Source organism: Columba livia, chromosome 3 (genome assembly GCF_036013475.1).
Source record: "Columba livia isolate bColLiv1 breed racing homer chromosome 3, bColLiv1.pat.W.v2, whole genome shotgun sequence".
Lineage (NCBI taxonomy): Eukaryota > Metazoa > Chordata > Aves > Columbiformes > Columbidae > Columba > Columba livia.
This window is the reverse complement of record NC_088604.1, coordinates 51,538,814-51,609,247: the sequence shown is the minus strand read 5'-3', so window position 1 is coordinate 51,609,247 and position 70,434 is coordinate 51,538,814. Positions and strand designations below refer to the sequence as shown.

The 70,434-nt window shown below is 40.4% G+C and overlaps 5 protein-coding genes across 7 annotated transcripts; 2 read left to right on the top strand and 3 right to left on the bottom strand.

Moving 5' to 3' along the window:
- Window positions 1-8,152: 8,152 nt before the first annotated feature.
- Window positions 8,153-20,341, top strand: LOC102090179 (amine sulfotransferase). The gene is made up of 7 exons (XM_005507454.3): window positions 8,153-8,303; window positions 11,655-11,824; window positions 14,267-14,475; window positions 16,478-16,604; window positions 17,178-17,272; window positions 18,175-18,355; window positions 19,714-20,341. Exons 2-7 carry the CDS (start codon window positions 11,686-11,688, stop codon window positions 19,836-19,838), a joined length of 876 nt encoding a protein of 291 aa, XP_005507511.1. The 5' UTR covers window positions 8,153-8,303; window positions 11,655-11,685; the 3' UTR covers window positions 19,839-20,341.
- A 2,373-nt stretch (window positions 20,342-22,714) lies between these two features.
- Window positions 22,715-34,669, bottom strand: RWDD1 (RWD domain containing 1). 2 transcript variants are annotated; one of them, XM_005507453.3, is made up of 7 exons: window positions 34,457-34,669; window positions 32,664-32,729; window positions 31,308-31,438; window positions 30,237-30,380; window positions 29,091-29,223; window positions 27,111-27,173; window positions 22,715-25,316 (listed from the first exon to the last, which is right to left on the bottom strand). In XM_005507453.3, exons 1-7 carry the CDS (start codon window positions 34,608-34,610, stop codon window positions 25,204-25,206), a joined length of 804 nt encoding a protein of 267 aa, XP_005507510.1. In that variant the 5' UTR covers window positions 34,611-34,669; the 3' UTR covers window positions 22,715-25,203. The 2 variants fall into 2 exon arrangements, with proteins under 2 accessions (XP_005507510.1, XP_064912795.1); XM_065056723.1 differs by lacking the exon at window positions 34,457-34,669 and adding an exon at window positions 33,970-33,988.
- A 2,341-nt stretch (window positions 34,670-37,010) lies between these two features.
- On the bottom strand, window positions 37,011-39,843 carry CALHM4 (calcium homeostasis modulator family member 4). Its single transcript, XM_005507485.3, has 2 exons — window positions 39,115-39,843; window positions 37,011-38,348 (listed from the first exon to the last, which is right to left on the bottom strand). Exons 1-2 carry the CDS (start codon window positions 39,670-39,672, stop codon window positions 37,950-37,952), a joined length of 957 nt encoding a protein of 318 aa, XP_005507542.1. The 5' UTR covers window positions 39,673-39,843; the 3' UTR covers window positions 37,011-37,949.
- Window positions 39,844-41,178: 1,335 nt separating this feature from the next.
- Window positions 41,179-65,860, top strand: TRAPPC3L (trafficking protein particle complex subunit 3L). Of its 2 annotated transcripts, XM_021294502.2 has the most exons (6): window positions 41,179-43,341; window positions 45,535-45,799; window positions 48,392-48,489; window positions 50,806-50,905; window positions 63,666-63,851; window positions 64,907-65,860. In XM_021294502.2, exons 2-6 carry the CDS (start codon window positions 45,758-45,760, stop codon window positions 65,024-65,026), a joined length of 546 nt encoding a protein of 181 aa, XP_021150177.1. In that variant the 5' UTR covers window positions 41,179-43,341; window positions 45,535-45,757; the 3' UTR covers window positions 65,027-65,860. The 2 variants fall into 2 exon arrangements, with proteins under 2 accessions (XP_021150177.1, XP_064912797.1); XM_065056725.1 differs by lacking the exon at window positions 41,179-43,341 and having other exon boundaries at window positions 43,421-45,799.
- CALHM5 (calcium homeostasis modulator family member 5) lies at window positions 56,059-63,563 on the bottom strand. The gene is made up of 2 exons (XM_005507456.4): window positions 62,387-63,563; window positions 56,059-59,405 (listed from the first exon to the last, which is right to left on the bottom strand). Exons 1-2 carry the CDS (start codon window positions 62,924-62,926, stop codon window positions 59,016-59,018), a joined length of 930 nt encoding a protein of 309 aa, XP_005507513.1. The 5' UTR covers window positions 62,927-63,563; the 3' UTR covers window positions 56,059-59,015.
- Window positions 65,861-70,434: the final 4,574 nt, after the last annotated feature.

The following is a 70,434-nucleotide window of genomic DNA, read 5'->3' as shown; positions in this document are numbered from 1 at the left end:
GTCAAAGCTGTCTGTAAATTCAAAATTTTGGAGGCAAAGTGTTTCATTCTTGTTTGTTTATTTATATTCAATTTATATTCTCTTATATATGATTCATCCAAATGCTTTTTTATATATGATACTGAGAACATATAGACGCTTTAATATAAACATTATTTTGAAGCAAAAAATGAAGTCATCTAATATGCTAATAATGTTCTAGTAATTCTAGTATTTACTTCTAATTCACATTGCTTTATGGATAGGCATTCTCTTCATTTCTCAGGACAAGAACAAGGTAAGAAGAGTTTCAATGCTTATATCAAAGCAGTAATAAGCACTCAAAGAATGATGAATATTTTTTTAAAAAGAACTTTCCTGAGATGCTTTCTGGTAAAGCCGAACCCTAAATGTAAAGGAACCTACTTCCTCAAGTTATTGGACCCTGTGATTAAAATGTGGATCTCTGTAGCTGCCTTCCCCCATGCCACGCCCGGAGCAGTGTATCCCCCTGGCAGAGGGTAATCCTTCTGGACCCCCTGAGGCACTGGAAAAATATTATTAGTCCCAGCCAGGTTCATATGACAGCTAAAAGCAGAAACAGCCATAACACTGCCAGCGGCCTTCCCATTGACTCAATAGGGCCAACACAATCCTATGGAATAGTATAGCCAGATGCACAGGCTTCTTCATCGCTTACCTGTGTTCAGTTCACACCTCTAAACTTTTTGTTTTGCTCGTAATTGCAGCTGTGGCAAAACTTTTGCTGATATGTAGGACCTCTAAGTATATTATTAGCTTGTTGAAATGAGACTGCTGCTGATAGGACCACTTTGATATGGAACTGGGATGAAGTGACCTGAAGCTAGGATGATTTAATTGTCTTGCCAAGTATAACTATTCTGATAAGACATAATATGTGTCTGTAGGTGGTAAAAGGAGTAACTGTGTACATCAAATGGCATGCTGCAGCCACCCTTTCATGGAAGAAGGAAGGACCATTCGTTGAGGTCCCATCTCTCCCACCACAGAGGAGAATCAAGCTGTTGTGGTTGTTGTGATTCGCTCTACTTGTAAATGCTACATCTTGCTAGTAAAGGCTTCCAGTGTTCCTGCCTCTGCCCCCCAGAGTGATCTTGGTGTTATAAAGCAACTCTTGTTGCAAGAGCCCAGTTTCTGGAATGTGATGGCAGCTTTCCAGGAGATGGGAAAGAGGGAGATGAGGATGTAACAGCAGTTGCCATCCCAAAGCACAGGAATTACTCTTGCAAGGCCACAACAAGGGGGAACCAAGTTTTCCATAAAAAGCCAAGAGTATTTTATTTTCCCTCTTCATGAGGATTTTATAAATAGTGTTGTTCTGGTTTTACATTTTCTCTTACCAGAACATCAGTTTCTGCTAGGAAGAAGTCAGAGGAGTTATGGGAAAATGAATTTTGTCTTCTGTTGAGTTTTGAACTCAACTTATTCCTAAAGAACTAGTGTATTTTTCAGTCTTTTACAAGAGCTCAACCTTTGGGCCAGCACTGGGAGGAACATAATGTAATACTGGTATCCTCTAGATACAATCCTTCATCTGCCTTGGCTGTCTCAAGGGCTGCACTGAGCTCTGACCATATAATCACACCAACTGGTCCATGGCAGTCCATATTTTTCAGGCTACTCTAAATAAAATAGTATTTCCAAATGCTTTAAAACAGAAGATGTCGTATATATCAGTGACCCAAATAGAAGAAAAAACTCAGTTCTTTGTCACTTTTGCCCTGTTGTGGAAACTGGCAATATAATGCTTGTCAGGTGATAGGCGAGGCTGTGGCTGATCTGCTGCGCTATCAGAATTTAACAAAATATAATGCTTTCCAGCTGCACAGATAAATTTCGAAGGTTTATAATGTTTTTGCCTTTGAACATGTACTTTGACTTAAATAATCTGAAACCAAAGGTTAGGAGATGTGTTTATGAGGTACTATTACACCCAAATAAATAGTATTATAATAAAATAGCCTTCAGGGGTCTTTACTTTCTTTCAAGAGACTATGTGGGCTTAGAATATTTTGAGTTCAATATTTTCTGAAGAGGAGAAGGCATGGAAATAAGGGCAAAGAATCTATGACAGGGGTTTATTTTAAGTAACATGGACCATCACCTTGTTTCTTTGCTACACATTTGCTCTACCATTTAGCCCCAGGAAAGGAAAGAGCAGAGAGCCAGGAGAAAATGTTATTTCTGCAACTTGTTTAGAGATAATGCGTTATCAGCCCTTGTCCTTAACATGTGTTCCCAGGATAAACTTCTCCTCCACGTGAATGGTGGATTTAGGAGACTTTGGAGTCTTGCATCTTGCCCTTCCTTTCTCCACCTCCAACACCTGCCAACAGAAAAGAAAAAAGAAGGCAAAACAAAACGGACAAATAAAATCTTCAGCTCAAAGCACAGTTCTTTTGGATGTGGTCTGATAAAGAAACTGGTTTTGCCAGAGGGTTTACTTTTGTATCTGTGTACTAGAAATCACAGTGGGTTCAATTTCACAGCTCATATGGCTATGTAAATGTACAAAGCTACCTACATATTGCATGCCTCGTGCCTACAGTTTTGCACTGACAATAAGGGAGAGTTGTGGGGTGACAAACATGGTGAGGAATGATCTCACATCCTTTTTCTTGTGAAAGTGTTAGAGTGCAAGGAGGAGTCCATGTCTAAATCCCACACGATCTTTTTTTCTGCAGATGTCACTACCTGGTTCTTTATTTTGTACTGTTAATAATTTCTTGCTTTGTTTTGTTTTCCAAGACTTTTAAAAATACAGACTGCGTGCATGACAGATCAACAGCACTTACTTGAGAGTTTCATATATTTCAATCTCTTGTACACTATGTTGTGTGAGCAAACTAAAAGTAGATATGATATGTTAAGTGCAGGGATATTGTCTTCCCCTTCTTAATTTCCTTGTGGGTAAGGAAGAGGATATTTGAAGCCATATATATGGCTGTATCAGCCTCAGATCCATGATATGATCCATCCATGAACTAGGCAGCATTGGTATTTGTTAAAAGATGTGAATCATCTGTAACAGAGGAATAATTAAATAAAATCTAAATTATAAAATTAATTGCATGATAGTGATACATTAACCAAACAAGCAAGGATTTTCATCACCTTTCCAATCTCTTCCCTTGCTATCCTCAGAAGCCAGGCCATGCAGTGAATTCTGTCTGCAGTTTGTTATTTTCTTCTCTGTGCTCTTTTCAGGCAATAATTTTCCTTGCAGGGATATAATTTCATATAATGTTTTCACTGCAGCTTTTTTCTCATTTACCTTTCACCTCAAACTTACAGTGCAATGTAGGCAACGAGCTGCAACTTTTAACTGGACTGTTTGCTACATGTTAACGTAGGACAAAGCATATCCTAAGTGTGCAAGACTTACCAGTGAAAAGCATGCAGTCCTGTCTTCATTCTCGGTTGTTCAACAGTTTACAATGAGTAGTATTTTTCATTTTTCTATGGGCAGCTAGTGCCCATGCTATTACAGCTCTGTTTTTTGTGTGTTATGTCACCTATAATACAGTTTGTGATATCCTTGCTTAAATTCTACATAAAAAAAACCCCTGTGTCCTTTCCACAGGAAAAAAAAAAAAAGAAAAAGGAAAAAAAAAAAGCCCCCCCCAAAACCATGCGTCCTTTGCAGTGGTTTAACAAAGTGGAGAGTCTGTAGAATTTTGATTAAAAAAATATTTTAAGGACCAAAACCAGCATTACCCCATTACCTCATTTGAAAAGAATAGTCTCAAAGTAGACAGACTAAGCAAATAAAGGTTTTTCCATTAATTGGTTCTAATTCAGAGGCATCACGAGTTCCTTTTTCCAAAACACAGCTTTGACAACATTGTTCAAAGTGACACTGAGAGGTAAAATGTCAAAGAGCCTTGATAAACCTGGTCTTGAATGAAGTATAATGTGACATTTAATGGTATACTTCACCAGCCCCTATCTACTCCTTCCTTTGCAGGGTCTGAGAGCTGCTGTGTTGACAATCTACAGCTCTGAAGAAAAAAATCTGAATAAAAGATGAATTGGAGACTGGTGGGAACAGGTTACATTCGAAGATACAAAAAATCATCCCAATGCAAAATGTGAGGTTTTTCCAAACAGGTTTAAGGAGAAAGCTTTTTATTCAAACAGCAAACAAGAGTACCAACCCGATATATCAGAAGTTGAATCAGGCTAAATGGAGGGCAGTAGAGCTGTAAAAGACAAGTGCTTGTAAATACCTTGAATACAAGAAAGTGTAACAGGGTTAAGCAAATGATATTACAACCATCTAAGCCAGCAACAATTTAAATAGCTTTTGAGAAGGTGGACACTTGTGGAGAAGATACAGAAATTTTAGAGAGGAACAGCCAAGGCAGAAGTAATAAGACATCTGGTTGATAATTTTTGCCATGCATACAGGAAAACTATATAGATGGTGTAATGCTCTTCAGCTGCTGGTCATGGAAAGCAATTGGAAGGGTTTGAGGTCTTTACTCTGACTGAGAGAAAAGAAAACAATGTTCTTCAATTGCTGTCCTTTTCAAGGTTTTTTTAAATTTCTTTCAAAATGTTCCCACACAGACAACTGTGAATTAAATACATGGATAATGTTGACCACAGGCATATTTTACTCTAAGGCAGGAAATGCAAGAAGGCTCCACAGTGTTGTGTGAAATGGAGAGTTCAATGCTGAGCTCTGGCCTAAGTAAGTGGCTAGACTTCGTTAAAAGAGAGTTTTAGGCCTAATTCAGTGGTGATCTTATTTTTGTATCATTGGTTTTAATACATTTCTTAAGCCAGATGTATTTTACAACATTTAATGCTTATAATTTTTAACATTCTTTTCAGTTTCCTCTTACCCTAGTGGATTTTAAAATTGTAATTTATTGGAAAAAAATCATTATAGTTTTTAAAAAGTTTTTATCCAATTGATGGTTGCTTTCACGGGCATGATGTTCTCAGATTCTCCATACAAAATCTAACACACTCTTGAAAATCATTCATCTTTAAGTTTGGTTATGACTTTGATCTCCTAGTAAAAGCAGAACATATGAAAACACGTATTATAATGCAGCAATAGTCAAATCTTCACACTCTAAAGGAAGACGCTGTCTTTGAAACCAAAACAGACAAATCCTGTGATCAGACTGTTAGCCTGCTTTGCTTAAGTAGCTGATATTATTCTTCATTTTATATATTTTGAGAACACTGACCTTCATTGACTGGTAATGTACTGAAGCAGGGGGTCAGGGTCTAGTAAAAGATTAAGCAAAAAATATATTAAAAATTATCTTTTCTAGACTCTCTCCTGTCCTGGTTCTCACACTTCTCTTGTCACTGTTTTACTCATGATTTGTCCCATTTCCTGTGAGCTTAACTTTGTAAAAATGACTTTGTATCTAAAGACTGAAAAATATTAGGGTGATCAAGCAATTTTTTATTTTTTTTTTTTTTTTTGGCTGGACTAGCTTGTTTTCTAGGGTTTCTTTTATCCATTTGAAAACAGCATAGAAATTAATATTTACTGACATACTCTTCTGGAGCCTATGAGTCAAGGAACAAGCATTTACAGCTAGGCCACAGCTAAGTCACTGAAATTTATGTTAATTACTTTGTTTTCCCAGAAGAAAAGTAACAAACAAATGCAAGCTAAACCATGCAAATAATACACATAATAGTAGAAAATTCAGAATTTATTTCACCAATGGTAAACCTCTGGTTAACCATTTCATACTGTTTGTCAAGGAGAATTTATGCCAGTTCTCCTTGTGACTGCCTATACACTTTGCCCTGGCAACATCTCCTTTTCACACACCACTCATGTTATGTGAAAGCATGTGATTCCCATCATGCAGCACATACATTTGGGGTTATTTGGCTTTGACATCATCCCTACAACTCTTTCCAAAACTTAGCAGTTTCACCCTGTTCATTTTTCTGCAGCGGAAAAAAAGCACCAAACCCTTCCCTCTTTCTAGCTAGAAAACTTTGGGGACAAAACACAAACTAATAGCTATCTGAGAGAAAATTGTCTCTCAAAGAAAGAAAAAATGTACCCTCCAATTAACAGCTGAACTTGGGAACCTGAGTACAGGACACAGAGGTAAAACACATTCAGTTGTGAATTACAGGTGTGAAAGAAAGAAGGAGACAGAGTATGCCAGTGACAGACATCCTAGAGGAGAGAGCAGACATAGGTTTCATGAGGAATGGCTGCATTTAGACTTCCAAGTGAACTGTGGCCCTTATGTAATGCTCACTTCTGCGAAGCTTCTCTAGTAACCTGATGATGTATCTTCGGCATGGATTTTGTGAAATAAGCGTCAATACTAGATGTTATTGGTATGTAATAGTAACTGAGGCATGTCTAAAATAAAGGAATGCCTTACAAAGCTTTTCTTTTTATTTTTTTTTAACTCAATGGGCAACAATCAGTTCCTATGTAGATTCCTAAAGTGAGTATTTAAGTGGTCTAATTTAGTTTGTGCTTTTTTTTTGCTATGACATGTTGAATGTCTTTTGCAGTGACTTACATGAAAGTTATTGTGAGATTCCATGCACCTAATTTAGGCTTTTACTTAACATTTTAATTTTAGAGTGTAGGTAGGAGGGAGACCTGTCTGTTGTCTGGATGGGGAACTTCACAGCTACATCAGTTTGTTGTCACCATAGAGGTTTTGAAATAGCTATAATTAGTATGTACAGAAATGTATTGATGTGAAGTACCAGATCAAACAAGCAGAGAAGGACATAAGATGTTAATAGCACTGAGAACATTGGCTTTGTTTAAATTATGCAATAAGCCCTACGTTCCCTTTCCCAACCTCCCTACTGAACTTTGTGCAACCACACCTACAATATATGTTAAGTATATGGAATCCAAGGTCAATAATTATTATTGCAATGGACCATTTATCCTGTAAAGGATTATATACATGCAACCTATGTTCAATAAACTGCAGATAGACTACAATTCAGTGTTACCGACGAGGAATGACAAACCCTATCTTTAGGATACTGACATTTTATAATATCCTTAGGATTCATATGCCTTCCCCACCCACTACCTGTCCAAAGGCCAAACAGCTTTACATGCTATTTCTTTTCACTGGAAAATATTGATTCTTGCCCTAACTCACACATTGTTGGCTCTCCAGCTAGTTTGTGAAGCTGATGTGGAACCATAGCTATTGCTCTTTGGATTCTTCAGAGCGATGTGCCAGGGACTGGAACATCTGGTGGAGCACCTTCCCATCTAGTTTTAGGATCAATAGATGTTGTCTTTCATTATTATTAAACACTTGGAACAGACATTGCAGTTATAAAATACTAGAGACATGCCTGGTTTGAGCAGAAAGCAAAGCAGAACAAGCTTAATCTTTCCCTGTAAGGGTGAAAAAAACCTCAGGCCTGCTCTCTTTCCGGCTCATTCACGTGTTGACAAACCTGACTGATCAGTTGTGCAAGCCTGGGGACTATCTGGGGAACTGATCCAGGTTAAAAAGTACTCCTATACAAAATACAACACAGAACAGGGGAACAAAATGTTCTTTGTGATGTTGTTGGAGTGCAGGTTTCAGTGAGAAATGTACCTGGCATTGATTTATTTCAGTTATAAAATATCTGACAGAAAAACTTAACATGAAGACATAGACATAATTAATCCAAGTAGCTCATTCCAGGCTAGTGGCTGAGCCCAGGTTGGACCAGTCTGATCGACCACTTTGGTGGAGTAGTGGATCCAGGCTGTTCTTTGGGATTACTGTCACACATAGCTTGGAGGAAAACAATCAAACACACAAACACCAAACCAATAAACAAAAAACCCACAAAACACAAAAACAAACAAACAACCCAAAACAACCAAACAAAAAACCCACACAATTTGGGCAAAAGTTCAGTGAAAGCTGAGAAAAAAAATCTAGCAAAAAGAAAAAGATTGTATTCAGTTCTGCTCCTCATCAAGCTTCCTCGATAATGCTGTTGATTTAAAAAAAAAAAAAAAAAAAAAAAAGAAAAAAATAGGAATAAAAAAAGAGCATTTAAATAATTTAATTTCAAAAATCTTTCTGGACTGCTTTCACTTTTTGTGAGTTTTATTAATTCTCTAATCTCTGCCTACATTCGACATAAGAAAATATTGAAAGCAAGCCAACTAGCACGGTGTCAATGGGTTCACATGTCAGTTAAAAAGGAAATATGACACCTTGTGTCTCCAGAATTACCTGCATCCACCAAGCTGGGCAGTAGCACTGCACATCTCCGTGGGCACTGAAGAGAGAGCAGAGGAGGTAAGTGTGCCTGAAATTATTAGAATGATAAATCAGAGAGTTAAATAATTCTCTATCAACCGCTCAGTAAGATAATAATTATTGTACACAGGCCTCTTTTGTAGACCATTTTGGCACATACTGCCAGAAAGAGCTGCAGAGAACTAGGGACTAGAGCTGGTAATGCTTGAGAGGACAACTGACCAAAGCAGGGTTGTCTCAATGCTGGTGTGTAAACCAGAGTCTCACTGGGCTTTTTTGTATCACTCAACAAAGACATTTGAGGTGTAGCTGTGAGGTAATTAGCTAAGCGAAGTGTGTGGCCACTGTGGATTTAGGAGATTAACTGGCACACAGCTTTGTGTCTGCATTTGGAGATAGATTTTTGAAATGTGTTTTTGAGATGTGTCACTGGCTGGTACAAGCACACCTGAATGTTTGTTTTTTTCTCCCATCATATACATTAGATCATTAATAGGCTGTCCAGGAAATGGGTCAAGGCTTTTTTCTATGATATTTTTTTCACAGTATTTTCACAGATCTGTAAGAAACAAGCAATGCAATAACCTTTGTCCAAAAATTATATAAAACCTCATGTTTTTGACAGAACAAGATCAAGAAGGTTTCTGTATTCTGTGCATTGAGTGTGGCCCCTTTTTATTTCCCACAAATTCCTTGTTCTTTCTCCTGCATCAGTAACACTTTTCACTCATTCTCCATATTTTTGCATCCTTAGGACTTCCCTGGCTTTGTTATCACAACTTGAATTTAAAAGTGTACCAAGTGATTTCTAGATGTGGGGTTTTCTCCATTTAGAGCTCCACCTTTCTGGTTGTTGTTTCAGTCAGTGAAACACAGGCTTTGCCATGAGGCAGGCAGCCCCTCACCACACGCAGCAGCAGCTCCACTTGCTCCTCTCTCTGCCCTGTCCACGGCCCACAGCACCGGCATGGCTGGAGGGAGGGCAGGGCAAGCACAGGGGTTGGTACTCCCGTGAAGGAGACATCCAGCTGCATTTCTTTGCCCATGAGTCTTTGGCAGTAGAACTGAGCTTGTGCATCCCGCAAAACAGAAGATCTTTTTGTTGTTGTCTAGTGACATCACATGAGGGTGTTGATAGGAGAAATTAAATTTGATTAATCTCAGATAACAAAGGCATGTGTTTATCTTAAAACTCAGTAGCACTTCATGTGCAAAGAGTTGTTTAGATCAGGGCCTGACACAGTCTTTGCTGCTTCTGAGGGACGTCTGTGTGTCCTTCTGCAGCCGCTGGAGCTTACCAGACCCCATCTGCCCAGGGCAGGGTGAGCAGCAGGTGTGTCCCCCTGCTGCACCCCTTCCACTGCCCAGCCAACCAACCCATGCAGCCCCAGGGCTCCAGAGGCAGCACAAGCCCCGCAGGCACTGTCTGTGCACACAGATGCTTTACTATGGCCAGGACAGTGGCAGTCTCCAGGGCTTTTTGAGGCACCTGATCAGGAGGGCAGGTCCTGGCTGTGAGGGCCCGAGGGCAGTGCTCCTGCCCAGGGCAGTGCTCTGGTGCAGCACAGACAGCACCCAGACAGGGGAGTTCATGTGCCAGGAGGGCAAAGGGGAAGCCAAGGACTAACTGGAGAGAAGCTAATGATAACAGGTGGGATCAGGAACGTCATTTCCAAGGTCTGCCTGTTGTGGTGAATTCAGATAATTCAGATAATTCAGCTGGTTCATTTTGTGCAATCAGCTGACTTGACAAATCTGATATTCCAAAGGTGAAGCAATGGCAAACACAGCAGTCCAAGAGGGCATGGGAATGATTGAATTGCAAGGGGAAGGCAGGGGGTAGAAACCCAGACAAAATTCTGGGTAGGAAAGTCTGTCTTTCCAAACATTTTAGCCCACGTAAGACAATAGTTGTGATGTCCAAGCCTGGAAGAGAATTTTCTTATGTCATTTTTGCTAAGGCTTCTACATTTTCTAATGATATTAACAAATTGCTCATCTGCTGAGCAGGACTGAGTGACCGGGATGTTAAGTTCACTGAAATCCATGGATGTATCATTCAGCTCAAAGACTGCAAAAGAGATACAGACCAAAACCTTCAAACATAGACACTCCATTTGGCTCCGACTCAGTTACAAAAGTTAGTCTCTCTCTTCAGTCTCTCTTACTCTTCCTGTATCTCTCCAAGAGTTTGCCCTTCCCTAGTCACCATGACAACAATGATTAATATATTTTTCTGGCAAATATACAAGGCTGTAAACAACAATCTCATAAAACCAGAAAGCCTGTTTAAGAAAAGAATACAAGTTCATGCTTATCTATCCCAGATTGCAGAAATTTTGCTTGCTACGGGAGAAACATTAGTAATGAGACAGAACAAGTAGAAGGAGGCAGAAATTGCCATAAGACATTCCAAATGCAGTTTCAGCCATAAAATTCAGAATGAGAGCTAGCAGTAGAGCTAGCTCTGTTCAAGAACTACCAACATCACAAAGAAAACTCTACAGTCACTCAGATCCTAGAGGAATCATGATAAATTATTTTTATGTAGGCTGCCTTCAGTTACATTGATTTTTACATGCATGTAGCATACATTTGTACATGAGTAAAGGGTATTGCTGTACACCTCAATTTTTTTTTTTTTTTTAATTTTCGTTAGAAACATATCCTAAGTGATATTCTTATGAAAATCTGAAAGCTAAATTTCTAAATTTCAGTGTATTGTTTCCAGAATTTTCATAGAATCATAGAAAGGTTTGGGTTGGAAAGGACCTTCAAAGGTCATCTAGTTCAACCCCCCAGCAACAAGTAGGGACATTTTCAACTAGATCAGGTGGCTCAGAGCCCCATCCAGCCTGACCTTGAATGTCTACAGGGATGGGGCATCTACCACCTCTCTGGGAAACGTGTTCGAGTGTTTCACCACCCTCATTGTAAAAAATTTCTTCCTTTTGTCTAGCCTGAATCTCCCCTCTTTTAGTTTAAAACCATTACCCCTTGTCATATTGCAACAGGCCCTGCTAAGAAGTCTGTCCCCACCTTTCTCATAGGCCCCTTATAAGTACTGAAAGGCACACAATAAGGTCTCCCTGGATCCTTCTCTGCTGCAGGCTGAACAACCCCAACTCTCTCAGCCTTTCTTCATAGCAGAGGTGTTCTATCCCTTCAATCAGTTTTGTGGTCTCCTCTGGCCCCTTTCCAACAGGTACATGTCTTTCCTGTACTGAGGGCTCCAGAGCTGGACACAGTACTCCAGATGAGGCAGAAATGCATTTTGCTAAAATTTGGCAGCACTGGTTTCTGAGTCTGAGTTACTCGTTTGTTTGTGTGTTTGTTTCTGTGAGGTGACAACCAAAGAAAGAGGTATAACTTTACATTTTCTCATTACAGGTTATTTGCCTATTAAGACAACAGATTAATAATGGAACCATCAAAAGAATATGTGTTCAAATACAAAGGATTTTATTTTGGTGTAATTACTACACTTGAACACGTAGCTTCATTAGAGAATTTTGAAATCAACGATAGTGACATATTTATAGCTACTTACCCAAAATCAGGTAAGAATGGAACTGTTTCTAAAGGGGGGTGAAATCTGCCTTTATTAGGCCATCTAACTGCAGCAGTACCTAGGGTTGTTTGCTTTTAGACCTGAATTATCTCTGAGTATACGCAGTGTAGCATTAAGTACAAACCCTGCATAGCTATGGTTTGAACAGCTAGACACAAGGTTCCTTCTCATGTCCAGCTGAATTGGTATTACTTGTTCTTGGACTCAGTCTTGCAGGTGTACTCAGAGCAAGCTACACACAAACCAAAATGACCTCCTGTGCCTCACAAACACCTACATAGTTTTGATAGGGCTGGGTGCATGAGTGTTGGAGCTGATTCTGAGATATCTGGAATGATTTGTGGACTCACATGGAAGGTGAATTGGTGGTTGTTGCATCCACATTACAACCAAGCAGGAGACCAGAGCAAATGTGAGTCACTGATCTATACCTCTTTTCAAGGATAACAAAGTACTATTTGCCTACATAGCAACACAGGACACTAGTGTGATGAATTCTGTATTCCTATTTCTGAAGCAAATACAACTGAGCAAGCACCTGGCTTCACTGTCATCTTACATGAAATCTAAAGTCTTGACATGCCTACATCTGTATATTTCCGTACAAGTTCACTTTATGCTCTGAAACTGGTCTACCCATTTTTCAAGACTGCATTTCTTCAGTGATTAGTAGTTAATGACTTGATCATGCATTAAGCGGTGATTTAAGACTAAAGCCTTGACACCTCTGTGACCTTGACAATCTGTGCTTGTACTTCCAAGGCCTCTGCTGTCCTCTTCTCTTTGTGCTCTTAGGAGCCCATACCGTTATCCTTTGGTTTTCTTCAGCAGCCTTCAAGATGCAGCTTTCACATGACATGACTAGTGTTTCATTAGCATATGTCCCTTTCCTAGCACCACTGAACATCTTGCTGAAGTTCACTGTTCCCTCAGGTATCCATTTGAAACACGTGAGGCAGAAAGACATTCTTGAGTGAAGCCCAGAGGGAGTGGCAGGGAGCATCAGGTGTAGTTGTGGTAAAGGTAGATGCGATACGAGAAGCCTGTGGAGGGGTCATGGAAGAAAGAGCGAGGGGACAGGGAGCTCAGGTGATGCCAGCTTGCTGTCAGGCAGCACCAAGGTGAGCTGACCAAGTAAGGCAGAGAGGGAGGATAAGAAGGCAGTATTTAAGGGGTAAAGATGTTACGGCACTGAGATGAGCACATATTTGCAAGTAGGAGTTTCATGTTGAAAAGTGATGGACTATCCTGGGACACAAAGGACTTGGAACATGATTTTGAGTTATGAATTGCACAGAATGTCATCTCTTTCTCATTCATGCCTTTTCCTCTGTCTTGCCCCACTACACTCTTTCTCTCTCCCCAGTTATCAATCTAAGGTATCTGCCAATCCTTCCATTGAATCTCTACTACTGTGCAGAAAAAATTTCCAGGTTGGTTATGCTGAGCAGAGCAAGCCAGTCAACAGAGCTGTGAAATCATTGGCTATGGTTCCTCTGAACCATAGCCAGGGCTACTTCTTTTTCTTGCCCAGTGACGTTAAATCTACAGTCTAATCTCCAGAGCAAATTGCTTCCATCCCGGGTGAGGTCTTAACAACTAGGCTTTGGTTTCAGATGCCTTCCTTTCTCTGTGCTTGCTCAGGGTAACCTACAGCAATAGTTCAATGCTCTTCTGCATTGATTTGAATGATCTCAAGTGTCCATCTTTACTGGCCTATGGTATAAAAGAGGAAAGGAACCAGCACTAGGATAGTCCTGAGAAGGCCAGAGGACCTGGGGCTAAACAATTCTGCTCATTGCCCAAGTGAGCTAATCATTCAGGATTTGCCTCCCACCATTATCAGCTGGCACACGAACACACACTGGCACAGCAGGGTCCTGCTTTTTTAGATCATTCTTGCCAGCAGCTCTGACCCTGGAGTCAGATCTCCTCCAGGGAACTTGAGAGAACCTGTTTCCACAAACATTTGCTTTGTGGGGTTCACTTGTGCTTTACAAACACAGTGTTGTCAGCTGTTTATTTCATGACATCTCACAACACTCTGCAGGAGTTCTAGGAGCAAAGGTGTTTTCCAGATCCACACAGCATGAGATATTTTTAGGTGCGTGGCCCACAGGGATGCAGTCATTCATGTTGCCACAAGAAGATGAGGACAAACCTAATTTTTATGAAGCTGAGTGTACTGGGTGAAGGAACTGAAGGTTTAGGTACTGGCTATGGCTTTTCTGCAGAAACGAAACAAAAATATGCTTTTCTTTTGCACTCAACAGTCACCAAAACAATGTTTGTCCTCTTCGGTATGTAAGGTTGTATTTATATTCACAACATGAAACTACCTATAGCTGTGCAGATGCTCTGTTTATTACAATATACTATCTTTAATTAAAAAAGATCAAGCAAAGTTCAAATAAAAAGGTTTCCTTCTCAGGAACTGTGTGGACTCAGAACATTTTGGCCCTAATAATGAGTGAAGGCCACCGTAATGGAACAGAAAATATGGAAATGATGGACAGAATCCCATGGCTGGAATACAATATAAAAAATGCGGATTTTGCCACTCTTCCTTCACCTCGTATTTTTGCCACCCACCTGCCTTACTACTTAGTTCCAAGAGACATGAGAAACAAAAAAGGACGTGTAAGTGATGTTATTTTAACAATTTCCTTAAAACCAATCATGCCAATTTGCCTCAGTAATTGCTCCAAATCCTACCTTTTTCCTCTTTCAGTTCCCTGTGTCTCAGTATAAATATCACCTCCTTCATATATGTGGGGAGATCAGGGACCTTCTAAAGCCCATTTCTTCTGTTTCCTTTTGCAAAATCTCTCCACTCCAATACTGTTACTGAGAGGGGTGGTGCATCTCAGTAGGATCTGTCAGGGTCAAGGACTTGCACTGATTTTCCCCTTGTGAAAGTGTCCAATTCCAGTGAAGTTATGAGTCTGAAAAAACGTCTACCACACAGAAAATATGAGTAGAATGGGACTATAGTAGGTAGAAAGTGAGAACTGCCTTTTCTTACTCCCCAGTGCTGTGAGTTTTTGAATAGGACTCTCCATCATAAGCTGTGCCATAGCTCAGGGCCTGTCTCCCATGGAAAGTGCCTCCCTGGAGACAGCTGTAACCCGAATGCTACACTAAGGCTCACTGGCAGAGTATGGACATGCAGACAAGTCTGAAGATGTATATGGGATGTATGCTTCTAACAGCACAGCAAGAATTGCTTTAGCCACCTTACAGCAAATTGTTACTTTGCTTCCTGGCAAAAGATCTAGTACTTCTGCTAGTCTTTCTTACAGTGGTGCCCATGACTTCTGCTCCTTTCGTCATTATTTCTGACGAAGGACTCCACACGGCTGAGTGAGTGGAAAGCTGTGGCAGAGCTCTGCCCACAAGGGCCGTGGAGACCGGCTCTTAGTGCTGCTGTTACCTTCTGCACAGATACAGGTGTCATGGGAAACTGCCATGTGCTCACCTTCTTCTTCACAGTGGCAGTGAAGTTTGGAAGAGAAAGCTCACATGCGGAAGATCTGAAATCCAAATGATGCCCAACAAAGCATGATAAAATTGCCCCAAAAATCACACAGAGCACACCAAGTCAGAATATATCAAAAGTCTCCTGACTTCAGGAAAATATTTCTTGGGCGGGGGGGGGGGGTGGGGGTATTCTTTTCCACTTTTGCTTGAATAAGTCACTCAGGCTCATATTTTTAACCAAACCATAGGATAACTTTTCCTGTGATTTCAGGACAGAGCTTTTGAACTAGGCATTTATTGAGTTTTCCTGCAATTCATTTAGGAGTCCTTATTTTATACGCCTTGGAAATAAAGGTTTTTGTTTTGCAAAAGATAATCAGATAAATTTTCAACTAAGCTGGAATCAAAAGTAGTAATTTTACCCAGTCAGCAAGGCAGTTTGAGAGCATGATTGTTCTGTCTCTCTCTGCAGACTTTTGTAACCTCGTAAGGCTGACATGCCAGGCTGTATTTTCTCTCCCTAATTAGACACCAAGTGTTAAAGAGCAGAAACTTAGTGGAAGCTGGCACATGCTGACAGTCGAAAGGCGGGAGGTTGCCCATCTCAGTGGTGGTGCCTGGACTCTGCCTGAAGCAGCAGCTCTCCTGTGGTCAGGAGTCAGCAGAAGCCAGAACAACCCTTGCCTATAACAGGTCCTTCTTTTAAGATGCCAAGGCTCCCTCTTAAGATGTCATTCCAAATCTGCCTGTGTGCTGCCTCTGGCACCAGTACCGGGAGCTTAGATCACAGAGTACTAATGCTGTCAACACTACCAAAGCTGGAATTTACAAGAAACTCTTATTCATGTCATTGAACTAATGATTTTCTAGTGTTGTTATTGCAACCTGACTGCCTTGCACAAGTGATCAGTATCCCGGAAGCCTGTAACACTAATCCCATGAAGAGAATTAGCCACAGGCATTGTACAACTGCAATGGTAATGACAGAATGACCTATAAACTAATTGACAGGACTACATTATCCAGAATTTATCTAACATGGTTGTCATCTTCAGACTGTTTTCACACATTTTTAGTGGGATCTCTATGGAAAACTACACTGATGATCAAGGCAATGGAGTCCTTTAATACTTCTGAGACTAGCCTTCTTATTGTTTTGCAGATTATTTATGTTACCAGGAACCCTAAGGATGTTATGGTTTCTTACTATCACTTCTCCAAATTCATGAACACAGTCGAGAGAATACCAGATTTTAATATTTTCATGGAGAGGTTTTTATCTGGCAAAGGTAGGATATCTTTCTTACTATGGAGCCCAAATCTTATTCCCTGACCTCAGACTGAAAGGAGATTAATTATATCAATAAATATCAATTACCAGAATCCTCAGCTATGTTGTAACCTGAATTCAAAGCTGCAGAGGCTGAGCTTGACACCATTTTGTGATGAAAGCTGGTCCAAAGGGAGTAGCATTTTCACGTCTGTGCTGCTCCCCAACAACATGCAAGCTGCTTGTTTTACCTGAATCGCATGCTGATGCAGAATTTGACTGAAAATCTCTTACTATTTTCTGCACTTGGTTAGTGGAGCTGAACCCATAAGAACAGAAATTGTACAGCAAAGATAGAGAAGTAGTTTTTTGCTTCTGCCAGTATTAATTGAGATTACTAGAAATAAAAGAGAATTTGTCACATTACCTCAGAGAATTGCCACAAAGACTGTATGTATTCCTCAAATTATCAAAAATATTATTCAAAAAAACTCTTTCAAAGACCTAAATGGCTGATAATTTTACTGTTTTACTACTAAATGTTAATAGTATTTATCTTTATTTTTTTGTTTTAATAATTTCCTTTGCTCAGTACTTGCCAGTTCATGGATGGATCATGTTGCAGGCTGGTACAGTCATGCAGAGGATTTCAATATACTCTTCCTTACCTATGAAGAAATGAAAAAGGTGAGGCCAATTAGTATTACTGCATTCAAGATACTATCTTCCTATATTGAGTACATTTTCAGACAGCTCTTTACAAGTACACTTTATACTGGAAAGTACTTAATCCGTTGTGGAGTAGATTCAAATTGAGACTTCTGAGAGGATGAAGTAATTTGTCTCATTGGTTCAAGGTCTTATAAATTACTAGACAATTATTAGGGCAAACACTTCCCAATTTGACAGACCTTATCTTCACTGTGACCCCGGAATATCCTTTCTGAAATAGTACAGAGCAAGAATTTTGCAAGTATCTTCGACAGGAATATTGTGTTCATAAGGACATTTCCACTAAAGGAAGTGCTTAAGAGGCAGGCTTTAAAGTACTTGAGGAGATCTCAAATTGCTGACCATAAGTGTCCTGTGTGGTTGCTGCCCATGCCTTTGTGAGAGTTCTTGTTTCTCAGATGGGTCTGCCTCTCTCCTCATGGACAAGCTCCAGAGGCCCCTAGCCATGGCCACCTCAAGTGCTGCTGTCCTGGTCCCTCAGCCTTTGGAGACTGGGGTTGCTCACGTTGAGTGCCTTGGTAGGACAACAAGACTGACAAAACCCCCATGGGCTGAGTGTCTTCACAGTGACAGGTGGGATTCCTGGGGTGACCTTGACAGGTATCTAGTGTGAGATGCAGACTGGGTTTGTAGTATGTGGAGCAGAATGCAGAATTCCCCATCTCCAAGGGCACGCTTCTGCCATGAGCTAGTGTCACTGCTCTCCAGTATTCAACTGATGCAAGTGAAATTATGCTCACAGAAAAATTTTGGTCAATTTTGCACCTGAATGTACATCCTTTATTATTCTGTATTCCATTACTGTATTAATTCAATTCTTTGCATCATCAAGACTCTTCAGAATTACTTTATTGCAGGATCTCAGAAGTGCTGTGCTGAAGATCTGCAGCTTCTTAGGCAAGAAGCTGAGTGAAGAGGAAGTGGACAGCGTTGTCAGACAGGCTACATTTGAGAACATGAGAAAAGATCCCAGGGCAAACTATGAGAACCTGCCAGAAGAACTAGCAGAGAAAAACAAGGGCAAATTTCTACGTAAAGGTAAAGTAGAACCAGTTAAATGCAACAATTATTTGATCCCACTCTTCTTGGTATGAGATGAACCAAGGACTTCTGGTCTCAGCTGGAATGCCCTCTTTTCAGAGGGAGAGTTCAGGTTGGTGCCAAATTAAACTTATAAGAGCAGTTTTATTGCCATGGCCTCAGTGATTTTACCATATTTTCCTGAGGATAATAAAAAGGTAACATTTTACTGATTGTAACTCAAATTGTAACAGGCCTGTCAGAAACAGGAAAAGATTTAAGGATTGTACCAAGCCAGGGGTAAGGTAATACTTTTTTTTTACTGTTTCTTACTGCCATGGTTTAATCCCACCCAGCAACTAAGACCCACACAGCCACTTGCTCACCTCCCACTGTGGCATGGGGGACAAAATCAGAAGAGTAAAGTGAGAAAACTCGTGGGCTGAGATAAAGACAGTTTAATAAGTAAAACAAAAGCCACAAATGCAAGCAAAGCAAAACGACGGATTCATTCACTGCTTCCCATGGGCGGGCAGGTCTTCAGCTGTCTCCGGAAAAGCTGGGCTTCGTTATGTGTAACAGTTACTTAGGAAGACAAACGCCATCACTCCAAACGTTTCCCTCTTTCTTCTTCCCCCAAAGTATATACTGAGCATGATGTCATGTGGTATCAAATATCCCTTGGCCAGTTGGGGTCAGCTGTCCTGGCTGTGCCCCCTCCCAGCTTCTTATGCACCTGCAGCCTTAAAAGGCTGAAAAGTCCTTGACTTGGTATAAATATATTGCTTGGCAATAACTAAAACATCAGTGTATTTTCAACATTAGTCTCATACTAAGCCCGAAACACAGCACTATACCAGCTACTAGGAAGAAAATTAACTCCGTCTCAGCCAATCCAGGACACTTACTTTTCAAGGGAAGAGTCACCTTAATTCTGTGAGCAAAGACCTTGTTGACCAACTGCCCTCTGAGTCCATGTACGGCATCCCTGGGCTCCTGGGCATTGCTGTGATGTCCTAATGCTCAGTGTAGGAGGAGACCTCCAGGAACTAGAGTGTTACACTGAGAGAAAAATGAGAGGTGTTGCTCTTAATAATTTCCTCTTTGATCTCAAATAAATCAGTAAAACACCAGAACAAATTAGTTGAATAACTTTATAAGGAGTCAGGATTACAGGTCTATGCTGTGTTTTATTCACAGCACTTAGATTTGGAAGCACGTCCTCAAAAGAGCACACAGGGCCTCCCTCAGCTGGCCAGTGACAGGGAAATGCTGAGGAAGGCAGGAATTGCTTCCCAAGACTAACACTGTTTGCAGCAGGCTTCAGAGAGGTGCATGTTCTGCTTCTCACCTCCCTTTGCTGCCTCTTTCCTCAGGCACTGTTGGAGACTGGAAAAACATCATGACAGTGGCACAGAGTGAAAGGTTTGACAAAGTTCTTGAGGAGAGAATGAAGACCTTGCCGATCAAATTTGTCTGGGATATCAATGATGAAGTGTAGGCTGGTTTTGAGTTTCATCATCCTTGGTGTTTATACTGGATAGACATATCTGAAGTTTTGGAAGAAAATACATCCATTTTCAGCTATGTTACAGAAATAATAATGATAACAGCTCAGTCAGAAAATGTGAGTTATCTGAGGAAGCTAATCAATTCCAACAGTTCCCTGTTTGAAATTTTACAAGATATATTAATCAACTTTCTTCTAGTTTGTCTATGAAGTCTAGATTGACTTCATTTCTTCATGTTTGCTTTTACTTTCATTGGCTTTAATAATACCAGAGTTGTAGACAACCCAGTGAGGATAGATCGGTGTTGCTAAAAACTCTCTGAAAAATGTTTCAGTTGTGCATTTCATGAGGCTTCTTTTGGTAGAATCTTCCATGTCCAGACTGGAAGACTGACCAGCTCCGCTATGGTTATGCTTTGATATGTTTGATTTCCTATTTCCTTGGTGAACACTAATTCTCAACTGTTTGCTATTAAAGTGACCTTCGTGTTGCATTCTCTTGTGTTGCTTATTGACTGAAACACTTCATTGCGTTGTCTGTCATGGTTCTTGAGGTCATGTCTGACACTTCACTACATGAAATACAGAGGAAAAAAACACAAGCCATAGCTACAGCAGTTTTTAAGTGAACATCCACTCTACCACACCTGATGATCTACTAGAACTACTGATGTGAAAAACTACCATCTATGATGATGTCCTTCCTCATTTATTCATTGACTCCCTATCATGGTTTAACTTGCCCATGATTCAGCTCCACACAGCAGCTTGCCCAGGGGCTTCCCCTGAGAAGACAAATAGAGAGACATATCTCAAGATTTTTTTCTTATCAACAGCTTAAAAATATTTGCAGATTCAACAACTCTACTCTTGACATGAATCTGGTCTATCATATATTCATCTTTGTAGACAGTGGTGACTTTCACGTTGCTTACAGAGGGAGGTCCAACTCCTGCGTATTTCTCAACTCTAGCCATTGAAACTACTCACAAATTAGAGCTGTAGTTTCTCCTCTCCATGTACACACTGTTAAGTCTCTCATACATCTCTAGCAGCTTTTTCCCCTTCAGTAATCTTCTGTTCCTTTCAGCACAGCCTCAGTCAGAATGGCAGGGGGAAAGGACATGATCTGAGAAGGAAACATTTTGTTTCAATTTCTTTTTCAGACACCAATCACACTTCCCTGGTGGGGAAAGCAAGTTTTGGACCCACATCCCTGCCTCCTGCTGTTGTCTACTTGACCAAACTATGGTGGCTGCTTTTGATTGCTATTGAATCAATATCCTAACAATCAGGCACAGCAGGATACAAGTTCTAATTTTAAAAACAGTCCAAATAATAATCTTGACTTGATAAAGAGCATCTAACCTTGTCTTTCCCATAAATTGTTCCAAAAAATGTCAAACATACTTCCAGTTCTTATAATAGCTTTTTGTTGCTTGTTTGCTTCTTTCACTGGTCCCAAGGGATCAGCTCTTCCTTCTCATTTTCAATCCACCCATTTTAGCCTTCTAATATATTTTACCAGCTTTTTTCCTGGACAGAATTACTTCCTGCAACACATAGCTCACTGCTTCTGTTAGGCAAAAATGACCCCATATAATTAGCCTACAAGAGGAATACTTCCATGTCCTTCAACTGTACAGTTAGATCATCTTTCCTTTTGAAACTCTGCACCACTGATACCATGAAAATAAGTTTTTAAAAAAAAACCTTATGTGACATCCCCTGACCTCTGAGTCTGAACTTCCAACAAGAGGTCCGGTGACCTTTTCCACCCATGTGTATTTACCCTGGCCACAGAACAGGTAAAACTAGCTCAATGTCAGAAGCCTGACGCAGACGTGTTGCTGAGTTCGACATTAGGTACAAACAGAACTCCTGATTACAAGTAGAGCCTTGATCTTTACTCTTTTTCTAATGGCAGGAAGCCCCAGCATAGTAATAAAAGCCCGATAAACCTGACAGTACACTGCATGCCACAGCCCAATGGGATCAGCTCACTCTATCAGTTGCAGATATCATGAATGTGCAGTGCAGAAAGTAAAATTGAGTTCACAGCAATATACACAATTACATCAAAGAACTGAACCTGAAAAGCCTCCTTGATCCCCACTCTGAGCCAAGTTGCAAAGCATTGAAGGGCTGATTAAAAAAAAGAGTAGTATTTCAGGCCCTGTCAGATTCTGCACCACGAGAGAGAGCACTCACATGACAGTTTATTCTCTCAGGATCCAGAGTATCAGCATCTTGGATACAGGCACAGTCTGCTGTCTGGTCCAACAAGTTTTGAATTTATCTCACAACCACAGAGTTTAAAAACTGGAGGTAGCCTGATGGTTGTAAGTCTCCTAAGAGAAAGACTGAAGTTGATTCTCCCCAGAGGAAATGTAATTCAAGCTCCCCATTTTTGTCCAAAATAGGAAAGGACAGGAGGAAAAACAAAACAAAAAAACACCCTTAAGTTTTGTTTGCTTTACAGGAGATCGTAATTTGGATGCAAAATGCTAGGCTATGCAGCATGCTCAAGATTGTACTCCTACAGCATCTTGACAGAACGGGAATCATCCTACGAATTTTAATAGAGCTCAGGCACCAATTATTCAAAAAGTTCAGCATGATCAAAACTAAATTAGCTCTGATCATAGTGCAGTGTTGCAACTCATAATAATCTCCCTACATGCTTTACAGTGTACACTTTCAACTTCGAGAGTTAAAAGCAAGATGCAACCAAGGTTGTAGGCACCGTGATCTTGAATTATGAAAATTCCATCAATGTTTATTGGTAGAACTTTATTAGATTACTATGAATTAGACTTCAATCTAATCCAAAGTGCATATGTAAACTTCAAATATATCACTTAAACTTCTTCCACAAAAAATCCCCTTTATTCAGTCCATTTCAGCAAACTCCAGGACATAAACATAGCCAAGCTTACTCTCAGTCAAATTCCCTTTTATTTCACAGATGTTAATTACTAACAAAGGTAAATGAAGCTGAAGCTCAGACTGAGTCACTGAAATCTGTTCCACAGACTTGGAGGAACAGACTTTATACAACTTTTTGTCACTTCAACCCTTATTATTTCTTCTGCTTTGAGATATAAGATGTTAGAGTAAAAATACATTTTCACATTTTAACTTGTTTGACATTGTTTTAACATTTTTAAGCTATAGATCCTTTGCATGAAAACTAATAAATACATTAGCGTGAAAACAGACCAAAAAAAAAATCTCATTGATCTAGAAATATCATTGAGAAACTTTTTTCATACATAGCTGATTCTTACAAGTGACCCACTTGGAAAATTTTCTCAGATTACAACATTTTGCATGGACTACACAGCATTCTTGGATTCAGTCTAGATTTAAAGAGAACTTGCTCCTCTTTTGAAAAAAATGCCAGTTTTAAACATACATAGCTGAAAATTGAAAGTCTTAGGAGTCATCTTTCTTTTTAAATGCAGCTGAATCGAGACATACCAGAAGCAAATTAAGTTCAGTGCTGAAGAGCATTTTAAAGCATCCCAGCAATTACACAGGAAGCTGGATGTAGTCACTGTGAAGCTTTCAATCCAACCATATCTTTGGAAAAGTCAGACTTAATATCACATTAGCTCACAATTTCTTAATATATTTGGTAACTGCTGGAACACAGATCCTGCTTATTGCTTTGAAACATAACATTATCAGTGAAACCTAGATGCTTGTCAAGAGTTCTTAGCCAAAATTAAAAAGATCAAATAGAGGACAGTAGGAACAAAGGCACGTGGTTAATTTATAAAAGTATTTATAGGGTACTTGAACATTTATTTCTATCTACTAGAAATTTGTTCAGCTTGAATACAAAAAGACTACTGAAGCATGTTAAAGGAGATCATCCTAAACAGATGTTCTCGAGTGGTATGAGCAGAGAATCTTATACGTTATTATTTTCAGAATTAAGTTTCTCATTTTGAATATGGAATTTCCAAATGTTAAAGTTCATAAATTTATTATTCCTCTAAGCACTGTGATACTTCAGTGCAGCCCTCTTCAGAGGTTGAAGCTGGCACAGTTAAGGCAGTCTACTAACAGTATTTTAAAATTCAGCACACAGTGTTTAATCATCAAGGTGCCTGGTGGTTCTCTAGTTGGAGAGCTCTCATTTGAAACCTTTGTCTATACCCTCACCCTTCCAGCTGATGCAGCCTCAAACACAGTATGTTCAACCACCACAGTTCTTGTGGTGTTTTGGCGTTTTTTTGGAGGTGGGAAGGGAGGAATCGTCTAACATCAAGCTGCTAGCTTCATATGCAATTCTGTGGGATGGTTAACATCCACTAGCTGATGTGTAGCTTTACTGTACATTGTGCTGACCTTTCTAGGCTGCCAGCAAGATGCTTCTAAAACAACACCCATTGCATTCAAACCTATAAGCACTCTATAAATCCTGGTACTGTAACCTGAACTCCATTGACAGTATTTTCACATAGTTTGTTCCCAAAGGCAAATTAAATTTCCTAGTTTTTTTTTTTAATTATTATTATTTTTATTTCTGCCCCTCATGGAAGTTAATTGTTGCACAAGTTAAAAAAAACAAACAAACAAACACAAAACAAACACCAACAACCCTCTCTGAACAACCAACCAAACCTTTTCAGAAGACTTTCTCATTCTGATTTTTTCCTACAGACTTGAACTAGTAATTTTGAAACTACCATTCTCAACTACAGCAAAAGATTTTACTTCAGTAGTATTAAAATGGTTTTCATTAAACTTTAATAAGGCTGTGCCTTGATAAAAGGTGACTAGTGCAGTCTATCTACAGCTGATAGGTTGGGGCACCAGAACTGACTTGAAGTGTTAGAAAATTCCACGGAAAAAAAAAAATTAAAAAAAAAAAAAAAATATATATATATATATATAACTGCATAGTATGTCATCCCTTTTATTCACCAAAGCTGCCCATGTATATCCCAAGTGGAAAATAGAAGAACAGCTGCTCAGCCACCAGATGCAGGTGTGTTTAGTGCTTGCTATAGCATCTTTCCATCTCGTTCATTGTCACATCTCCTCAAAGGGCAATTACAGAAGTGAGAAGGAAAAATAAGTGAAAATAGGATAGCATTTTCAGACAGATCAATATTCCTCAGATTTTTCATTTGAAATATTATAGTAAATTTATTTACTAAGAAAGTCATCAGAATATCACTCTCCTTGATTTAAAATATTTTGTCTTTTTTCTTTGGAAAAAAAGAAAAAGGAAAAAACCCCCACAATACACATTACTAAAACCACAGATGCTGTGGATTTCCTGCCTGCTCATCTCTCCTCACATATGTCCATGCTGATGACAGAAACAGTTCAAAAGAGTCTAATCACTATCTAAATTAACAGGGTTGTAGTCAGGGTCATCCTCTTCATCTTCCAACTCTAAATCATCCATTTCTTGGAATAAAGATTCATCAACCTCCACACTGTTTCCAGCTGCAAAGAACAGAAAAAATATTTAAAATACTTTATTTTTATGCAAGTAGGAAAACAGGATCTGAACAATAAGATACACAACACACTTTCATAGGCATTCTTCGATCTAGGTAGCTGTTAAGTTACTTTTTTTTTTTATAAATCAAATCAATATGGAAAAGGAAATGCCGTATTTTATCTTTTTACAGCTGAAGTGAAGCTTTTTTTCCTTATACCAAAACTCAGTCATGAAAGATGTCACACAGGACTTCATTCTACTGGGAGAATGAAATTAACATTTATAGTTCCGAGAAGCAGAGATACTTTGACAGGATCTGGGAGAAAGTAAGAGCTCAGGACCTCACGGCTGGAATAGTCACAACTATCATAGTCACAGAAACACAGCGAGTTCATAAAAAAAACCCTTACAGACCTTTTATATGCGTACATACATACATTTGCTTTCATATTTCAATTTTAAAATATGAAGATTCGCATGCATTCACTTTTTCTTATGAAAGAGATGCTGCTGACCTAAGGATAAAGGATTTAAAGGCTCGCGAGCTATCGTGACTTTGTGTGTATCAACAGCGACATCTTCCGGCTACTGAATAAAGTTCTGTTGTTTCACTCTATTTGAACGAGTCTTTATAACTACTTTCCATCTAAAAGACATTATCCTGTTTAAGCAGTGAAAGTTTGTATCACTTATTACACGGTATTGTAATATTAAAATCGCAGTTAGTAACCTGTTGCATTCATGAAGAATGCAAACAGCGATAAAACCAGGATTTCCTAATCAGAGATAGCAACGGGATTAAAAATACATTCATCACAAATCATTTGGGTACCAAGCCTAAATAGAGAGTTCTGTTCCTCCCTTGATACAACCAAACCTTCCATCAACACCTCATCTTTACTTTAGGCATTTTGGAGGAAGACAAGGTTAAATTATGCCGTCTAACTGAGACTCAGCTCCCCCATTAATGCCATTTCAAGTTTATACTCACTGATGTTCATAAATAACTTTTTTTTTAATTGTTACTTGCAGAGAAAATTCTTGACTCCCTTCTGTGTGTGTTTTGCAATACCAGTAGATAATGCAGCTACATTAAAGAATTGTCTTAAATCTAAAATCAGTCTTTTAAACTAGGATACTAAAAGGCAGTACAGAAAATTAAATACATATGTGACTGTGAGTAGATTTATTTGATTTATCTCCAACAGATTTTCTAAGTTTAACATCTTTTGGCACAGGCTTACACAATGTTCAGCTGGCACCAGGTCAGATATTTTTGGTAAGATAACAGGCAAAACTGCACAAAACCACAAACACAAACTGGGCTGCACAGTAGCAAACAGCATTTAGTTTGATCTGCAAGATTTACGACTGGTGTTGAGGTTCAGAGAGAAGAGAGAACTTTGAGATCTTTGCTTGAAATTTTGGGTAAGAAGGCTGGCTACTAGAAAAAAAGGAAAAAGCAGGGTCTGGTTGCAGGAGTTTTGTTTGTTTTTGTTTTGCTTTGCTTGATTTTGGTTTTGCTTCCAGTCCAAACACTTGAATAGAGATAAGATCAACTCGAGCTCAAAACTGCAAAGAAATACACTTTAGCATCTTGAAAATGTTTTGTTTGTTTTTGAAAGAAGTTAAAATCACTGTTCAATCTAAAAAACAGTCCCTCTTAGAAAGTTCTTCCAACATAAAAGTGATACTGATGTAAGATATGAAGTCACAAATACAACACAAATTTTGCTTCAGAATTTTGACCTATTCTAAACCACTGTCTTTGAATTGTGGAAACAAACAGAATTTACCTTCCTCCAAGAACTGGATGTCAGAGGTGTCAAGGTTGTGATCCATTTCAAACAGCTGTTTACCTAGAAATAAAAAAAAAAAAAATAAAAAAAAATAAAAATGTATAAGCCAGTAGAATTCTGAAATAACTATCAACCTAAGGCGACATATATTTCGTCACATATATTTCAGGCTTTCCAAATTCACCAAATTGATGAGTCTTTTTTCTTTAAGCTGCTCGCTTCTGTAAGTTCCTCCTCTTAGATGTGATAGTGGCCACTGTCTCTTATAGTCACTTTAATGTTACTATGGCTTTAATATTGTGGGGTGGGAAAATTTACACTGTACTGCCCCATAGTTTTTGATCAGTCCTTATTGCTTTAGTCCTCATGCATTCCACCAGGAATCCTCTGTGGGAACTGGAAAGGAAATGAGCTGCCTCCCCCACCTTTTTCCATATATCCTCCCCATTTGAAAAGCAACTTGGATCTACACACAAATCACAGGCTCCTACACACATAAACACCTGTGAAGGAAACATCACACAAGGCAAAGTGGAGCCCTTCTAATTGGCAAGTAGGGGGAGAAAAGCTCAGGAATTTTTCCACGTAAACTACCCATCTTCTATTTGTATTTGCATTACTTGTGCAAGCTTCTGCCAACAAGACTGGTTGGTGTTTGTGGTAAAACTCTTAAGACAACTTTAACTTCTACTGAGGTTACACTTGTGACATTTGAGAATAGGCTTGGTTTCAGTTTTGTAAAGGGGAACTTCTAAGTTGCACCAGGGGAGGTTTAGATTGGATATTAGGAAAAAATTCTTCATGGAAAGGGTTGTCAGGCACTGGAACAGGCTGCCCAGGGAAGTGATTGAGTCACCATCCCTGGAGGTGTTTAAAAAGTGTTTAGACAAGGTTCTTAGGGACATGGTTTAGTGCTAGAGCTAGGTTATGGTTGGACTTGATGATCCTGAGAGCGTCTTCCAACCAAAATGATTCTATGATTCTATGTTTAGAGGAAAAGAGACACAACATGCTAAAAATAATTCTAAGAACAGGAAATCTAGAAGAAGCCTAATCTCTACTATCTTTGTAGATTCCCAAATGCATTCCCTTCAGAGAGAAATCAAGCATGTTCCATAGTCTTTACAGCTTTTCATGAAACTTACTACCATTAACATTTCTATCTCTCTCAAATTTCATCCAAACTAGCTGAAATTTTCAAAAGCCTTCAGAAGGGAGGAGAAAAGATAACAGTGATACAGCACAATCACATTGGTCATGTTTTCTTAAGTAATCAGGTTACGAAGTAGATCTAATATCACAGGAGAACCAGTTCAAGCTGTGGAGAGTACAAAGAAGATGCCCAAGATTTAATTAAAAAGAAAAGTTATTTCCTCCACACTTTGTCCACTTGATAGAGCATTTGCTTTCTGCTGGACAAACAGTGATCTGCAAAACAAAAAACCCAAAACACTACTATGACAAGCTCTTACCTCAAATATCATAGCCATTCTCACTAGGCATCATAGGCTTATTGTTAGCAGTAGCCAGCCTCTGTGTTGCTTCAGTCCAGCAACAGCATAGCAAATTTCTACATGTGCCTGAATAACCTGAACTCACTGTGATCCACTGCAATAAAGGACAAATCAATAAACTGTCTGATGTAGATTCTTCCTGTTGGTTAACAAACCCCAACTATTTCTGCCAGAACAATGCTTTAGTAGTAGCTCTAAGAGGCATACTGTCTGGCATAAAACTGAAGAAGCTTAAACACACAGTTTGGGAACCTTAATGACTTCGGCAGAAATCCTGAATCGATGAGCTTCATATTTAGCCCAAAATCAGCATTCACACTTCATGTGACATGGAGGACAATAATCAAATACTGCGTTAAGAGTTCTTTTACTACCATCATCCTTCAGTGTAAAAATCACACTTAAGCTTGTCAGTAGAGTCCAATAACACTGCAAAAACTTCAGGACCAGTTTTAAATCTTACCACTTAATTTATTTTTGCCTGCTTGTTCTTCTTCTTTCATTTTTTTCCTTTTTATTTCTAGAAGTTCTGCATCAAACTTTGCTTTCCAGTTTAGGAAATTTTCAATAGTAACAGGAGTGCCATGAAAACGTTGCTGAAAGAACAGAAAAAAAAGCTGCAAACACAACTCACAAAGCTACAGGTGAAGATGAGCATTCTTTTAACTATTTAAATTACATCATTCCAGAAGCACTGTCAGCTGTCAAGTATTCTGGGAAATTAACCCTGAGAATACACACAACACATTTGTTTCTGTTTTTTGTCATGGGACTCTCCCTTCAGAGAGCTGTACTGAGGTGGAAATTCTTATGGAAAAACCCCATGTACTACGTTTGGGCCTACAGTACAATAGTTAGCAACACACCACTACTACAGGTTATCCATAAGCTGGCAGAATTTATGAACTCTAAGTGCAATCTACACTGAAATACCTTCCAATAAAATAAATTAACCCTTCTATCTTGTTGAGACAGAAAAAAGGATTATTTTTTTTCCAGATATTTTTCTGCCATTTTCAGAAATACTGAACCCTCTAAGTCTCACCACCCTCTAGCTGTTTCCAAGCAAGTAAGTGAAGATTCAGTAGTTGGACTTCTCACAGCACATTTCATGAATGGAAAAACTGTTTCACAGTGGCTGGTAGAAAGGGCACATCCAGGGAGGACAAACCAGCCTTCAAGACTGATCCAACTGCTTCCAACCTACCCACTCGGACTACCTAGAGAGGCTTCCTCAGACCATGCAGCCTCTGTGCAGCACATCATGTTCTACCCTTTTTTCCTCCCCATTCCTTCTTACTGCTTCAAGCAAATGACTGGTTACATCAACTCGGATTTAATTTGGGAAAAATCCCTGTGCTGCCTTAGGAAGTAATACTAGAAAGGAGTGCGAACATGGAACGCGCCTCTGAAAAGACTACTTTAGAAAAGTGGCGGGGAGGGTGAAATCACTTAAGTGCACTAAAGAATCTTCTAGTCCTTAAGTTTTAATTATATAAACTTTGGGATAGATATTCCTCTCCTACTGCAACCGAGAATTGCTCCCACATCAAACCCACGCATTTAAAAAAAGCAGGAAATTTTTAGTTGAAATAATTATTGTACATACTTTCTCTTCTTCTTCTGCTTCTCTTTCTTTCTGTTTCTTTTCCTCTTCTCTTCTTGTTTTTATTTGATCCACTATTTCATTTAGTTTCTCCTGTACTGCTGAGACTAGAGTGAAGATCATAACCATTCCTAAATTTTCTTCTGCCTACAAGACAAAGAAATCAACTTCAAACAGAAAAAGAACCTCAAACCCTCAGCAGCTGAATGCAAAAGGTATGTTTAGAGAGCAGGGTGCTGTGCAAATGTAGCGAACACAGCTGAGGCACTCTGCACCAGTCTCAAAGGCTCGTTGGATAATTCAAATCAATTGGTCAGTTAATCCAGCTAAAGTTACCCCCAAATGGGCGTGCAGCAGAACACCAATGATGAACACTTGCTTTCAGGTTATCTACATATTATAGATATTTGGAAGGCTTATTAATTAATAAAATAAAACCTTTAGTATGAATGCAACTCCAAGATGTGAATATCATAAATCTTAAGAGACAACAGTCACTTAAAAGCTCCCTTCTCCTGAAATAGTTTACTCCTTAATCCCATTAACGCATAATCCTTTGAAATGGGACGGTTTCCCAGGAAAAAAACAAAAAGCATCAGTTGATGGAAGAAAGGTTATATGAAGTAAACTGAAGTGTTTCCTTCTCATTCCTTTCCAATGCACCCTCACTGATCCCAAAGACTGAAGAGGTATTTCCCCTCCAAATAGTTGTATTATTAAAAAGAATCAATGTACCATTTTTAAATCTTTCCAAACAAGAGTGGCTTATTTCCACAAACATTACATATAGTTAAACAAATTAATCATAAACTAGAACTACAAAAGAAGGGAAGCCCTAGAACACTTCAATTTCATTACTGTACCAGTGCACACTGAATTAGCCCTATATTTTTACCTAATTATAATAATTTACATCAATAAGGTCATTCATGAAACCTCGACACTAGTCCCTAAGGTATGGAATATGTTTTGAATCAGTAGCACATACATCAGAAAACAACCAAGTTGAGAAAGAAATTCTGCCTAAAGTGTGAAGTGATATCAAGCTGATTTGAGATATCTGATTTTCCTTACCTGTTGTTCTAGTAGTTTTATTATGTCTGTGACATCATTTTCATCAAGATTCTCCTGTGAGACAACTTCATACAGTGGAGCTTCATCAGGATATTTTTCTCTATAGGTAAATTTAAGGGTTGTTTGGACAGCTACAAGATAAAAAAACCCACATATTCTTATGGTGATAACTTTATACATAAACTCTGACTGTATATTTTTTTACTACACCAGTGTCCTAAAGATTTTAAAATATAAAATATTCTTGGCTTAAAGGAACAGTCATCTGACACAGATGCTAAAACTATACGAACAGATTTAAATACAATGCAAGTTTTGAGGAATTAAGATTATTAAGTTTACCCTTACATAAACTATTATAGGATATTAATGTCTGAAGGGTTTTTAGAAAGACTGGAAAACTCTAGCACTCACCTTACCACAGAAGCAGCACTCTCTTTTCCCTCATATCCCACTAAAAGCTGAAGAAAATGAGGAAGAGTCCTAACAACATATCTAGAGAGAATCTCAACATATTAATGGCTTAAATTTCTGGAGTATCAACCTCTGCGTTGGGTACCAGGGCTCCATAAAAATCATATGACAAGGACATAATGTCCACAACAAGCAAATAATAAGGAAAGAGAAGAATTGCCTGAGGAGAATGCACTCAATCTGAAGCCACCCAGCGCTACGATAACATGAAAACAAGGCAAAATAGAATCAAATTCCCTTCATGCATCCTGCCACAATAGCAGGGAGAACTCTTCCTTCAGTTCCAGGCTCACAGTTCTGGCATCCCTGTAGTTTCTTCAGCACAGACACTTGCTCTAGGCAGGACCTGCTCCTTTAAAAGTGAAGGAGACAGTAGCAGTTCCATCCTTCTGATACAGTAACCCAGAACAGCAGCTGTCAAACTTTCTTAGAGTGAGGCTTGCTTACAACAAGCCCACACAACTATTGATGCCCAACAAATACAAAGAGACTTGGGTACCCCAGCTCTTTCTTCTGGAACTGTTCCTTAAGGGCTACATATTTGCAACACACAGACTCTCCCAATGTGGCTGCTATACATACAGTTGCTAGAAAAAAACCACCTCACAATCTGGCTGTAAGCTCCTATGGGGATGATGACAACCCATTCTCTTTGAGGCTACACTGCAAAGCACTTGAGATACAGTGTGTCAGAAATTAGCCCTAGTGAGAGAATGCAATATTTCTGTAAACGAAACACAGATGACCAGAATACCCAAATTATATTTTCTGAGGAATGTTTAAGTCCCTAGGAGAACTTAGTGGAGGTATACCTAGTTGCTGATGACAGAATTAGGCTTACACAGAAACTCATCCTATATGTTTAAGACATGAGCAACTTACTTTCATCATTTTCTCCTGCTTCAGATGTCACAGTGATTGTGAAAGTTGTTGGCTTTTCTGACAATACTGTTCAGAGAAAAAAAAAAAAGACAGACTTCTTAAATCAGACAACTACTTCTTCATTCACTAAAACCGAACTTCTCAAGGACCAACGACGCAAGGAAGCTCTTGATACAGCATTAAGGGCCTTTTTACCCTATCATAAGAACTTTTCAATTAACAAATTTCCAAAAAAGTGCAAACCTACCTACTATCAAACAACTTACGTTACCACACTGAATGCATGCAGAAAGTTTCCAAAGCTAATTTGCTTTACTGTGCTAGGTATGTGCAATGAGCCACCAGTACACTCTTCACCCTGGACTGTTTTTACAGTATGTCTCCCCCTATTTCTATATTTAGGACAGCTTAACATAACAAATGCTTCTAAAACAAAATGCGAACACATGTGCAGGCCCTGTGTTCTAAAGTTCCACAGACTAGAAATCTTACTGCCACAGCGGTGGGTTGCAGACCATAATCTCAAATAAGGACTGCTCTGTATCACTGTTATAACCTATGTCCAATCCAGTACAGACGCTCTCACAGTATTAATTTAATTTTGCCTAATTGCTAATGTACTACTACTACTACTGTCTTTTTTCCTCCCTCTTCTCTTGGGCATAAGAGCATTACAGGAAGGAACAGTAACTCAGAGTAAGCATCAGAGGAGAGTCTATATAAAAGTATAACACTTCCATATCAGTGATTCAGCATCCCCAGCTACCAGAGATCAATTAATATACCTTTAACGTAAAGCTGAAGAACCTAAAAGATTTTCAGATTAAAGCAATGTCCAAATGTGATGGACAAATGTCTGTATGATAAAGTTACCGTGAAGTAAGATACTGTGAGACTTTGGACAGAGTAGACACTGTGCAGGAGGAAAAAAGAAAATGCAAAGTTTTTTCATGGTTAAAATTACCTGGATACCAAGCACCATAAATCACGTTGGATTAGCTAGTGAGGAAGATACTCTTAGTTATTTGATAGTAATTAGGAAACCACGAAGTTCTGACAAATCAACATGTGCATCATATGAAAGTTTCAGCAAGATAACATACTGCACCTGTGAATTAAAGCTTGCGTTTGCTCCACCATAGGCCTGCAGTGGGATAGGGCAGACACCAGCAATGCGCTTACAGAAACACCAGCCCCTCTAAGTACTCCAAACCACGCCGTGCTTCACGGCTGTGAGAAGCTGCTACCAAAAAGGAAAACTGTCCCACACACAAGCCGATTCCTCAACTCGCACCCAGGGCCGCACCTTTTGAAAGGTCTCTCCCAAGAGCCTCCTTCCCGCAGACCCACCCCGGGCCGCGACTCCGGAGCGGGGCCCACGCCGGGGGCTGTCCCGCGGCGGCACCGCCACGCAGCGGCCCCGGCCCACAGGCGCTCGGCCAGAAGCTCCAGGAGCGCTCGGCCAGAAGCTCCAGGAGCGCTCGGCCAGAAGCTCCAGGAGCGCTCGGCCAGAAGCTCCAGGAGCGCTCGGCCAGAAGCTCCAGGAGCGCTCGGCCAGAAGCTCCAGGAGCGCTCGGCCAGAAGCTCCAGGAGCGCTCGGCCAGAAGCTCCAGGAGCGCTCGGTCTGCCCTCCTGGAGAGAATCAAGAACAACATCCACCCCGCGCAGCTCACAGCGAGTAGCTGTCCGGAGGCGCACGGGCCGGCACGGTGCGGGGGGCGGCTGCCGCCCTGCGGGGCCTCTCGCCACTCCCTCGCACCGGCTCCCCGCGGCCGTGTCCCGCTGCGCCTCACCCGTGAACGAGTCCGGGTAGATGGACTCGAGCGCCTCCAGCTCGTTGCGCTGCTCCTCGCTGTAGTCGGTCATCGTCGCCCGCCGCCGGCCATGGGCCGCCCGAACCGCGAAGCGACCCCCGCCGGCCCGCGCATGCGCGCCTCCCTCCGGCATCAGCTAGACATGCCTAGCGCTCTAGATCGGCGGTGGATGCTTTTGGGCTGGAGGGGAGGACGGTTGTGCGGCGTGGACTGGAGGGCTCGCGCGGGCGCTTTCTCGCGCCTCGTCAGTTGAGGCGCGTGGCGGCGGTGCTGGCGTGCGGGGTCCGCGGCCCTGGGGAAAACAGCGGGGGTGAGGTACAGGTAATTCGCCTGACGACAGAACCCGAGGGAGTGGCAGGAAGATGTGCCAAGGGAGGTTTAGGTTGGACATCAGGAAAAGGTTCTTCACCCAGAGGGCGGTGGAGCACTGGAACAGGCTCCCCAGGGAGGTGTCACAGCCCCAAGGCTGACAGTGTTCAAGAAGAGACTGGACAACATCCTCAGACACATGGTGTGAACTGTAGGGTTGTGCTGTGCAGGGACAAGAGTTGAACTCAATGATCTGTGGGGCTCCCTTCCGACTCAGGACATTCTATGATTCCATGTTTGATTTTTGATTGCCTTCATAAAGAGTGATCAAGTGCAGTGCCCTCTAGTCAGTTAATTCTAGTGCTGCTGCTGCTTCATGTTCAGCCCTGTGGGCAGAAGGTACTTGGTGTGTACCTGATGTGTGAGAAAAGTCCTGCTGTCATCATCTGCACCACACCTGCTCTGGCTTCCCCACCCATGCTGGGAATGGCAGTGTTTGGAAGAGGTGACGCAGTCAGGTGCTGCTGCTTGGATTTCTGAAGGTCTGTGGACTCCCACGTGAAGAGGCAGGATTTAGACTTACTATAAAATGTGCATTGCTGTTAGGCCAATATTTATTGCCTGTCATTCTTTCATTGAAAATTTATAGGGATCAGCAAACTGAAGGACATTCAAAACTTGCTCAGGGTATAGCATGATGGTGCCGTGGAGGCAGCTGAATGCCATTTCAGACTAAAATTGGAAGTTCATTTGGTACAACTGGAAAAATTAGTTGGTGGTACAGCATGGAGTTGAAAAGCACTTACTAACTTTCCAGGAAATGTTCACAGCGATTTCAGAAGTCCCAACACATAAGCAATGTCATTATGTAAGTACAGAACAGGAGTCATAAAGGCTAACAATGTTAGGAGGTCCCATACTTGGGCATTACCTGTAAGAATGAATTCAAGACCTGCCCTGGTGAGGCTGCATCTGGAGTACTGCGTCCAGTTCTGGGCTCCCCAGTTTAAGAAGGGCAAGGAATTACTGGAGGAAGTCCTGCAGTGGGCTACAAAGATGATTAGGGGTCTGGAGCACCTTACGAGGAGAGACTGAGAGAGCTGGGTCTGTTCACCCTGGAGAAGAGAAGGCCGAGAGGGGATCTCATCAATCTCATCAATATCTCAAGGGTGGATGTCAAGAGGATGGGACCAGACTCTTTTCAGTGGTGCTCAAAGACAGAATGAGGGGCAATGGGCACAGACTGAAGCACAGGAGGGTCCATCTGAATATGAGGAGAAACTTCTTTATTTTGAGGGTGACAGAGCACTGGAACAGGCTGCCCAGAGAGGCTGTGGAGTCTCCTTCTCTGGAGACATTCAAAACCCACCTGGATGCATTCCTCTGTGATCTGCTCCAGGTGAACCTGCTTTAGCAGGTGGAGTTGGACTAGATGATCTTTTGAGGTCCCTTCCAACCCCAGTCATTCTATGAAAGTTAAACAGTGGACCCTGCTGGGTACTTGCTACACAGAGTAGTTTGAAGGTGCATCAGTTTCCTTGGCTTATGGCCAGCACTTTTCTCTCAGGTGCCTTTTACAAGCCCAGAGTTTCCAGAAAAGTTTTACCATGGATGTAAAAAGAATGATTTTCACTCAAATGAATAATCACTGTCTGTTCTTATCTCTACCCACAAGGCTTTTTTAATATTTTCCCTCCTCTATTCAGCTGAGGAGGGGAGTGATCGAGTAGCTGTGGTGGCCATCTGCCATTCAGTCAGGGTCAACCCACCACATACCTGAAAGTTTAGGATTCAGATTAAATAAATATGTGGGAATTTGTAATAATTTGTTTAGTGACATAAAGTGTGCATCCTTCTCCAGTTGTTTAGTACTGATGTCATTTACATTTGCTTAGTGCTTTCTTTTCTTTAGAAGTTTAAATCTTCAAGACCAAACATTTGTCAAGATCTGTAATTTAACTTCTGGCTCTTGCATTTTCTAGTAAAATGTACCAAATAATTGTGGTTTTCCCCTTCAGCACTCTTGGCTCATTTATTGACAGCAGATAGCATCCTATAATCTAGACTATGGCTCTGCAGCACACACATGTACATGTATACATAACAAAGCAATACAGGAAGTATTAGGACAAACTATGCTATGCATTTTCCCCCCATAGCCTTTGAAACATCTGCACAGAAAGTTAGAGAGGAGATGAGGTATAGTAACATCAGCTGATACCACACTGAATTAACACAAAAACATCATTAAGCACTCTTTCACTAAATATTTATGGGCACAATAGTACAGCAATTCTGAGTTTTTCACAGGCAAAGCAAACCATACTGCACAGAAATTTCCCATTCTGATTGGCTATTTATACAGTAGGCAAGCACAAAACAGCTGAGAGATTTTGAAGCCTATCTAAAGGGAACAGGAGACTGATCTTCATCTTGGTTTCATCCAGAATACATTTGAAATTGATTTTTCACATGTAAAGGGTTTGTTCATACAACTGCTACATGTTGCACCCCTCCATCCTGTGCCCCTTAGTGGGCATTTTACATCCTTACCAGAATTGAAACTTCTCTCTTCACTGTATCTAGACCCAGCCCATGTTGACGTTTCCCTATATGTTTCTTCCATGCTGATGTAGCCACAGACTGAGCTTGTAGTTAGCTCAGTATATTTTATTCACATAATACAAGAAAGATGCGGAAGAGAAGAAATGAGGTGTTTCTGCTAGGGTTCACCAAGACAAAGTTGGCTATCTGCTTTTGCTCTATACAGATCAGACCAACTCATAGAATCCAATCAAAGTCTAGCTATTAATTTTTAAAGATTTTTTGATGGGAGGAAAGAGAAAGCATTTGGGAATAACTTTCTCTCACAGTGTATACTCATCCTTTTAGCACAAGTATTACAAAGCAGAGAACTGCAGCTTGAAACAGCCCACCCTAATATACACATAGACCAACATGTCCCACAAGAGTCAGGCACCATCAGAAAAGGCATTTATAAGCATGTGCTAGAGAACTACATAAATAAGATGTACTTGCTCACAGACTTTATATATAAATGGAGTAAGACATCAGAAAGTTCCAGAGCAGCTCAGGTCTGATGTGGCGCTAGACACATTCCTACTTTTCTGCAAGGTGTTGCTGGGGGCCTGGACCCTCAGGGCTATGTTCTGATCACAGGGTCTTCATCAGTCTTCAGGTATTTTTTATCTACAGATTCCTTGAGTGCCCAGTCATGAAGGAGGCTGTAGTCATAGTGCTCCTTATCCACACGTTTTAGAAAGGCCAGTCCAGAAATGGCTTGCCACTCTTTGAGAGATGGGATACGGATTTCCTTTACATTTTCACTCCCTGGGACAAAGCCAAAGAACTTCTTTACATGCTGCATGGCATAGAGCCTGGAGTGCTGGTCCGTTGCTTCATCAAATAGCTCCTGCTCGTTATGGACATAGCTGCTCCAGTATCTGAAATGTAGAAAGCTGAGTGGGGAGAAACAGCTTGCCAAGCAGTAAGACAGGAAGACAGTGATGACTACCACAGCAATCAGAAGCCAGCCAGCCACCTTACAAAGAAAAAGAAAAAAAGCTGTTACAGCTGAAAATGCTCAGTGGTAACTTTTGAGCATCAGAAAAATCTGTAAAATAAGCTTTACTTGCTTTTTCTGACTAATAAGGTTACAAGGTGTAAGCCTGGTAGGGGTCTGTTGCTAAACCCAGTCCCTGCCTACCGAAGGTAGCTGTGTAGTAAAGTTGCTTCTTCCTGTCAGGTTTAAGGAAGTTCTGTTGTATAATTTGTTAAGGATTTTGCCTCCATAGCTATTATTTTGAGAAGCCACCTAATGCCTAACCCATATTAGTTACAGCCTGTTTAAAATGAATTTTCTCTGAAATGACAACTTAATGTTCCCACTATTACTAATACGTAAGCTTTTAGAATTATGTTTGATCAAAAAACAAGATTTTAATTTGGTTCATGTGGAGCTCTCACAGCCTAGGCCCCTTAGTCACATTTTGTATGCTTGAATGAAGAAACTTCATAGCCTCCCTGGATCTTGAACTTCTGTTTGTCTTACTTGATGGCACTTTTCGAGATAGTACATAAGGAAGAATATATCCTCCAGTAGCAGGTAACAAACAGGACAACCAGTCACAGTAGTTTATATACCTGAAGTTCAGCTCTACTTAAAGGAAGAAAGCAGGCTTCAAAACACACAGAGATTCAGCACTCAAGGTAGAAGATCCTGTTTTACCCTAACACTTTGCCTGCTGGATTAACTCTAGTTCTCATCATTAGACTCACAGGCAGCAGAAGAAACATGAATTACTCACTTGTGACTGGTATCGGAGTAGGAGAATCACTTCATCTCTTGCCCGAGTCAATTCTGAAGGAACTAACTGTCTGCATGGAAATGTAGCCAATATCCTTCTGCGTTCACTAGCAGTAATGTTTGGATTAGTTCCATAATAATTCACAGAGACATACTCACTCATGGCACAGACATAATATGAGCCATTTATCAGGGTGACTGCTAGCCATGTTACTGGAGCAACCAGGGCTCTCCCAGTGATGCTGCACAAGACGAAGCAGATCAGTCTGCACTGCAGTAACCGGTTTGGTGTAGCATCTTCCTGAAGAGGAGACCTTTTGCCTGTAACCAGCCTCCAAGTTTGGTTATTCAGGGCATAGCCAACAATCAGAAGGATCAGTGCAGGAACTCCAAGGAAAGCCAGCCCATAGATAAGGTTCTGCCCAACATGACAGGGACAGCTAAATGTAAAAACAGAAAAAAGTTGCTGCCCACCTATTGTCAATATTGCAATTACAGCATTAGCAATAACAACCTCTTTGCCTTTTAGAAAAGTTAACCACTTTGGAGGGAAAGGCATTTTAGATCCTACTCTTTACTAGATTCTTTTGCTGTAAGTCAAAACTAGCTTTTAGTTACATTTAATTAATGGCAGACTGGAACAGAACAAACTCCAACAGCTTAAAAAGACCCCCAAACATTATACACAAAAACCCCTCTGCTAAACTTTCTCCTCTAGCTAATTTTTGATTCTACTCCATGACAGCTAGAAGCTTCTTTGCTAGCTTTAAATATACTTACAGACATCCAATCATGTATTTTAATTGATTAAATAATTTATCTCAGCTTTTAAGCAATTGTGAGCTCAGCCAGCCCCTTGATAATTGTCTGAAACTAAATTCTCCCTACCTTTTGGATGACGTAAGCTGTTTGCTAATCAATGGTAATTAGCAGAAGCATGTGGTGGGACTAGGGAAAACAAGAAAAAAAAAAAAGGAAAAAGGAGATCTTTCAGCTATTCTTCAAGAAAAAACAACCAAACAAAAAAAGAAAAATAACCAAAACACTTTAAATGCTTCAACTTTAAAATAAAACCAGAAAAGATTCCATAGGTTGCACAAAGTTTGGAATCCCAATGCTGTTAGTATTTAATGTCAGTTCTGGTTCTGAGGCAATTTGCTCTCCAAAGACTGGAGTCTGAGATGTAATTAGCTGCTGGACCATGAGGATTTTAGCGTTTCACCTGTAGGTGGCAAGAGGCTAGCATGTCTCTTTTCCTGGCAGTGTTGAATGTTTCCTTCTGAAGGTTTTTTTTTTGTAATGTGTGATCTGCTATTTACTTCACAATGACGTCAAGCCAGCTTCAGATGTGCTTATGATAATAGCTGGCATTTATATAGCATGTTTGTGACTACAAGTTTTAAGATTTTCTGTAAGTATCATCAGTTCCATTTTATGGACAGAGGTAGATAGGAATTTTTCAGTTAGACACTTCCAGAGCTGGTTTCTGAATACTGGGACTCTAGGTATCTCTCGCAAATCAAGCTTTAAATAGAGGTTAATTTAAAACATTTAACACCTGGTGATTTTCTCCAGGTTGCACTTTGTCTATGGTCGTGTTATCCAGTAGTTCTGCATATTGCATACCCTAGTTTGATCTGAATATGCGAATACTTGTGTTTAAGTTCTGAGAAGTTCTGCCTGTAATATAAACATTTTTAACAAGAACAGAAAAAAAAAAAAAGCCAGAAAGTCCGTAAGGAAAATTGCCTTCCCATTACGGATGGCTATCTCCAGTATGTGTGGACTTGGTTGCATGATATAATAATAGCATCTCACTGCACAGCCTCTTCTCTCCTCTTGCAGAGAGGGTGCTAATAATAGCGTTCAGCTCAAAAAGTAGTTTTAGCCGCCATAGTATCTTCCTGGGTGGCAGAGACACTTTTGCAGCTGTTATACACGTCTTGCCTGTTTACTAGGCAAGACCTTGTTCCTCCAATGCACTAACAGTGGATGCCTGCTTGTCTCATCCCCAGTCACAGTCTGTGAATGAGGTCCTTTCTGGTAGTTTGCTTTCAAAACTATGTGATATTATTACACAAAATTAAAAGTGATAGAGAAACACGCTGAAACATTCAGCAGCCCTTTGCCACAGCTTTTCTGGAACCTGTTGTCAAGTTCGTGCTTTGAAAAGAGTAGTAGCACAACAAAATCCCAGTGTTGTCTGAACACTGCCATTTTGAAGCTTCATTTTCTTTCAGTATCACAGGATTTTCAGTAACTATTTGTTTTTTACTAGTGGGATTATATTTTGGAAAAAATTACCTCCTTTAAATTGTGTGGAATAGACGCATCAGGCTATTACATAATTATTTTGAAGTGTTATGTGTGAGTCTTCCATTATGCCTCAATTCATTTAAAAATCTCTGATTGATTGCTGCTGAGTTTTCACAGGGAACCCATGTCTTATTTTGTTTATAAGAGAGGAAGGCTTTCCTAAGCATCACTTGTTTACTCAAGAAACACATTAGATGTGAAACTGAAGAGATGTACAACACTGAAATATTCATAGTCAGCCTAAGGCTGTTGAATGAGGCAATTTATCCAATCAATACCACAACTTTGTACGGCTGCATTGTCACTTCCTTGGCATTTGCTTTCATGCTGTGCTGTAAATAATCCTGCTGGCTCATCCTATTATGGAACAAATTACAGGGTTGGATCCAATTAAGAGCTTGGGCAGCACATCAAACCTTTAAGTACTCGCCTTCGCATAGGAACAGGGAGTCTTGAGGTAGACATTTAGGCTCTTTATCTGGTGCCCAGGAAGAGTTAGGACTGAATGCAATCCAAAATACCACTCCCTGAGGTGACAGACAGTTTGCCTCTGGGGCAAAGAGATGCTTATATTAATAGATGATGTCTGAGGCAAAAGGGATACATGGGCAAACCTTAGCGATGGTTTTGCTTGTCGTTTTGCAGAGCTCTGTCAGCTTGAATTTGCTACCAAGAGCCTCACTTATAAGAGCAAGTGATATTTTTTGAACAATTGAGAATAGTTTGTTATTTTCTTTTAGAACATGGTTATTGGAAGACATATTACACCTTCCTATCTCCCCAAATACAAGCAAATGGTTTTTATTATCTTGTTTGCTTTTTATTGAAATAAAGCAGCCATGGCAGAAGGGAGAGAATGGTTTCAGTTCCTGTTTTCACCTGATTTTGTCAAAACTCACTCACCTCTTTCTTCCAAGAGCTCAGTTATTATTAGTGACATGATGTGACTGCAGTGGGAAGAAGCTGTATTCTGCAGCTTTCTTGCCATAGTTCTACCAGTTGCACTTAGTTCCCCCACAGAGAAGACTTTTATATTTATGGGATCAGAAAAAGATTGGGATTTTGTTATCTAATGAGCAGGAAAAGGTAGAGAGAAAGAGGAAATTGTTCTATTTTCCGTCTGAAGGTTGCTTACTCTAAAGTTTGGAAGAGGAGACTGAACCGTGCTCACTCTGGTCCTGCACAGGTGTTTTCATCATGGAGTTAGCAGTCAAAAGCCTGGTGTTCTGTACCTCCCCTAGCTGGATTTTGAGTTACAGTGTGCATGGATGTCAAGCTTGCCTGTGCATGTGAGAAAGCATGCTATGAAAATACCTGCACGATGTATTTACTGTTGGAGGACAGGGGAGCACTGCCCATGTTCCTTTCCTTAACCAGGACAAGCACTGATGAGGAAATCATCACTAAGTTTTATGTTAAGGGAGAGAAACCTGTTAATGATTCTTTTAGCTTACATCTTTTGCTTCAGAATTCAGCTGTGCTTTATAGGCAGTTTTATGTGAAATTTTAGGTGCCTGCAGTGAGTTTCAGCAGAAAGTAGGCACTTGAATCCAAAAACACCCTCTTGAAAACAGATCCTGAGTTACCTAACCTAACCTAACCAAGGAAGTTTCAGCAGGTCACACTGAAAACACTTCCCAGGCAGAGGTCTACAGGCAAGGTGGCAGCAACATGGCCAAAGCAGCAGCCACACTGAGCTTTGAGTAAAAGCACTCATTTGTGATGTTGGAAACCTGTATTCAAGTAATTTTTTTCATGTAGCTTCAAACCCCCAACACCTACCGTCTTGTGATTTGAAAGAGTTCAATTTTCTGAGAGTGAAATATTTAACACAAAGTTTATTGAGCTGGAGATGGAGAGCAAACAAAAACATGATCCTCCATTGTACTGATTTGGACACCCATCTTCTTTGGTAAGTGTATTCTTGATTTGGCTCAAATAACTTTTTTAGGTATTTTTTCAAGACATTTTACACCTAATTCATTATTGACCTTTATATTGCACTCTGCTCTGGGATATCCATGTTCGAGAGAATCCTTAGATACTGGACTGCTAAAGAAATCATGTGCTTAGCTCTACAGGTTTCAGCTTTCCCATAATAGCCAGTCAAGTATAAGAGAAAGGGGGCTGGCGTACATTTTTATGCCTGATTTTGAACTTCAGGAGATATTTTGTGTGTTGTTTTCTTCAGTTTAATGGGAATGAAGAGAACTGGTGTAGCCTAATGCTCAAGAAATGTGCCAGACCAGCCTTCTGGGGCTGAAAGCTAAAATCCTCTTCTGACAACATGATGGAACTTTGCCTTGGATTATGTCTGAGAAGTCTATGTTAAGGTTTAAGAAGGGTGCCAGATATGTGCCAGCCTCTGCTCTTTTCACAGGGCTGCAAGTCAGATGACAGTTAAGAAGGTGGTTTTACTCTGTTCCTGAAGATGTGGATGAAGTCCACCATTGACTTGTTTCCCTCAGTGGAGTCATTGAATCCCCACTTTATTTGGAGACACCATTTCAGCTTCCTTTTCTCAATCATGTGCAAACCTTTCAAAATGTAGTACATTCTACCTAATACATCATATCTGTGAATTTACATCTAGACATGTTCGCATATATTTTCCAAACAATGCTGGTGTGTTCTTACCACACATTGCACTGTCTGATCTAGTGTGTTCCTTCGTTATTATAGTATTAATAATGCAGACTGAAGCAATTCATCCTTATATCTAGAACTGGATAAATAAAATGGTGCTCATTTATGGGTAGCCTTAAGTGCTTTATGATGGTTTAACTGCAGTTAAATTATGCTAATGATAATATTTTAGAGCTGTTTTATAAAATGCAATCTGGTACACTTTCTTACATAATATGGGATGTCTCTTGCAATGAGAGACATATTTGGTGCTTGTCACCAGTTGGAGACAATCTGAGAAACAAACCCATTTCAGACTCAACTTAGAAATGCAAGTAACTATCTAGAGAATTGTCATGTCTAGCTTCTATAATTTATTTAAATTTAGATATGGAAAATACCTACAATAGTTTAACTTATAAAATGGAGTCAGATTTTATAGGGCCAGAAAAGTGCCTATAAAAAAAATGGAAGAAGCTTATTATATTGTGAAGTTGTCAATATGAGCTCATTCTGTGTAAAATGAAAGCTGTTTGGATGACTGGAGTTTACACAGAAAAAGCTGAAAATCCTTTTATCTGTCCTATTTTTTTGCTGTTGAATTATGTCATAACTTTATACTACCATTTTAAAAGTAAATTAATCCTCCTTATCCCAAATGAATCACAACTGCTGCTTTCTGTGTACTTGGAGTAGTAAATACCTGTAACTTTACTCTAGCACCTAATTTATTACTTACTTGAAATTTAGTATCAGCATGGCATTCAGATGAGGCCATGTATTTTTACTTCCTTTTCTGAGAGGACTCAGTGAGGATGTGTGCAGATAAGTCCTATAAGGAAAGACAGCTACCCGATTCACTTTTAAATTCGCTAGTGACAATACCCTAAATTTGTTGCAAACCTAAACTAGCAGAATAGACCACATTTACCTCAGGGGAAAACATCTAAAATAAGTTGAACCTTCCTGGCCGTTGATAGCAGGGAAGTTTACAAAAAGGGGTTATAACAAGTTAAGAATGATATCACATCCACTAGAAATATCGTTAGCAAATGTGCCATTTGCACAAGCTGGCAGCTGTAGCAGGTACACAGTTTATTCGTCTGGGAGTCTGGGTGTTGTAGATCTGTCCTGCCAGCTTTGCAGAAACGTCATGCTGGTAATATCTTGTAACCCATACTGGTCCTGCCTACACAGACAGTAACACCAGACTAAAGCAGTCAGAGCTGACAGAAGACTATAACACTTCGAAGTTGAAAATGAGAAATTTTTAATTACTTTGTGCAGCAGTGTCTTACAATTTGTTAAGTCTCGAAACAACAAAATGTGACAATAGAGAACAGAACAAATTTGCTGCCCCTAAAAATGTAACACCTGTGAATCTCTTGAGGCTTCCCGGTTTGACTTCCCATGGCTGTTTGCTGAGTATTTTATTACAAATCGTTATTATGGATGGAGCTGTTATTTATGTTGTGTACAGGGGCAGATCTGTTGCCAGTCAAATTCTTCCCAAAGGAATAGGAGGAGCATCAGCAGCATTACAGATTGCAGCAAACACATCTCATGCAAAAAGCAGAAGAGCAGAAAGGAGATCACTTTAGAGAAGGGAAGGAGGAAATACAGTGATTGAGAGAAGACTGTTCCGCTTGAAGAAGGAGAGACATAAACTGACAATCAAGTGCCTCAGGCGTTACACAAGCAACATGTCTCGTCCACCAGGAAGAAAGCAGGAGAACCACAAAATAGTAAGACACTTTTCTAATGTGCAATTAAAATTGTGCATGGAGTAAGAATAAGCTATTACTGTATCGATGTGTTTTATACAGTTATATTTCTGAGTAGCCTGAAATATCAAAAGGATGGGGATGAGTCTGCCAATATGAGAGCACAGGCAGTGGCAGCATTTATGGCTTCAGTGGAACCCTGTTGTGAGCTGCCAATAAGCTGCCAGCTATTAAGCAGTGACATAAAAAAGCTTGCCCATAGGACTTGGAGCCTGTTTGACTCTGAGCAGTAATACTGAGATTTGCTCTAGGAGCCTTCTTATCTCTCCAGCTACCTTGACTATAACACAAAATGATTTTCAGACACTCCTGACCTCAACATGAATCCTTGAGAAGAGGTTGTGCCAGCCACATCTCTACCCCATGAACTGAGATGGTTTATCTGGAACTGCAGCATACCTGGTGCCCATTGTGTGCCTCCTACCTAGCAGACCACATATTTTTTGGGGGTGGTGTTGCAGGAGCAGGGGTCCTTCTGCATCCTCCTAACGTTGTGATTTTTCTATGTGCAGGGAGTGCACCGTCACAGGATCTCAGCATCTGGCTTTAAGGCCAAAATCTGATTCTTGGGGAAACAATGGTAAAACTGCAAACCTTGTCTTTGAATGTCAACTTTGACCATTGATCACATAGCACAGAGTTCTGTCAAGTAGGAGTCATATAGACCAAAGCTGCCTTCTTTTTCTGCACTTTATGTTAATATTCTAAAGATTCAGCAGCTATTTTAAATATACTGCATACAAGATTTTCCCAAGAAGTCTTCTTAAACTGCATGGTCATAGAAAGCAGTATTTTTTATCATTAAATATACCAGTTATTCTCCTTCTTGTTCTCTGGCAGTGGTGTATCTAAATACAAGAAGTTCAGATATGAAGTTTCCTCAGAATCTCTACCTGTAGTTGAAAATGTCTAACTGTTTAGGAATATTTTACTATAAGTCCAAAAAAACAAAGTGCCATATTGCAGAAGAACAGCCACACTGGTTTAAAAACCCCACTGATGGTGTTGCATCCTGAAGAGAGTATGTTTGCACCTAAAAGTATGACACACGTATCTGTGTGTACATAAGTAAACCAAACTGAAGAGAGAGGAAGTTGCTAGTAAGGAAGAGAGAACATAGAGAGCTGCATTAACAGAAGACTGGTAACAAAACCAAAGTGACTGTCTCACTCACTGGGCACGTAGCTGCATTTTTTTACTTTTTCCCTAGTGCTGAGATTCTGAACAGGTTTAGAAGAGATGGGCACCAAGTTTCTGAGACTGAAATCTGTTCAGAAGCAGAGGTTTAAGTGCTTGGAGAGATTTATGGTCAGAAATAGAAATGCTGGGTAAGTTTATATGCCTCTGTGGCTATATAGTCATTAAATGGAACACAGAGAGAAAGACATCTCTGTTCTGTGTTTGGATGGTTCATTTCCACATAAGTCTTGCTTCAGGAACTTAAAGCCTTATGTCTCTCTGGATGGTAAATGGTGATGTTTGGTATGAGTTGGGGCAGTGGAGAAGTTCCAGAAGTCTTTAAGACAGTGTTATGCCAATTTCTGAAAAGGGGACAGAGGTCTCCACTGAAAAAGAAATAGAATAACATAATATAATTAAAATTAATATACATAAGTTTATGGATAAAAATATTCCAATGGATTGCAAGAGTGGCTGATAAATACAATTATGTTGACATAGTATGCTTAAGTTTCTCTAAGTTATTTATCTTATTACAATGTAGACTTTTTGCTGAGGCTAGAACAATACAGAGCCTATATGATATCCATTTACTCCATTAAAAACTTGTTAATGAGAATGTGGCAAAGTGTTCAACATTATTGTAAACAAGAGTTATCACCAAGGTGAGTATAGGAAATGTTTCCACATTACTTAAGATTTTGAACAGTGACTTGTTTAAAATGGGAACGCTGATTAAATGCCAAACTTTTGATGCAAAGGGGGCAGGAAGAAGTCTTTCCACCAAGCTGTTCTTCCATTCTTTGCGTGATTTGTTCTATAGTTTTCACTGGCATTTAGTATTATTTTTCCACAGGCTATAAACAAAAAGCACCTCTAGTCTGCCCACATGCCACAGCTCTATAGCACTTCCTTGAATTAATTCCTGGCCAAGAAGTTTAGTCAGAGTTATCCTAATTTCTCCTCCGAAGGCCAGCTACTGCTCCTGCTAAATATGGTCATGTATGCACATTGCCTCAATTATTCTTTCTGCAACTAAATGCTTGTTATTAATCTTGGATGGCATTTGGCAGCGCTTATCAATCCAGCAAACATATATGTCGTTAAAGGATGCATCAATGTACCTGATAGCAGTAGTTGTATCCAAAGAAATAGTATTTCTTACAAGCAAAATCCCTGTGCAGAGACTCAAGTGATGATCAAGCCAGGCTCTGTCACACTTGAATTGTGGATTTCAGTGATTACACATCCAAGGACAAAAGATTCTTTATTAATGTAAATGTTATTTTTGCTTGCAGTAACAGTAGCAGCACAAAAGCATGGAAAAGTTTCATTCTAGTTGCTTTCATTTTTTATTTCCACCTTTTCTGGCAGAGCAGAGAACTTTTTGTACTCACCTATGGGGCTTTGGTAGCCCAGCTGTGCAAGGACTATGAAAAAGATGAAGATGTCAACACCTGTTTAGATAGAATGTAAGTGCTGCTTTAAATGTTCAACTTCATTGATAATGCTTTTTGACTACCTGTATGTTACCTTTCAGCTTTTTGTCTATTATCTTATGAGTTCCAGCACTCTGTCTAGATAACAGAGATCATGGGAATAAAGTTCAATATTCTGTCAACAGAAATAACACTAATTTGTGAATTAAGATAGCTTACACTTCTTCCTTGTTGGTTCTTCGTTATGCTGATTAATAATATATATATTTCATCTTCTATATCCACTTATTCAATTTAAACCTTTCATGTTTACTCTCCTGTTTCTTCATACCTATGTTATCTCAAACTAGACAAGCTTTTTGCTTCTCATGGGGAGCTAATGTGCATTTCTGTGTTCACTGTCGATGTGGCATTATCACAACATAAATAGTCATATCACAGAAAATTAGCAAGAAACAACTTTTGAGCTGCTTAACAAGAAGATATACTAAGATCTTTGGAAGAAGAGTAAGGCTTGTGTTTTCAGGAAAAATCAACATGCAAAATGGATTTACAACAATCACAGTGGACAGAATACCCGACCATTTTGCTATTAATCTGAAACTTTGCAAATAAGCTGTAGTCCAATAGCTATCAATGGAAGTGAGTAAAAAAAATCATTGATTGGAAAAAAGGAAAGTAATTTATTTGTGGACTAAGAAGGGACATACCTCAGATACTTATTTAATAATAATCTCTCATTGAGCTCTGATGAAAATCATACATTTCAAAAATACACAGGCTTCTTTAGGATGTTGTGGTAGAAATTATTGAAGGGTAGTTTTGGAAGATGTTGAGACATATCTTGCTCCTTGTGTTTTTCATTATTATAGCTGTTTCTATAAAATGTTTTTGGTTTTGTCTTGCTAAAGACTTGATAAAATAATGGCAGGTTTCATTAAAGCAAAATGGATATCTTCTGTGAAGATGAAAACAGCCCAGCTTGAGGAAGAAACCTTATAGATTAGGAGACCTGTGACACCTGGGGACAGTATTCTTAGCTCTATCTCTATATGCACAGATATAATCCATAGTGAGAAGGGTGTTTTTTACTGTATTGCTGTATTTGCCAAATACATGCTTGTCAATTTGTTATTCATTTCACTTTCAAATCTAAGGCATAAAAGTTGAAAGGAATCTAAGTAGTCTTGTACATCACCAAAACATACCTTGCTAACTGCTGATGGCATTTACCGTTATTGATATTGATAAATAAATAAATAAATAAATATTTCATTGTTTTCTGATGCATGTCATACTGCAATTTTAGACTTCATGCTGCCAAAACCACTTTATGGTCTTGTCATCACATTAGACATCAGATCACTTTTTGGCTTCTTGTCAAAGATGTGGTACAAAATCAGTAAGAAACTCCATCAAGTTCAGGCTGCTTCACAAAGGGTGCAGGGCTTCTGATGAACAGGCAGAGGCTGCCAACATCCACATAAATGGAAAGAAAAAAATTATCTAAAAGCATTTCTGAGATAAGCTCACAACATTGTTTCCGTCTCTTTCCCTTCTTCAAAACATGCTTGGATGCATAGCTGTTTTGCTATGTAGTTAGTGGTGTTTGTTAATGTGTAAGAGCTAGGAATGGATATTTGTTTTATAAATAATTCCATTAACTTCCATACTTTCAAATTTCATTTCTCTGAATGAGATCTCAGAATGTTTTAGATACAAAATGAAGGTGGTGTTGTACTGAAACTGTATATTAACTCACAACTTTTGGGTTCTTTCTGCAACTAGTAAATAAAGGGAGAGAACGTGTTAGGAAAAAGAAAAATATGGAATTGTGGAGGAAGAGTGAAAAATGAGGTGAAGAGATAAGAGGATAAATTGAAAGAGATCAGGTCCATTTCCCGTGAGTTTTCCTGGCACCTGAATGCTGCAATGAGGGTGCCCAGAATTTGCTGAACTCCATACCAAAGCAGTATTAATCACGTGTATTATTTGTATATAATTTATGTATTATACTCATATATCAAACATCTACTATTTATTTATGTATGTAAAAATAAATGTATGTGTAAACAATATGTATATAAACAACATTCATGTCATCCTTGTCAGGAGTATCACACTTAAAGGAGTATGATTCCTTAAATGACTACATGAACAGCAATCCCACCATGCTGCAAAATGTGGTAGAAAGAATAATCTAGACCAGGAAAATCTATTGTCATCTAAGCCATTCATTTACATACATACAGCTGTTTTTCTGAGAAAGCACAAGAGACAGATTAGGGAGATGGTGGGTGGAAAGAAGTTCCGCGTTAAGAATGTTAACTTTCTTTGTTTTCTCCTTAGGGGATATGGCATTGGCATAAGGCTGATTGATGATTTTTTAGCTCGTTCGGCTGTGAAGAAGTGCCGCAGTTATTCTGAAACAGCAGACATGATTGCACAGGTAAATAAGATTTACATTCTCTAGAACTTCATCAGCATTAATGGTCTTAGCTTTTCACTTCTGCTCTATCAGTTTGCTCCAGAAGAGTAATCTACATTTTCTGCTATATCATGGTTGTCTTATTAAAAAACACTCATCTCCACGATCACACCCATGCTTCCATTGGGTGAAATACAGCCTTTTCCTTATCTACAACTTCATATCAACTAGTAGCTCACAGACCTTGGCTTTGAGAGGAGACATCAGTTTCTACTTCTGTAGCATGAGGCTGTGAAAAAAAAAAAAAAGTGAACAGAACACAAAAAATGTGATGTTTAGTGAGATAAGAATTCTGCAGATGGTCTTGATAAACCCACAGTGGTAGGTTTGCCACAAAGGGTCATCAGAATCACAGAATTGGTTCACATGGGTGTTAGTTTTATATCTGAGTTGAAGACAGAGAACACAAAACGGGATACCACCTGTGAGGGGCTGCCAACCCCTGACATAAACTGACCTTAAAGTCCGTTGCTAAGCTCAAATTAAAATTCTTCTATTCCTAGTAGCCTATGAGGCATTTTGCCATTAGAAGAATGAAAAAGTTTCTCTTTGTTTTCTGTGGCTTAAGCTGGTTTTGTCTACTGTTGCTGGAGGATGCAGCAAACAACAAAAAATGATCCAGTTTTAACAAAATTGTAATCATACATTACTTCACTTTTTTCTTTTTCTAGGAGTACAAGCCTTAAATATATCATACAAATGTTAAACTTTGATATTCTTACTCTGGCTATCTGAATCTCCATAATTATTTTAGATGTTTCTTAAACTTAAAATGATAGTCTTAGGAATAAACTGTGGGATTTTCTGAAAAAGGAATACTCAGTGGTAGCAGAGAAGAACTGCAAGAAAGTAGAAAGCGAGAGAAACATTTTCCTCATTACCCACAAATCTAATAATAAAATAAAAAAAAATAAGATCAGAGTGGGTACTTTTGCTTTCTTTGATGGAAATTTTTATGTTATTGAGTAGTCTTTCACACTACTGTCAGGCAAGAAAGATCTAGGAGGAAATTTAATGACAATACACAGATTTATGAAGATGGTTTTTTGTGCCCATGGGCAAGTCAGATTTCCTGGGGAAGCTCAAATAAATCTGTAGGACATTCAGCCTCTTTAGACTGCTGATTCACTGTATAGGAGGACGTAGTGCCGGGATATTGAGTTAGCTCAGACTGATACCCACTCAGGTCATTGTGAATGATCCCTTTTATCCTCTATGATTTTCAGCTATGAAGTGTTGCCAGAGAAGATACACCTGGCTTTTCCCAATGGCAAAAATTAACCACGCTTCATAACAAAGAACTGTTTGCTATGTAGTCGTTTGTTTTAAGAGGGGAGATCAGGGCATCAGTTGCTTGAGCTGAGATTCATTTCCATTAGCTCATTTTATGAGACAAAAATATACCTGCCATGCTTTTTGATTGCTTGAGAATTGCCAACAGCATCAGCTAAATGTGAGCATTATATTTAACCTCTGACTGCATAACTGGGATACAGAAGGCTTTCTGTACAGTAATCTAAAGCACCAATATATGCTGGTTATACAGGAGTATCTTAGTTCAAAGTGTATCAGGTGACGTGCGATCTTGCTCATATTAACCACGTGAGAAATACCTACGTTACATCTGACTGAAATGGAGGGACAGAAGTCCAAAATGCTTGTCATAGAGTAATTGATGGCTGTCACAGATACAAAGGACGGAGCCCTTTGCCTGTGCTGTTGCTGGTAGGGCTATAAAGTGCACGTGTGTACAACACACACATGCAGCATGATCTGCCAAAGTTTAAAGCACAAGCAGGTGACATAACTAAAAGTCAGCCAAATCCCATTAGCTCATAAAAGAGTGGAAGCTAATTTCTTCCTGAAGTATATTTTGGAGTCTCAAATCAGGATGATGTATAACGAAGCTCCTTCTTTGGAGGAGCTGAGCTGGTGTAGAGGATCCATTGTCATTCAATCTCTCTGTTAAAATGCACTGTCTCATTAAAAGAATGATACCAGGCTACAAAATCATGTTTTTGTTATATTCTTCTTCAGGTGGTATTTGTACTTTATTTTCTCTGAGTTTTCATGTATATGCCCGGTATTGGGTTTTCTGGATTGTGTTCCCCATGGTTCCTTTATTTACAAATGCTTTAGTACAGTTGAACCGTTATTCTTAAGTACAGGGGATTCAACAACAAAATACAGTGAGAAATTAACCATCAAAGTAAGGAAAAACAGACCATTTCTCTTCAGGTTGTACTTCAAAAGGACTTACTGAGAGAAATAAAATTACTTTGAAAGATTGGAACAAACTTGAAAGCACACAGTCTCTTGAAAAGGCCATTTTTAGCAAACTAAAAGAGGAGTTCTGAAGTAGGAGTATAACCTTTCTGAGGCAAAACACGATATGGAAAACATTTTCACATTTCTTTGGCAAAACATTTTAAAATAGTCTTCAAGCACTTTTGTCTGAGGCATGTACCAACAAAACATATAAAATGACTCTGCAAGTAACTGTAAATACACTGTTAAAGTTGTCAGTTCAGAATTACACAGCTGTTTACATGATCTCTTTAACTCTTCAGCAGAAGTGTTCTCAGCCGGGAGAAACTGCTTAAATACTTAAATGCATTAACTCTTCTGAGGTAGAAATCTGTTTGAGGATGAGTGTGTAGAGTAAAACCAGTTAAAAGTTAAAGGAATTAAGGCATTTAAGCAGTTCAAATAGAGCCAAACGTTCTGTAAACATAGCTGTTATCCTGCAGTCCTGCGGAAAGCAAAGAAGTCCTATGATCAGGCTCTGGGTGTTCCCTGTGGAAATGGAAAGAGATGAAGCAAACCAAAAAAACATGAAATGGGGAGTACTAAGCCAGTTTGCCATATTAAGAAAGAAATACCAGAGGAAAGATGCACCTGAGGCAGTGACTGAGAGCTTAAAACTTCAACCACTGTTTCAGACTGCAAAGTCTGGGATTCACTGAGAGCTTATACTGCACTGGAGAATGGCCAACGAGTTTTGATGGTGAGCCAAAATAAGTCCTTCTACACTGAGTTCCCATGGCGCTCACTGACTTCTCGTGTTTGTGCTGTGACTTTGTCGGGACAGAATAAAAAAAAGGTAAAATAGGCCATGTAAAAGTAAACTTTCTGCTCACTGGCAAATTAGGGTAAGAAAACAGAAACCAAATGAGGAATGGTATTAAGAACAAAACTCAGTTGAAGAAGTAGCGTCCGAGACTGTGTTCAGAATTTGGATCTAACTGGGGATTACTTTTGAAACAATGGTGATAATTTTGCTCTTTAATCTTATAATAATGAATTTTTCCTTCAGCTCCTCCTCACAAGACCTTGACATCATTGATCTGATTGAAAGAGATGCAAAAAATAAACAGCTTCTCGTTTTAGATCTAATCCTAGAACAGTTACCTTCTGCAGCACAATGTCACCATGCCCCAGGAGCTGTCTGTGTGCTACAGGTGGAAGCAGCCAGGCCATACCCTGTGCTCCACGGTGAGCTGGCTTATGGGCTCCATAGCTGTCTTAATAGAGTGCTGTGCTTAAGGATGTGTCCCGTGCTGAAAAAAGGTGGCTGGAGAGAGGTGCTTTATTGTGGAAGCTCAGTACCCCATGAGTGCAGCAAATTTATGTCTCTGCAGCTGCTTGTAGAGAGGCCCCTTGAGGACCAACACAGCTGGGGCAATCCCACCATGTCACCTCCAAGCAGAGGTGTAAGACAAGAGATATGATTCCCCATCCCATGGGAGGTCGTGCCGTGCAAGGTCCCTATATATTGACATATGGCCAGTTTGAAAGTCTGACAGAAGCTGGCAGAATTTATGAAGCTGTTAAATGTTGCTTTTCAGATCTCAGCAGTAGGAGGGAAATGCAGACAGCAGGTTGCTGTGCTGAGTGGTAGGCAGTAAACTGAAAAACGAAGTGCTGTGCTGTAAAGAGTAAAGAAAAGTTTGTGAGTACACGGAATCAGCAACAGATGGCAAGACCTTTAAAGTATCTTCCTCTTCTCAAACACTGCCTGTGGAAAAGTACTAAGAATGAAAAGTATGCTAGCAAAAATGTTATTTTACCCGCCTTTCGTCTTCTAAGCGGACTAATTCTGGTCCTTCATTAATCTTGTTATTATGTAAGTTGAAATTATATTTTCAATATTTTTAAGCCTGTATTATCACTTACTTTGCAACATTTCTTATGCATACAAGTTTTTGTAGTGAAAAGTCCCCAGTAGTATATAAAGAGACTGATAAGTTAGTGGCCTCCTAAATATTTCAGTAAGTCTAGACTGCATTTGAGCACCATCAAGATGTTAATGAATTTTATTCTTACTGCTTGAGAAAGATGAAATGCTGGTTGAGACTTTTAAAAAGGGCAGTGGTACATTTTTAATTCTGACTGCATAGATTTCTTGTAATTAAACAATATATAATCCCATTAAGTTGCAAGTAACATTTTCAGAAGAGAGATGTTGCTTTACATGGGTGTCATTTTGATGGTGAGCCTATGTGCATGTCTCAATAGATGTTCTTTTTATTCTATTTCATATAGATAGGAATTATACAGAATTATGGATGCAACTTTCAAAACTGCTCATTTGTTTTACTTCCCTGTCCTGTGGAGTCACAAAGAGAGATTGAAAATACCTTTGTTTTACCCTCTGAGAAGTTGTGTATGGTAGTTTTACAGGAATTTCTGTGTAGTCATAGACTAGATTTAAGAAATGTTTGTATCTATTAATTGAATTATTTATGTACTTACATTGGTTTTTTTCTGCTGAGAGTTTTTCACAATTTTCACTTTATAGCTTTGCAATTTTGCCTTAATTTGGTGCTCTGTTGCAAATCAGCTACTGTTTTTTCATACTTTCCATGCAAGTTCTCTTTTGCACAGGAAATGTTAACAATAGAGTTTGGACAGATTTGTCACACCGTGATGCAAAGTACAGCTGAAATGAAATTGAAAGCATATGAGGGCCTAGCGTGGTTAACTAGTTTTTGTTCTTCTAACAAAGACTTGAAGTTTGAGCAGATATGTGGCAGAAAAAGAGTTAAGATAATTTAGATAAGAAAGTTGTGTTCTCACAGAGGAGAAGAAACAGTAAACTGAGGGATAAAGCATTTAGAATTGCACAGAAGTTTCCTTTTTATTTGTGCACTCATATTTTGATGGACATCAGAATTAATGCAAAATCTAAATTTTCCAAGAGAAAACGTTGATTCTGTTGTTTGATTGTTTTTGCTTATTTGGTTTTTGTTTTGGACAGTGTTGACAATAATCTTTGCTTCTTTCTGAGCTGCCAGGGTAGCTGCTGAACTTTAATTCAGGGACAATGTTGATCAAAACAGCTTTTGCAACAGCTGCTTGAGGGAGGGGGTTACATTTGTCAATACCAGATTCCAGTTAAAAGCATAGGGTCAAACTGGCCTTTATTTTTGTCTGGTTTTATAGAAGTATTCCAGCATCCACATGGTAATCATATTAAGTCACAGGCATTTGGTAAGACAACACAGAGTAACACAGTCCTGGGAATGAGGGTCGGTAAGAGACTTTGGCTCCTGCCAGGCACATGTAGCAGCACTAAGCGTTCAGTAGCTGCTCTAGGAGGTGCAGACACTCTCAACATGAGTTACCTGTGAGCATGAAGCAGGACAAGGATGAGGAGAGGAAAATGCACCTCAGTTTTGCATATCTACAATAGAGGAGAAGGCCAGGCTGGGAAACATTCCTGTTTCAGATGGTCCTGGCTACTCAGGAGCTTTGAGCTTTCTCCTGAGGAAGAAAAGGATGCCAAAAAGCCTAAAGTAGAATCCCTCTGTGCGCCCATCTTTCCCTCTCCTACAGGGAAGTCAAACTCATTTTCGCGGGGGGCCACATCAGCCTGGTGGTTGCCTTCAAAGGGCCGAATGTAATTTTAGGACCATATAAATGTAACTACTCCTACATTTATACGGTTCTAAAATTACATTTGGCCCTTTGAAGGCAATCACGAGGCTGTTGTGGCCCCCGGCGAAAATGAGTTTGACACCCCTGCTCTACCAACTATGCTTTTGCCTCTGTGTCACAGCACTTATATCACAGTGGAGATCTCATCCTTACATCAATTCTCTTGTTTCCATATTCCTTGATCACCTCATCAACCTACTTACTGTCCTCCCCTTTGCACCCCTACATTGTTTTTCTGTGGTACCAGTCAAGAAGAAGGTGGAAAGATGGCTTTGGGAAGGGAAGTTGGGGCCAGGCGTGGGTACATCTTGTTAAGTTGTGTCTCCTCTCCCTTGCATGGAGGGAGGAGGTGAGATGGGGCTGGGCAGTAGGTGTTGGGGCATCTCTCATAGAGAAAAGCAGACAAAGGACAAGGGACATGTACCCTGGAATTAGACAGTTGCTGTACCAGGAGAAGAACCCGGGGAGAAAAATGTGTATGTGCCAGACATGATGTCAGACATGCCTGCTGTTGTGACTTTAATTTTGGCAGTGTTACTTCTGTGCTTTCAACTAACTGCAGGAGGTACATTTAGGTATGTAACATGTTCTAAGTCTGCTGTAAAGTGGGTCAGCTGAGATAAAAAGTGTTAAAACACTTACTTAAAGAACATAAGTTTTTCAAAATACATGGAGAAAATTCTAAGCATACACTAGAGTTAGCTCTTGGATTTTATTTTAAAAAATAGCAGTGATCTGTAGGTGCAGGTAGATGCTTTTTTCTGCTGAAGAAGCACAGTAAGTCTGAGCAAGTTGGGTAGAGTACCTTGGTTTGCTGATAAGAGCCTGATTCAAGCAGAGCAAAAATATGATTCTTTGCAGATCAGGGAGACTGGCAGTAAAATGCTGTATAAAAGCCTGCCTGGTTGCCTCAGGGAAAGAAACTTGGCAGAAACTTTGTTCTCCTTTTAGACAGTATTTGCAAAGACTCAGGACATTCTGTGTTAGAGCCATGTGTGAATTCCAAGTGGGTGAGGTAAAGCACAGGGCTCTGGGGTGAAATGCACTTGTCAGAATCACCGATCGTGCAGTCGCCTCACCTGTGATGACTACTGGTCACTTTTGCTCCAGACACTAAGTTTCCAAAGATATTCAGAAATGTGAAAATCAGCCTGCTGCAAAAGTATTTTCTTGTTTTCAAATGTGGAATTTCCTTCCAGACCCTCTGTTGTACACTGGCCACAGGCCCAGTACGAACTATTTATGCAGCTCTGCACCCAGTTCTCAAAACCCACTCAAAACAGGAGCTTTATGCCCATACAAAGGGAAATTCTCAGTGGGAGAAGATAATACGAAGTACTCTATGAAGGCAAAATATCAGTGATGCATTTTCATTATTGTAACAAAGCGCTAACAACAACTGATTATGTTTCAAAACAGCATGTTGTTTTTTAACAAAAACACAACAATGCTGAACCATCTGGTAATTTCAAGTTCTTGGTACCCTACCCTTTGGCTGTAAGACTGGTCTAAAAAATCACCTTGCACCTCACTGTCAGTGGAGGTCACTGTCCCATGTCCAAAATGTCTCAGGGACTAGAAGACCAGGGCTGATCACTGTGACCATCCATGGCATTCTGGGTGCAACAGGAGTCTGAAGACACTGAGATGCCTTGAGTGACAGCTGGTGCGTCAGGACGATGCTGTACGTGCAATGACCTGGAAGCAAAACCTTTCCTTTCTGTGGGCTGTTGGAAAGCCACACACATCTTCTATTATTATACTCACACCTTTTAAATGATGTTACTTTGTGATGGTCTCTTGATTTACATAAGATGAGCATACTATAGCACCCATTACATAGGATATTGTTAGAACCTTCTTGTAGAAGTCATTATTCATCTCTCTTTGCTGTCAGCTCTTGATCCCAAGCCAGCGACATTAATAGAGCATGAAGTCTAGGTGCCATGGACAACTGCAGCCTTTTCCATGATGTACAGAAATAATTTCATTCCATCCTTTTGGAGCAAGTTTGTATCTGGGAGGGAACATGATGAAGAATAAAGAGTCAATTGTGAAAAAAATGTAGAGATGAAACAGCTAGAAGTTTGCCATATTAGCAAGATATAAAAAAGCTGAAAATATATTTGATCTATGGTATTTCCTTTCTGTCTACAAAGTCCAGCATAGTCTCTCTTTCCTCATTGGTTTCTTTCTGGCCTTCTTCAACTAGCTTGTGAATTGTGCTATAATGCTGTTTGCTACTGCTGAAAGAGTAGAGCTGGGAAGCGTCTTCCCATGCCTGAAAAGCTGGCAGGGGAATTGCTTCTAGTGCCTTGTTCTCAAAAAAGCACTTCAGGTTTCGCTCGCTCAGCTTGGTGGCATACAGCTGGAAAATCTCCTCCATTTGTTCCTTCTCCTTCTCCGCGTACACCCTCCAGAACTTCAGCTGGAGGTGGCTGACTTTCGACTGGCAGCTGGCACAGCAAGTGGTGAGCAGGGAGAGGAGAGCTGTAGTAACTATCACACACCAGCCTAACATCTGGGAAAACAAAAGAAATCAGTTTCAAGTTAAAAAGGCCCAAGTGAAAATGCTACTGAAGTCAGGAGTGTCAGACAGAGCGACCACACTTTGTATGGAGAACATACCGCTCCTCTTGAGACCCTGCTGCAGGTGTCTCATCCTGGTTTGCATTCAGTGCCTGGTATTGATGTTAATAGTGCATCCATATAGGGACCAAAGGGAAGCAGGAGATGTCAGGATTGAGGCTTCTCAATAGCACTCATTTTGATGGCTCTTAGGAAAGCAAAAGCTGCTTGATTTCTACAGTGAAAGGTAAAACTCTCAAGAAAATTTAGTTCATACCAGAGTCTGGCTGCCTGCTCCTTCTGTTTTATAGCAAAGGGAACTCAGATAACACCAGCTGAAGAGGCATGTCCAGCACAATGGCAATTCAGGTTTGGGGATGTATGATCTCAAATCAGACCTCAATTACAACACTGTGTATGAAGAAAAATCTAAGAGAAGTCTAAATGATCAATCAAATAATATTGTGGCTGAATAGTGCTATACAGAAAACAGAGTGGACCTGAGTGCAGGGGTAGTGTCTGGGTAATTTAGAGAGGATATTGCTAAGAGTTTATTGCAAAACTGTAACCGTCTGGTGTGTAGTGTATTGGAATTGCTCACTGAATTCTGTCACACACAGGGAAAAGTACATAGGCAGAATAAAATACCACAGTCACTAGATGCTGGATGGTTTCTGTCTCCTGAAAGAGTTAAATAAAATTACCCAGCAAAAAATTTTGATTAAGACATAATTCTGAATTGCAATGAACTACAAAAGCAAAAAGTGTAAGTAACTTTTGTCCCAGATCAATAAACCTTTTAAAGTGTAACCATTTTTTTGATGTGGTGCTTTCAGACTTATTTTTAATTAAAAAAAAATGAAACAACAACTAGAACTGTTTCAACAGTAAATAGCTTTCAAGAATATAAAAAGCTTAAATTTAAAAAGCTTTCACCATTTTATTTTTACCAGGAGGTTCAGTGAAATCTAAGTTATTCTTGGGAACTTTTTTTGACTTTTATGAATCAGCCATTTGTAGTGGAAAAACATCTTTATGCCAAAACTTGTTTAAAATTATCTTCTTGCCCAGTCCTGTGAGAATGCTGGGAGGACAGGGCATGAGAGAGAAGAAACAGCTTGTGCATTGGCAGGTCTGTGTTGGCACTGGAAGAGAGCCCAATTCATCTACACACCGATAAGAAATAGTTGCTGAATTTTAGAAAAAATTTGGTTTGCGGTAATACACTTTTCCAGCGTAACTCCACTTTTTCTGCAGCAACTTCAGAGTTTGACAAAATTCTGTTAAGAAAATATTAAAGGAAAAGCTACTTCCAAGATTAGAGTAGGGGCAGAGTGGAAAAATGTGCTTGAAATTGTTACTGCAGAGGTGTGAACACATTTTTTCATGCCTAGTGCCACTGACCTAGTCAATAGTTTTACCCACCTACTCCACTGCAATATGTAGCATTTGAAAAAAAAAAATTAAAAAAAGACAAAACAAAACGAGCCACAACCAACCAACCACCACCAACAACCCAAACCCAAACAACAATAATGACAAAACAAAGCAAAACAAAAACACCAAAAAACCCCCTTGTTTTTAAACAGTGGAACAAATCTTCTAGGTTTCAGAGACCCATATGAGCTGGGACTGATTTCCCATGCTTTAGTGGTTATAATATGGAGACCTACAATCTTCTTCATGTGAACCCTTGCACTTATATTAAAAAAAAACAAACGAACAAACAAAACTGCCAATAAAAATCTATATTTAGCTGATGGAATATAGAAAGTTTCCTCAGGGAAATCTGTGAAACAGAGAAGCTTGATAAACAATTATTCTTAGGGACTGGTATGGAAGAATAGCTTCACTTTCTTGTATCTTTCCAGTCTTTTCTGCTTTGTACTGACTGATGATTTCTATGCATATTTGAGAAACTGCTCTTTTTAGCAGCTTTTCAGTTTCTTGCAGCTTGAAGTATTCTCATGCTATAAACTGAATCACTGGTCTTTCGCTGTTTCCTATATATACAACTTAAAGTCTTAAGCACTATTTATTATTTCCTTCTAAAACTCTCGAATAAATTTCTTTGTCTGCAGTGCAGGATTTGTCTGCATTCCACTCCTATTTGAGGAGGACTTAACTTGAAAATAAAACTGGCTCTTGGGAGGAAATGGTTCCATATGGACACAATTGTCTGACAAAAACTTGCTGGCTCCACAAAGGGTTTTTCCTTCCTTCTGACAATCATCTTTCCATCGTTTTCTGTAGCCTTTTTTTTTTCTTTTTCCTTTGTTTTGATATTTTGACTCTGAATTTATTTACATGACAAGGCAATGAGCAGAACTGTAGCACATGAATGTAGTAAAATGTAATACGATCTCAGCTTTGCGCGTTCTGCTTCTTTTATTTCAGTGTTTCTTCCTTCCTCTGAGTAGGACAAAAACATCATGATCTGGCATCATGAACATGAAGAATGCAAACAGAAGCACATTATGCATGCAGTCACAAATCTGTCACAAATCTTATTTTCCAATATTTTTTACTGTTAATGACCTAAAAAAATTATCACAGTATCATAATGATATAAAATAGGAGACTGTGGTATGGATTTTTTAATAGGACACGCCCCTTTAATTGGGTGACATCTGTGAATTCAGCCTTCTAAACAATCCAGTAGGTTTTTCTCTATAGAGCAATCTTTGTCCCGGAAGAAAGCTTTCAGTTATCTGGTCTTATTGATCCTGCTGTCAGTGGGACCCCCCATGAAGTGTGGCACAGCTCAGACTGAACTAAAAGATGGATTGTTTGTATTTTGTAAGGCTGCATCATGCCAGAACTTTGTTTATGTGAAACCAATGGTTTTATCTCATGCTCCGACATCAGGATCTTTCACAGCTAAATCACAGTGGCAGTACAAACTGTGTAATGCTCTGTATTTGTTTTTCTTACCTGGGACTGTGCTTGAAGAGTTCGTTTCAGTTCGTCACTCTCTGAAAAGGGCATGGAGCTTTTGTCACAGGCTACCTTGTGTAGCTCTTCAAAGCACTTCTCAGATTTCCTGTGGCAAACTGCCTGTAAGTAGTCAGGATTTTCCAAGCCGCTCATGGCACATTCGTAAAAAGTTCCATTGAGCAAAGCCACAGAAAGCCACATCACTGGGGCTACCAGAGCATTTAGGGTGATTTGTCCAAAGACGTAAAAGAAATGGCAGGTATTCCCTCTGGGGAATATTTTTCTGGGATTCACCCAGCAGCCTGTAAAGAGTTTCCAGGTCTTGCTGTTTAAGAAATATCCAATAACTAGCAAAACAAGAGCTGGGGAGAAGAGAAATACCAAACCGTATCTGAAGTTTTCATTGCTGCAGGGGCATCGGAAAGCAACAAGAGAAAACACACGTTCCCCTCCCATTGTCAGCAGTGCCATAAAACTGTAACCTAAAGCAGTTTTCTTGTTCATAAAGAATTTCAGGATTGTTTGGAAACCCTCCATGTTTCATACTCACTAAAGAGGTAAAAATCGAGACACTTTTATCTTCAGTCGCGGCAATCTGCAGCAGTGTAGCAGGGGAGAGCTCTGCAGAGGAAGCACAGCCCGCTGCCTGCGCACTGCCCAGATAACGCCGTGATGTCACTGTCTGGACAAACGTGCTCACAGGGGACCCCTCTGCTAGCAGAGCAGATGTTGCTCATTTACAGTAACATTCATCGGCAGTAGAAGGAAAGCACGCAATGCTCTGTGTAATCAAATGCATTTACAGTCTTGGCAATTTTATTCTTGGTGGATTGTTGGGTTTTTTTATTGATTGCAGATGGAGATCAGAATGAAAGTACTCCCTCACCAGTTGCAGGAATTCTTGAGCTGTGATTATCAAAGTTGCCAGCAATGTAGTGAAGGACCTAATATAGAGGCTAATGGTCCCAGAGGAGGGTGACACAGCTGAAAAGAGACAGATGACAGTAAAACTACTTCATATGGGGTTGTAAATCTGGGAACATCAAAGGGGGAATAAGTAGCCTTTTGCTGCCCTTCCTGGAATATCACACAGCTCCAGATTTGCATCTCTGGCTCAAGCTGATCACAGAAGAGACAAATGTAGTTTGACTTCTAGCCTTTCTGGCCTTTCCCCCTATTTTCCTAAGGTAAAACTGGTCTATAGGATGCTGCATCATAAAGCTTCTCTTCTGTTTTGTGCGCAACATACTGAAGCAGGAGTTTCATCCTTTTGCAGGTTGCTTTCAAGATGTACCTTGGGGTCACCCCTAGTGTGAGCTGCAGTAGTGCCGCAGGAAATGAATTCTCCTTAATCCTGGACAAAAACCCACTAGTGGATTTTGTGGAGGAGCTGCCTGCAGAACGAGCATCACTTTGCTACTGTAACCTCCTCTGTGGGGTGATTCGAGGTGCTTTGGAAATGGTAAGGAAGTGAACACCTGTTTTCTTCATTCTATGTTAATATGCAGAGGTGCAGGAAAGCAAAACCACTTGCTCTGATAAATGAAGGAAATTTGGTAGTGTTTAATCTCTCTGTTGAATTAAATGTCTATCTCTAAATAAAAGAGGGCCAGACTGATCCTGGATCCTGAGGTAGAGAAGCACACAGGCTGTCCCACCTCCACACTGTCCCTGCTTTACTCTTCAGTAGCTGACTCAGGTGCAAAAGCCAGGTGGGGCTGGAGAACCAGGTAATGGGGATTGTGGAGAGCCAGGAGGATGTGCTCGACTCCTCCACTGCTCCCTGAGCCTGTCTCATTTTCCTGCATAGGTACAACCAGTAATAACCATCCCTGATTCTCTCCAAATACGTGAAGGTAAATAATATTCTCAGGTTACTGCAGCACCTACTGAAAGAGGGAACAAAGTGTGGATGAGTATAATGTTAAAACCAAAGCATCAGAAGTGTATCAGATGGCACTCCAAATTTTGTTCTTGAATCTAAGACTTTTACAAAAGAATATATTAATGGCATCAATTGAAAGTCACTGAGTTGTAGAGCTTCTGTGGCATTTTCTGGAAGATAACTTTTAGGCTGCTTTATGTTTCTGTCAATATATAATTTGTCATGTATCTTACATTTCAAGAAAACAAAAGCTGTACAAGTATTGTGTATGTACATCAGTCTAAGAATTATAGTATCTAATATAAGACTAATTAACAAAAGTATTATATCATAAGTACTAGTACGTGAACAAGAAATTTGGTGATCACAAAACTGTCAAGTACACAATTTTGGTTCTCAGAAGAAAGCAAAGCACTGGAATGAAGGGTAATGTATTATACAAATTCCAGTGTATATAAACTTCCTTTTAATTATCTTAGTTGGGAAAGATATTTTAAAAACAATCTAGAAATCTGTTTCTCATGAAATCTGAGAAGAGGGGTCCCCTTGTGGTAGGAGAGAAAAAGCTGATTATAACAGAGGGAGAAATTGGGCATTGCTTTGCTTAACTGCTCAGATTTGATTCTTTCTAGGTTCACTTAGCAGCAGAAGTTACTTTCCTCCAGGACAGGCTGAAGGGCGATGCTGTGACAGAAATAGGAATTACATTTTTAAGGAAGGCTGAAGACAGAAAGCACAAAAGAAATAAATGAAAAAAATACTTGGAGAAACCCTTGCTGAGGGATATTTTGCGTCTTTTGTTTCTGAAGAAGACATAAAGGGTAAAAATAGCTTTCCTGAGCCAGTTGCACCAGTCACAGATTTGAAAGGTGAAGAGAGCTGGGCAGCAAACAAGAATGGCATAGCAGGGGGAGAGCCATCTTAATTGTCATGACACAGACATCAGTATAAAAGATCGAATGGCCTGCCCTCCCTTCTCACATAACCATTCTCTTGAGCGCAGTGGAGGGGTTTTTTGGTATTTAGTGCACACTGGATGCAAAATATTCATTCAGACACCAACTGCTTTCAGCTAAGCATGATCACCTTTTCCCATTTTGTTGTTGGTAATGTTTAAAAGCCTGGCTAAGAAGTGCTTTGTTTCCCTGGCTGTTTGTGGTTAGGAGTAATGAATTAATTCACCGTGATTGCTGCATGCAGTGTCTCGCCGTCTGGTGCCTGTTTTGATGTGCAATGGTTTGCCATGCATTGGCCTCCACACCAGACATCCTACTCCCTTTGAAACCTGGGAGGGATGCGGTTTCACTGGTGGCAGGAGCCAGTTCCTTACAGCTCTTTCGGGCCCCACATGCAGTTTTGCTGACACGCCTTATCAGCCTCGTGTGTACGTCAGGCTGCCACACTCTGATGACCGCAGCCGTGCTTGTGTTGCTTCAAGCTATGGGCCTTTTCATGTCAGTCTTCTCTTCAAGAGCACTGACCTTATGACCGCACTGAGCAAGGCATGGCATATTTAATGTATAGTCACTGTTGATCTGTAGTTCACCTAAGGAAACTCGAATAAAAATTCAGAGATTGCCACACAACTGGTTTGCTGGTTCTTGTGTGTGCTCTAACTCAGCCTTCGTCACCAACCCTTGAACATCTTCCACTTGGCAGTGAACTTCTGTTACCACAATGTGACTGAGAAGTATGGAAATAGCAGCCTCACAGAGACCTGAGTTATGGGAAAGGCTTAATGTTGTTTGGTGTAACACAAGGTAAGGGTGGAATAAAACCCTGGATCCCAAACCCCAGTGCAGTACCCTACCCACAAAGCCAGCTCACCTTCTTCTCTCCAAAGCACTCCTTATAAACTGAAATACAAACCCTCAGTTCAATTCAGTGAAGCCCAGAGTTCACTCTGATTTTATCACTGTGACGTGTACTCTGATCTCCTATTTTTCTCTCAGTCTATTTACCTCTTAATCTTTCTAAGTCAGGGGCACCTCTTACCTTGGAGACAACAGGGTCTACTCCCACCAGAGCTGTACAATCCTCTTGGTAATATTTCTTTTTTTGTTTGTCTTAATAGTGCTGCACAGTGGTGGCAAAGTGTATTGGGGTTTTAAGAGAACAACTTCCTACAGAGCAAAAACTAAGCTATTCATTACCCAGCCTGGGCCTCAGCTGAACATGCTGTTATGTGCTACAAATAACCAGTTATCACAGAATCGACTGGGTTGGAAAAGACCTCAGAGATCATCGAGTCCAACCCTTGGTCCAACTCTAGTCTGTTTACTAGATCATGGCACTAAGTGCCATGTCCAATCTCAGTTTAAAAACCTCCAGGGACGGTGAGTCCACTACCTCCCTGGGCAGGCCATTCCAATGCCTGACCACTCTCTCTGTAAAGAATTTCTTTCTAATATCCAGCCTAAATTTCCCCTGGCAGAGTTTAAGCCCATGCCCCCTTGTCCTGTTGCTAACTGCCTGGGAGAAGAGACCAATCCCCACCTGGCTATAACTTCCCTTCAGGTAGTTATAGAGAGTGATGAGGTCACCTCTAAGCCTCCTCTTCTCTAGACTAAACAACCCCAGCTCCCTCAGCCTCTCCCCATAGGTCTTGTGTTCAAGTCCCTTCACCAGTCGTGTTGCTCTTCTCTGGACCCACTCCAGCACTTCAATGTCTTTCCTGAACTGAGGGGCCCAGAACTGAACACAATACTCCAGGTGTGGCCTCACCAATGCAGAGTACAGGGGAAGGATCACTTCCCTTGTCCTGCTGACCACGCTGTTTTTGATACAGGACAGGATACCGTTGGCCTTCTTGGCCACCTGGGCACACTGTTTGCTCATGTTGAGCTTCCTGTCAATTAGTACCCCCAGGTCCCTTTCTGTCTGACTGCTCTCCAGCCACTCTGCACCCAGCCTGTAGCGCTGCAGGGGGTTGTTGTGACCAAAGTGCAGCACCCGGCACTTGGCCTTATTGAACTTCATCCCATTGGAATCAGCCCATTTTTCCAGATCCCTCTGCAGAGCCCTCCTGCCTTCCAGCAGGTCTACACTCCCTCCCAGCTTGGTGTCATCAGCAAATTTGCCGATGATGGTCTCAATCCCCTCATCTAAATCGTCTATAAAGATGTTAAACAGGACTGAACCCAACACTGACCCCTGGGGAACACCACTAGTGACTGGCTGCCAGCTGGATGCAGCCCCATTCACCAGCACTCTCTGGGCCCGGCCCTCCAGCCAGTTCTTAACCCAGCGTAGAGTACACTTGTCCAAGCCATGGGCTACCAGCTTTTGCAGGAGTATATTATGGGAGACAGTGTCAAAGGCCTTGCTGAAGTCCAGATAGACCACATCCACGGCTTTCCCCTCATCCACCAGGTGAGTCACCTGATCATAAAAGGAGATCAGGTTGGTCAGACAGGACCTGCCCCTCCTAAACCCATGCTGGCTGGGTCTGATCCCTTGTCCATCCTGAAGGTGCTGTGTGATTCCATTCAGGATGATCTGCTCCATAACCCTGCCAGGCACCGAGGTCAGGCTGACAGGCCTGTAGTTGCCAGGGTCAGCTCTGCAGCCCTTTTTGTGGACTGGGGTAACGTTGGCCAATTTCCAATCATATGGGACCTCCCCAGTGAGCCAGGACTGTTGGAAGATGATGGAGAGCGGCTTGGCAAGTTCTTCTGCTAGCTCCCTCATCACCCTAGGATGGATCCCATCTGGTCCCATAGACTTGTGAGGATCCAGATGGCTCAGTAAATCACCAACTATTTCCTCCTGGAATACAAGGGGCCTGTTTGGCTTCCTATCTCTGTCAACCACCTCCAGAGATGAGTTGTCCTGAGGGCCACCTGTATTACTGGTAAAAACTGAGGCAAAGTAGGTATTAAGTACCTCAGCTTTCTCCTTATCTTTGTTAACTATATTTCCTTCAGAGTCCAACAGAGAATGGAGGTTTTCCTTGCCCCTCCTTTTGTTATTAACATATTTGAAGAAGGACTTTTTATTATCCCTGACAGAATTGGCCAAATTAACTTCAAATTGCACTTTTGTTTCCCTGATTTTTTTTTCTGCATGATCTAGCTATTTCCATAAATTCTTCATAAGTAGCCAGCCCTTTTTTCCACAGTCGGTAAAGTCTCTTTTTATTTCTGATTTCATTCAGAATCTCCCTGTTTAGCCAAGCTGGTTGTCTTCCCCGCCGGCTAGCCTTTCGGCACACTGGTATAGCCTGTTCCTGTGCACTCAAAACCACCTGCTTGAAGCATGTCCAACGCTCCTGGGCCCCCTTGTTTTTAAGCATTGTTTCCCAGGGTATGCTCTGAACTAGACTTCTGAATAGGCAAAAATCTGCCCTCCAGAAGTCCAGCGTAGAGGTTTTGTTAATGGTTCTCCCTGCATCTCTGAGTATTGAAAATTCTATTATTTCATGGTCGCTACGCCCCAGGCGGCCTCCAACCACTACATCTCCCACCAGCCCTTCTCTGTAAACAGTAGGTCTAGCGGGGTCTTGCCCCTGGTGGGCTCATTTACCAGCTGATGAAGGAAATTGTCCTCTATACACTCTAGGAACTTCCTAGACTGCCTCTTCTGTGCAGTATTGAGCTCCCAGCAGATATCTGGCAGGTTAAAGTCACCCACAAGAACAAGGGCCGTCAATTTTGAGACATCTGCCAGCTGCTTGTAGAATAATTCATCTCCTTCGTTGTCCTGGTTGGGTGGTCTATAACAGACACCCACGAGGATGTCAGCCTTGTTGGACTTCCCCCTGATTCTGGTCCACAGGCACTCAACCTTGTCACTGCTGACCTCAAGTTTAACAGAGTCAAGTGACTCTCTAACATATAAAGCCACCCCTCCACCTCTCCTACCCTGCCTATCTTTTCTGAAGAGCTTGTAGCCACACATAGCAGCACTCCAGTCATATGAGTCATCCCACCATGCTTCTGTGATGGCAACTATGTCATAGCTTTCCTGCTGCACGATGGCTTCCAGCTCCTCTTGTTTGTTGCCCATACTGCGTGCATTAGTGTACATGCACTTCAAGTGGGCTGCTGATTTCCCTCTTAATTCGGGCTTTCCATCCGTAGGCTGATTTTTGGAGAGCCCAGTTTCAATCCCTTCCCCCTTCAAACCTAGTTTAAAGCCCTCCTGATCAGCCCTGCCAACTTATGGGCAATAGTCCTCTTGCTCTCCCTAGAAGGATGAAGCCCATCTGATTTGAGACTAGGTACCATGGAGCTTGCCCCATGGTCAAAAAACCCAAAATTTTGACAGTGACACCAATCCTTAAGCCACCTGTTGATGAGATGGGCTTTTCTGCTCCTCTCTTTATTTAGCTCCTCATCCATCCCAGCTAGCACAGGAACTGAGGCAAATATCACTTGTGCTCCCATCCCATGAACTGACCGACCCAGTGCTTTAAAGTCTTTTTTAATTATCTTGGTACTTCTTCTGTTGATGTCCTTGCTGCCAGCTTGGACTATTAACAGGGGATAGTAGTCTGGGGGCTGAATCAGCTCGGGAAGTCTTCTATTAATGTCCCTCACCCTGGCCCCAGGAAGGCAGCAGACCTCCCTGTGCGATGGGTCTGGGTGACATATAGGGCCCTCTGTTCCCCTCAGAAGGGAGTCGCTGACTACTACCACTCTTCCTTTTTTTCTTCTTACAGCTGCAGTTGTGATTCTTTTTGTTGATGAGGTCCATCCAGAGGGCTCTCCAGGTGGATCTTCTTGGCTGTCCTCTGCCTGATTTTCAGGGTCCATGGCCTCATATCTATTTGTTAAGGGCACCAAGGGTGGTGATGGGGTTCGAGAGAGGGTTCTTTTACCTCTCCGATCAGGGACCCGTTTCCATTCCCCCCCATCAATTAGATCTGCTGTATCCGCCTTATGACAGGAGGGACAAGGCTTTGCCATCTCCTGTTGCACACCCTTAGGAGTCAAAAGAGCCTGACCCCACCAGTCTATTTTTTCTTCACTCTCCCTAATGCTTCTTAGTCTCTCCACCTCTTCCTTAAGCTCCGCCACTAGGCACAGTAAGTCATTCACCTGGTCACATCGCACACAGGTGCCTCCCATACCATTCTCTGATACTAATGCCAGGCACAGACACCCTGCGCAGCCAGAAGCCTGGGTGGCTGCATCCTTCTTGGCAGGTAGTGTCTGTA

Excerpts from the sequence above, each read along its gene's own strand:
- LOC102090179 (XM_005507454.3), top strand. The coding sequence starts at position 11,686 with ATGGAACCATCAAAAGAATATGTGTTCAAATACAAAGGATTTTATTTT. Across the intron at positions 16,605-17,177 it reads GAGGTTTTTATCTGGCAAAG|TACTTGCCAGTTCATGGATG; the intron begins GTAGGATATCTT and ends TCCTTTGCTCAG. Across the intron at positions 17,273-18,174 it reads CCTATGAAGAAATGAAAAAG|GATCTCAGAAGTGCTGTGCT; the intron begins GTGAGGCCAATT and ends ACTTTATTGCAG.
- RWDD1 (XM_005507453.3), bottom strand. The coding sequence starts at position 34,610 with ATGCCGGAGGGAGGCGCGCATGCGCGGGCCGGCGGGGGTCGCTTCGCG. Across the intron at positions 32,730-34,456 it reads CTACCCGGACTCGTTCACGG|TATTGTCAGAAAAGCCAACA; the intron begins GTGAGGCGCAGC and ends TTCTCTGAACAG. Across the intron at positions 30,381-31,307 it reads TAAAACTACTAGAACAACAG|GCAGAAGAAAATTTAGGAAT; the intron begins GTAAGGAAAATC and ends TTTGTCTTGTAG.
- CALHM4 (XM_005507485.3), bottom strand. The coding sequence starts at position 39,672 with ATGCCTTTCCCTCCAAAGTGGTTAACTTTTCTAAAAGGCAAAGAGGTT. Across the intron at positions 38,349-39,114 it reads TACTCCGATACCAGTCACAA|GTGGCTGGCTGGCTTCTGAT; the intron begins GTGAGTAATTCA and ends TTTCTTTGTAAG.
- TRAPPC3L (XM_021294502.2), top strand. The coding sequence starts at position 45,758 with ATGTCTCGTCCACCAGGAAGAAAGCAGGAGAACCACAAAATA. Across the intron at positions 45,800-48,391 it reads AGCAGGAGAACCACAAAATA|AGCAGAGAACTTTTTGTACT; the intron begins GTAAGACACTTT and ends CTTTTCTGGCAG. Across the intron at positions 50,906-63,665 it reads CAGCAGACATGATTGCACAG|GTTGCTTTCAAGATGTACCT; the intron begins GTAAATAAGATT and ends ATCCTTTTGCAG.
- CALHM5 (XM_005507456.4), bottom strand. The coding sequence starts at position 62,926 with ATGGAGGGTTTCCAAACAATCCTGAAATTCTTTATGAACAAGAAAACT. Across the intron at positions 59,406-62,386 it reads CTCTTCAAGCACAGTCCCAG|ATGTTAGGCTGGTGTGTGAT; the intron begins GTAAGAAAAACA and ends TTGTTTTCCCAG.